The 60,948-nt window shown below is 39.6% G+C and overlaps 1 long non-coding RNA gene and 2 pseudogenes across 1 annotated transcript; all 3 read left to right on the top strand.

The window, feature by feature from the left end:
* The first annotated feature begins 445 nt into the window (after nucleotides 1–445).
* LOC144370143 (uncharacterized) lies at nucleotides 446–56,656 on the top strand. Its single transcript, XR_013430079.1, has 3 exons — nucleotides 446–793; nucleotides 53,845–53,892; nucleotides 55,913–56,656. It is a non-coding gene; the product is annotated as an uncharacterized LOC144370143 (long non-coding RNA).
* LOC144370080 (C2 domain-containing protein 2 pseudogene) lies at nucleotides 4,023–7,842 on the top strand (annotated as a pseudogene).
* On the top strand, nucleotides 7,708–8,878 carry LOC101964944 (C2 domain-containing protein 2 pseudogene; annotated as a pseudogene).
* Nucleotides 56,657–60,948: the final 4,292 nt, after the last annotated feature.

Here is a 60,948-nt window from a genome sequence, read left to right as displayed (position 1 = left end):
TCATCCTTAAAAAGCTTCTGTACACAGAGGTGGCTATTGTACCCTGAACAGTGTCTTGCTGAGGGGCAATCACCACCTGGCTAATAAAGACTCTCCAATTTGGACAAAATTCAGCCTCAGAGCTTTCTGGAGGATCTGACGTTTCTCTGGCAAGGAGGGAAGGGACTGTCACTTTCACTTTGGGAGGTTCTTCCTTTACCTGTCTTCCTGGTCTCTTCATATCTTGAAGACTGGGAGTATACTTTGATTTCCAGCATTGCCTTACTAGAGCAGGGGTCTCCTGAGACCACACCTCCACTCTCTTCCCTTGACTCATACCTGGCCTTTGCCAAGCTTGGGCTGGACTTGAGGCTGCCTCTTGCAATTCCCGTTATAATCCTCCCATTCTGGGTTCTTCCCAAAAGACTATAAGTGTAAATCTGAGAAAGCAGGCGGTCCTCCAGTGTAGTTGGAGGGACCACTGAGGGGTCATAGCTGCCACCCAGTGGGGTTCCTTTCCAGGCCTTCTGCATCTCTGCAGGTGAGGGATCAGGGAGGAAACTCTGCAGAGAGGGAACTGACATTTTTTAATCACCTTTTCTCCTAGACATTTCCAAGGAACTCTTTCTGGGAAACTGGAAACCTTCACAATGGAGTTGACCCTGGAGTCACAAGAGACTAAGGGAAAGTTCAACTGTGGAAGAGGCAAGGGTGGTCTCTTATCAGAGTTGTGATTCATGGGATCAAGGACCTGGAGGTGTGGACTCAACCTGTGTCTCACTTGAGACCTTATAATATTTGTTTCTAGCATCAGGTGAGTTCCCAGACTAAGGAAGGAAAGATTCTTGGAAGGGGATTGCTGAACCTTGGAGAATGCTAGATTGCTGCTGGGATAGAGGGGTTGTTTGTTTGTTTTTGTGGGTGTTAGACTTTGGAAAAGCATAGTTGACAGTAAGCCAGGATGCACATACATAAGTGGATATTATGCCCTTATTAATCTCAACCAACTTTATGATCAGATGGTCTTGCAGGATTTTTTTTCAGTAGTTTCTTGGTTGAGCCTATAGATATGTCACTTTCTGAGTCACACTTCCATGTCCTCTTCAAGTCACTTTCTGAATCCTCCTTTTCATTCCCAGAGCCTTTACTGAGGTGCTTCTTGAATTTCAGGGTAGATCTTCCACATCGCTCTCTAGGTCTTGCTCTGGTCCCTAGAGCAGCAGGACCTCACTTTCTGCACAGCTTTGCTACTTTCACAAGCAAGTTCAGAGGACTGGGTGGCCAGGAAGGGGCCATGCTTATCTTTTGCCTGGTACTCACAACACTTCCTTGAGAATTTTCCCTGAGCTCTGTCAAGACCTGGGATGCATGAAATTTGCAGGGAGGGCCAGACTGCTCTTCTTCTGTAATGAACCTCCCTAGACTGTGTTGCTCTGGTTGCTCCTGGAGTTTGGTGCTGTTAGAATCACCAGGAAGGATGGAGGCCAACTTGAGGCTCAGAGAGGTGTGACTGCCCTGGTGATTATTAGAGTGGATTGGTTATTGGCTTCCTGAGCTTTTTTGAGCAAAGAGGGTAAAACCTTCCTGTGTTTCTGTTGCTTCTGTAAGGGGTTCCACATGCTGATTTTTAGCTGGGATGAGAAGCCATACCTCCTCCTGGGATATAGGGCAAATTTATCTGTGGGTCCTCTTCTAGGGTGGAGAAAAAGGTGGTAGGTTTGGGAAAGAGGATGTGTGGTCTGTGTGGTTCTGTACCTGAGCCACAGATGGGGGCAGTGTTTGTGTTAAAAATTGGGATTGGGCGACATAGTTGGGCAAGATCTGGTCCTTAGAAAGTTGTGGAGATTTTTGAGCCTGGGATTGAACTGGGAAAGAATTAGAGACTTAAATGTGACAGCTTTACATTGTGCAGAGGAAGACCTCATAGAGATCCAAGCAATAGCCACGGGGGACTCACTGTGCAGAGAGGGCAGACCCCAGAACAACTGACTGCATCTGTGCTCTGAAGGTCCCCCAAGGCCTTGTGGTAAGAGAAATGCTGAAAGAAATAGGAAGATGCTCTAGTTTCCTTTTTGTGTTCTAGAAGGGTTGTGCAGTGGTGTCTCTCTTGCCCCTCGGTGACTTAAACATTTTTCCCAGAGAATCCATGTTTGGGGTCATTGGTTTGAAAGAGGACCCATTCTTAGCATTTTCCTTTCACATTTTTGATTCTACTCTTCTGGTAATTAGCATCTCCAGCAGTTTCTGGATGTGAGGGTTGATCAAAGAGAGAACACAGCCTCTACTTACTGGTGTGTAAGGTCTCCCCAGAGTGTGGGGGTCTGGTCTATTTTATAAAAAATATGATAAACTATTTTGAACTATAGTCTCTTCACTGTGCTGTAAAGTACTAAAATTTATTACTTTATCTATTTTGGTACCCATTAACAAATAACTTTTTGTTTTGGGCACCAAAAATTGAACCCCAGGGGAGCTTAACCACTGACCCACATCCCAAGCCCCTTTCATTTATTTATTTATATTTGTTTTGTTTTTTAATTTTGAGACAGGTTCCAGTTAAGTTGCTTTAGACCTCACTAAATTGCTGAGGCTGGCTTTGAACTTGCAATTCTCCTGTCTCAGCCTCCCAATCTACTGGGATTAAGCATGAGTGGCACTACACCTGATGACAATTAACTTAAAAAAAATCCAAGTATAGTCAGAAGAAAAAGTACCCAGAGTTAAATATTTTAAACCTATTTGTACAATTATGCCAACTTAATTTTGATGCATTGCTTGATATTTTACAAAGTGTAGGATTCAATTTGGAACCTGAGGACATGCAGTTGCCTAATCAGGCCAGATTTTAAGATGTGAACTTGGCATGCAATTTTAAAGAACTCAAGTGAGAGCTACCTCTTACTTTTAGCATTTCCTTTTAGGAAAATGTTGTATTTGCATCTGGAATGTCCCCCAAAGACTTATGTGTTAGATACTTGGTCCCTGTTGGTGGCACTATTTGGAAGGTGGTAGAGACTTTAGGAGGTTGGGCCCCTTTGGAGATGGGTCACTGGGGTGTGCTTTGAAGTATTATTTTGTCCCTGATTCTCCCCCTACCTCCATTTTCTGGCTATGAGATGAAGAGCTTTATTCTGCCATACCTTCTGGCTCACTAGAGGCCCAGAAACAATGGAGCCCTGTGACTATGGATGAAAATCTCTGAAATTATTAGCCAAAATATTTCCTCCTCTGAGTTTTTCTCAGGTATTTTATACATCCACACAAAGCTGCATGATTCAGAAAAGAGAAATGTTTGACATTTCAGATTATTGGCTGACCTGTGAGTGCAGAAATGTGAATTTCTGCATGTAGCGTAAAATTGATTTAAGCAACCACTGTGTAATATTTATGTACCATACCTACAATAATTTTAATTCTTGAAATACTTTTAAAAGACGTCCTTTCCCTGAATTTTTAATGGCAGATTTTTTTCTACAATATTCACATGATTCTGATAAAAACAAATGGAAGTGCTCATTAAATACTACAGTAGATGTTGCCAGGTAAAGTTATAGGAATGGAAGCTTACATGGGAAAGGGACAGCATAAAAGAGTCCAAAAACAAACAAGCAAACTATTTTGGAGCAAAGTTCACATATCCAGAATAAATCTATTTATTTTACATCTTTTCAGGCTCCCAAACATCACTAAGCAGAGGGTTTTTGTAAACACAGCAACAGCATTATCTCAAAGTAATGTGCTATAATTGTACACTATGGAAGTATAATTTGGATATATTAGAGTTTGGATCTAGACTTTCCTACAAAAGTCCATGAAGTTCCCAGGGTAGTGCTCTTTGGAGTTCACATAACCTGAAGGGAATGGGGTCTAGGTGAAATTTTTAGGTTATTAAGGGTGTCCTCTTAGAGGGGATTGTAAGACACCATTCTCTGCCTCTCTCTCTTTTTCTTTCTGGCTTTGAAACTAGTAGTTTTGCTTGGCCATGCCAACCTTACACTATAAGTTGCCCACCACCAGAAAGCTAAAAATAGGTCTGATCAATCATGGACTTCAAAACTGTAAGATAGAATACACCTTTTCTCTTTATTAGTTGATTATGTCAGGTATTTATTATAGTTATGGAAAATTGACTAACACCCTAGGGCACCAGTATTCTTAGGAGATCCATCAATGTGCTAATGCACTAAAAGCTTTGTAGTCTTGATGCAACACCAGAATACAGAATTCATCAGGGGACTCTCAAAGTGTGAGAATTGGGACTGCACTTTGAATTCTGTCAATTGGATATCCATGCCCATGACCCTCTACCTCACCATTCTCCTTTCTTTTCTCTAATAAGTCTCCCTGGTACTTTCATGCCTTTTTTCACCTCTAGATTTCACATGAGAAAAATTGAATACTTTTTTTTCTGTGAATGGCTTATTTTGCTTAATGTTATGATCTCCATTCCATTTATTTTTCTATAAATTACATGATTTTATTGTTCTTTATGGCTGTATAATACTCCACTCTGTGTGTGCATGTGTGTGTGTGTGTGTGTGTGTGTATGTGTGTGTGTGTGTGTGATTTTCTTTATCCATTCATCCATAGACGGATATATCTGGTTTGATTCCATAACTTATCTATTTTGAATTGTGATGCAATTCACAGGAAACAATAAACTATGGGATAATATGCTTACTTTAATTCTTTTAAAAAATATTTAATTGATTTTATTTTTTAAATACATGACAGTGGAATGCATTACAATTCTTACTACACATATAGAGCACAATTTTGCATCTCTGTTTGTATATAAAGTATGTTCACACCAGTTCATGTCTTCATGCATGTACTTTGGATAATGATGTCTATCACATTCCTCCATCATTGCTAACCCCCTGCCCACTCCCTTCCCCTCCTACCCCTCTGCCCTATCTAGAGTTGTCAATTCCTCCCATGCTCCTCCTCCCTACCCCACTGTGGGAGAGCCTCCTTATATCAGAGAAAACATTCGCCATTTGTGTTTTGGGTATTGACTAATTTCACTTAGCATTATTTTCTCCAACACCATCCATTAACCAGCAATTTCCATGATTTTATTCTCTTTTATTGCCGAGTAATATTCCAATGTGTATATATGCCACATTTTTTTAATCCATTCATTTATTGAGGGGCCTCTATGTTGGTTCCAAATTTTAGTTATTGTGAATTGTGCTGCTATAAACATTGCTGGTGGGAATGCAAATTGGTGCAGCCAATATGGAAAGCAGTATGGAGATTCCTTGGAAAACTGGGAATGGAACCAACTTTTGACCCAGCTATCCCTCTCCTTGGTCTATATCCAAAGGACTTAAAAACAGCTGATTTTAATTCTTTCAAGGAATTATATAGCTGAATCATAAGTAGTATTATATTTAGTATCCTAAGGAACCTCTGTCCTGATTTCCATATGGCTGTACTAATTTATATTCTCACCAACAGTGTGTGGGTATTCCACTTCCCTCATATCCTCACCAGCAATCATTTTTGTTGTTGTTGTTGTTTTCTTGATGATTGCTATTCTTTTTTGCTGTTTTTCTTTTTTTAAATAAGTGACAGTGGAATGCATTACAATTCTTAGTACACATATAGAACACAATTTTTCATATCTCTGGTTGAATACATAGTATATTCACACCAATTCGTGTCTTCATACATGTACTTTGGATAATGATGATTGCTATTCTGACCGGGTGAGATGGAATCTTCGTGTAGTTGTGATTTGCATTTCCCTGATGGCTAAATATGTTGAACATTTTTTTGTACAATTATTGTTCATTAGTGCTTCTTTTGAGAAGTTTCTGTTCAGTTTATTTGCCCATTTATTGATTAGTTGTGTGATTTTTCTGTAAAGTTTCTTGAGTTTTATATGTATATATTTGGGGTATTCATTCTCTGTTCAAGAGTGGCTGGCAAAGATTTTTCCCCTTTCTATATTCTGTCTGTGGAAATTGCTTCCTGGGCTGTGCAGAAGCTCTTTAAACTGATGCAGTCTCATTTGTTGATTCTTGCTATTATTTCCTGAGAGAAGATGAGAATTCTATTCAGGATGTCATTGCCTGTTCCAATGTCTTGGAGTGTTTCCCTGTGTTTTCTTCTAGTCGTTTGAAAGTTTCAGGTATTTTGTTAAGGTTTTTGATTCATTTTGAGTTGACATAGGTGAGAAATAGGGATCTAGTTGCAGTCTTCTACAGGTGGATGTTTAGTTTTCCAAGCATTGTTTGTTAAAAGGACTGTCTTTTCTCCAGCACTTGTTTTTATTACCTTTGTTAAGAACCAGATGGCTGGGTTTTGTGGGTTGGTTTCTGTGCCACCTATTCCATCTATTTGTTTACATGTCTGCTTTTATGCTAGGACCATGGTGTTTTTGTTACTATGGCTCTGTGGGATATTTTTAAGTTGAGTATTGTGAAGTCTGCAGCAATGCTGTTTGCTCAGGATTGTTTTTGCTATTCAGGGTCTTTTGTTCTTTGCAGATTTTTTTTGTAGTTCTATAAAGAATGTTGTTGTTTGATGGTGCTTTCATGAAATCTCACTCATGAATTATTCATAAGAATGATAGAAAGTTCAATTTATAAAAGGATGAAGAGAGATGCACTAGTCAGGCGTACTGACCATTCCCTACCATAGCCTCCTGGCTCCAGCAGTGTATTCCCTCCCTGCTTCCCTCACTGGGCCTCAGGGCTCTGCACCTCTCCAAGTTTGGGGCCATTGTGCCCTCTTCAGCCACTGGCTGGCCACCAGAAGATGTCCTAAGTTTGCTGCTGGCCAGGTATGAGTCCTAGCACAGGGACTACTCCAGAAAGTTAGGGCAAGGCAGGCAGGGTATGAGCCAACATCATGGCCCTGCTAGGCTCCTGGATTGGTGAGATACAGTGGTTCATGTAGATATTACTCTTCATTTTGGCCCTGGTCATGGGGGGCCTCTACCTGATGCAGTGGGTGCTGGCCAGGGGGTGACCTGCTGCCACAACAGTGGGCAGAGCCCAAAGAGAAGCAGTGCCTGGAGTCAGATTTGCTGCTTTCTTAGATCCTGACTCTGAACAGCTGAAGAAAAAAGTGGTAGGCAGCCTGGATGGTCACCCTGAAACATGAGGTCAAAAGGAGAAGGGACCCCCTGCAGCTCTCCTTTCAGCAGGATCAGTGGCCACAACTCCAGGAACTGGTAGTTGGAGAAGTCTCCAGCATGGTCCAGTCATCCCAGGAGAAGGTGGTAACCTGTCACATGGTAGGCAAGAACCATCAGTTCCTGGTCAGCGCAGCATCTTCAGCAGTGGGCTCAGACATCAGATGTATGACATGCAGCCCTTCCTGGAGCTATGCGTGAAAAAAAAGAGAGAAGACATCAGATTAGGTGGTCCTGCATCCATGTACCAGAAGTGACCATCCAGATCCAGCCTAGAGCACCAAGGGAGGGCCAGGTGGGTGAGACAAATGCAATACTTGAAACCCTCAAGGATATTTTGAAGAACCTGGTGAGTTCTGCCTCTCTATCAGTGGTTCTGAGCACCACGCCTATAGATGTAAAAGAGGCTCAGAATCCACAGCACATTTCATGTAGTATTCAGGAATCCTGTCCTCCTAAACCTCCAAGGACTCATGAACTAAAACCACAGGTGAAGTGCTGAGAGAGCCATAGCCAAGTAGGAATGACGCATGGCATTTTTGGTTGAAAGGTGACCCCAGCAAGCCATTGAGATGATGATGATGATGTTAAGATTTGCATTCAATTGGAGTTTAGACCCCTGCTGTCTGCCTAGGCCTGCTACTTTGGAGCTCTGGGACTCCCAGAGAGTTCCCATTGGTAGGAGGGAATTCCGGAGGAGGGATTTCCTGTTGGTAGTGTGTCCTGGGGGAAGGCTGTGTGCCTGGCATTCACGGGAGTTTTGGAAATAAAGTTTGTTCCTGCTTGAGTGGCTCGTGATTTTGTGCCCAGCCAGACTGCAGCAGTGAAGAATATCAGGGCCTCACTGCCAAATGATCTTGGTGCTTCAGGTACTATTAACCCTATGTGCATTGCCCAGCTAAATGATCCTGTTCAGAGATTCACCAGCACCCTAGCCAAGAACACTATTCACCTCATTTGGAAGAATGAGTTTCCTTTTGAGCTGAACACCAAGTACAGGGAGTTACACCTGCGGATTGCAGAGGACTGGTGGTCCTCAGAGGTCTGCTGGCCATGAACACTGTCTCTCTGGACCTATTCAAGAAGCAGTTTTCCAGGCTACAGAACTTTTCACTGGCCCACCCTCATCAGCTTGGGGCTGGGATCAGTCGCTGAAGAGTTTCCTTACATAGAACCCAGTGACTTCAAATCCTGTCAAACCCCTCCCCCTGTTGCTGCTGCCAAGATAGAAAAGGACCACACTGTGATTCCATGTGGGACTGTGGTCACTAATGTCACTGCCATGAAGACCAAGCCTCACGGTAATATGGGGAGGCTGTCCCAGCTGAGCTCTGAGTCTCTGCTGAAAATGTCCATCAGGTGAAGGTCATCAAGAAGGACACTCCATTGAGGCCATCTTGTGTCATGGTGTACCTGTCAGCAAGATGTTCTCTTCTTCAGATACAGACCTGCTGGAGTTGAACAGCATCAATCAGATCACTAAAGTTGCCATCCAGCAGCTCACTGAATCTTCAAAGCTGAAACTCAAGTCTCCACCGAAAAAGAGCACTAACATCATTTTGGGGATCTCCAAGATCTCACATCATGCCCTACACACAGGCAGATGAATGCCAGCAACAGGCTTTGATGTGATTGTTTCAAGATTATAGAAAGCAACTATACAGGTATGTCCAGGATCCTGTGTGTCTAGGAGTTTTCCTCTATTTTGCATTAGATGACTGCCAATTTGTTAAGTGTTGATTTTATTTATTAGTACATAAAAATTACACACAATAGTGGTTTCATTGTGGTATGTTTGTATATGCACATTATAATTTCATAAATTTAAATCCTCAGTACCCCCTTTCCCTCCTTCCTTCTCCTCCCCTCATTTCCTTCCTCTTCCTTATTGTTCTCCCTTCTATTTTCATGAGTTCTCTTTTTTTTTCTTACTATATTCCACATTTGAGAGAAAACATGATTCTTGACTTTCTGAGACTACTTTCTTTTGTGTAACACAATGCTCTCCCATTTCATCCATTTTCCTGCAAATGACATAATTTTGTAATTCTTTATGGCTGAATAAAACTTCATTATGTCTATATATCACATTTTCTTTATCTATTCATCTAGTGACTGATACCTAGGCTGGTTCCTAACTTGGTAATTTATACAGTAATTCACAGTTCACAATAATGAGTAATGCTGCTACAAACATGAACAGGCCTGGTTCACTATAATATGCTGACCTTAATTCTTTTGGATAAATATTGAGGAGTAAATGGTATAGCTGGATGATATGATGATTCCCTTCCTAATCTTGGGGGGAATCTCCATAATGATTCCCATAGTGGCTATACTAATTTACATTCCTACAAACTGTGTATGAGAGTTCTTTCCTCCCCCCCCATCCTGCTAGCCTTTATTGTTGTTTTTATTTTTGATGGCTGTCTTTCCAAATGAAGTGAAATCTCAGTGTAGTTTTAATTTCTATTTCCCCGATGACTATAGTTGTCTCAAGGCAACTATATTTTTAAATGTGTTTTATAAATATATATTTTTAATTTTTTATAAATACACAAACACATTTTTAAATATAATTTTTGACAATTTTTTACTTTTTTGAGAAATGTCCGTTTATCTTTTTTTGCCCACTTATTAAAATGGGTGTTTTGATATTAAGTTTTTTTAGTTCTTTGTATATTAGAGATATTAATCTTTTGCCAGAAGAATAACTGGCAAAGATTTTCTCCCTTTCTGTAGATTCTGTCCTTGTGCAATGAATTGTCTCCTTTGCTGTCTCCTTTGATGTTTTAGTTTGATGCCATCTAAATTATTGCTCTTATTCACTGAGTTGTAGAAATCCTGTTAAGGGAATCATTGCCTATACTTGTATGTTGTAGCTTTTCCTTTTTCCTCTTCTGTCAGTTGCAGTTTCTGGTCTTACTCCTAGGTCTTTGGTCCAATTGCGTTGACTTTTGTACAGAGAGAGAGAGGTATGTATTTTCAATCTTATGAATATCCAGTTTTCCCAGCATCACTTGTTAAGGAGGCTGTCTTGTCTCCAATGTAACTTTTTGGCACATTTGTCAACCAGATTTCTGTAGCTGTGTGGGTTTGTTTCTGTGTCTTCTATTCTGTTCCATTGGTCTGTGTGTCTCTATGCCAGTACCAAAGTGATTACTATGACTATGTAGTATAATTTAAAGTCAGGCATTGTAATACCTCCAGCTTTAATCTTTTTGCTCAGATTTTCTATGACTATCCAGGTCTTTTGTTCTTCTGGATAAATATAAGGATTTTTTTCTGGTCTTGAAAAGAATATCATTGGTATTTCTATTGCACTTGCATTGGATCTGCAGATTGATTTTGGTAATATGGCCATTTTAACAATATTAAATCTTCCTAACCATGAACATGGGAGGTCTTTCTATCTTTTGGTGTCTTCTTCAGCTGGATTTTTTTTCATTTTTTTTGTAAATTTTTCTTACAGAAGTTTTTAACCTTTTTTGGTTAAATTTGTTGCTAACTATTTTATGTTCTTGGAAGCTATCATTAATGAAAAATTTTTCCTGATTTCTTTTTCAGCAGATCCATCACTACTGAATAGAAAAGTGATTGATTTCTATATGTTGATTTTGTATCCTGTTAGTTTTCTGAGTTTATCAGCTTTAGAAGTTTCCTGGTGGAGCTTTTCAGATCTTCTAAGTTTAGGTTAATATCATTGCAGACAGGGGTAATTTGACTTTCTCCCTTTCTATCTGAACCACTTTTATTTCCCTTTCTTGCCTAATTGCTGGGGCTAAAGTTTCATGAACTATATTGAATAGGAGTGGTGAGAGTGGACATCCTTGTCTTGTTCCTGATTTTAGAAGAAATCCTTTCAGGTTTTTCCTATTCAGTGCAATGTTGACATTTTGCTTGTCATAATGGCCTTGATATGGTAAGGACTATCACCAGTGTGGCCAGGAACACCAGCAGTGTCAGCCCAACATTGTGCACATATTGAGCGGAGGATGGTCGCCTCAAGTTGGCTGGCACAGTGACTTCGGCATTGGTTGCCAGGTGCTGCAGGGCACTGCTACCCCCTCATCTCTCTGGAGAGCCCAGGACCATGGCACCTGGAGACCCTGTGGCAGCGATGCCCTTCCATGGTGAACACAGCACATCTGAGGAGAGGGGGTGAGCACAGAACACCTGGCAGCCACAAGGCCCTGAATGCCACTGTTGGAGGATCCCCTGGCCTCTAGGGACACCAGATTTCAATGTCTCCTGGAGGTTGCTGCAGCAGCTTCTTTAGCCCGCAGTATGTTATATTTCTATTCTTGTTTGAGTCAGAATTTTTTAGTTTCTTCTCAGAATCCTTTGTTGATCAAATCATCATTAAAATGTATATTGTTCAATCTCCATGTCTTTGTATAGTTTCTGTGGTTTTCTACTTGCTGTTAATTTTTAATGTCATTCCATTATCATTAGAATAGGATACATGGAAATATTTCAATATTTTCATTATCTGCTAACACTTTCTTTATTGCCTAAAATATGATCTATTTTGGTGAAAACTGAAAAGAAAGTGTATTCAGCAGTTGTTAGATGAAATATTCTGTAGTATCTTTGTTAACTTTATGTCTGGAAGACCTATCTATTAGTGAGAGAGATACATTGGAATCATCTGGTATTATTATACTGGGGCCTATATGAACCTTTATGTTGCATAGTGTTTTATGTTATTAGGTGTGCACATCTTGAGCAGGCCAGCATGGTGGCTTCAATGGTGGTTTCCAGGTCCCGCAAGGCACTGATACCCTCTCATCTCTCTGAGAAGCCCAGGACCATGGCATGATTTTTTCCTTTACGAGTATGTGGTGACCTTCTTTTTCTCCTCTATATTTTGCTTGAAATGTGCACTGTTGGATATGAATAGATATTCCTTCTTGCTTTCAGATGTCATTTACATGAAATGTCATTTTTCATTCTTTTTCTTTTAGCCTGTGAATACCCTTGACCATAACTGTGTTTCTTGCAGGCAATGGTAATTGGGACATGTTTTTTTAGTTCAGTCTCACGATCTATGTCTATTATTTGTAAAAATGAGACCATTTATATTCTCTATGTCTATTTTTTGTAGAAATGAGACCGTTTATATTCAGTGTTATTATAGGAGGAATGTGTTATTTCTTGTCATTTTGATTTACATTTAATGTTTGCTTGTATCCTAATTGTTACATGTTCATCCACACTTCTAATGTAATTTATTCTTATCCAAGATCTCTCAGTTGTTTTTAATCTTCTATATGTAGAATTCTTCTAAGTATCTTCTACAATGCACCCATAGTAGTAATGATTTTTTTTTTATTTATACTCATCTTAGTAGGTGTTTATTTCTTCTTCATTTCTGATACTACCATTCCGGTGGTTTATTGGAGATAGTGATCTTAGTTGGCTGTTATTTTCTTTCAGAAGTTGAAATACATTATTCCAAGTCCTCCTGGACGTTAAGGTTTCTGTTAAGAAATTGACTGTTGGTTTTTCTGTAAATGTGACTTGGCTTTTGAAATTCTTGTAGCTGTTAAAATCCTTTCTTTGAACTAAAATTTTGACATTGTAATTATAATATGGTGTGAAGAAAAAGAAGTTTTTTTCTGGTCTGGTGTATTTGAGGTTCTAAATGCTTCTGGTGTCAGGAGGTTCATCTCATTCCCAAGGCTTCAGGCATTTTTCTGCTGTTATATCACTGTCATGGTCTTGTATCTCTGATCCTTCTCTAATGTCTGAGCATTAAGTTTGATCTCTTAATATTGTTTCAGAGTTCTTGTAAATTATGATTGTAGTTTCTTATTATTTTTAAATACTATCTGAATGTTCTTATTATTTTTAAATACTGTGTGATGTCTGCATGATCTTCAAGCTATGAAATTCTGTCTTCTACTTAATCTATTAGAAACACATTCAGTTCAGTTTTTTATTTGATTAATTTTGTCTGTCATATCCAAGATTTCTTTAGTTCTTTTTCAATATCTCTATCTCATCATTGAATTTTTTATATCCTCCTGTACTGATGTCCTTAATTCATTCAATTTTTTTGCATCATCTTAGAATTCATTAATTTTTTAAAAAATATATTAGATGTTGATGGGCCTTTATTTTATTCATTCATTGAGAATGGAAACCAGTACATGCAAGGCAAGGGCTCTACTGCTGAGCCACACTCCCACCCCCCAGATCCATTAATTTTTAAATAATACATTTTTTAATCCAGTATTTCATCCTCTTTGATACTTTTGGAGTCTGTTGGTGTATTACAGACCTTAAGAGGTGTCTTATTACATTGTTATTTGTTTGTTTTTTTAATATTTATTTTTAAGTTGTAGTTGGATATAATATCTTTAATTAATTCATTTATTTTTATGGGGCACTGAGGCTCAAACCCAGGGTCTCACCCATGCTAGGCAAGCATTTTACCACTGAGCCACAATCACAGCCCCTACATTGTTTTTTGCTATCACTTGTATTCTTATTTTGAGATTTGTATATCTGATAGTCTGGGATTTTCTTCCTCTTTTATTTGAGGATATTCTTAAGCCCAGCTTTCTCTTAGCAAGATGTTCTAGGATATCAGGTTGTTGTGGATTGTTGAATATATTTCTCAGTGGTTTTTGCCATATAATTACTCTGCTAATTTTTTGTGATTATTAGTGATCAAAGCAAACATTCAAAGTTGTGTAGTATGTCAGAGCTTGAGAATTCCCCTTTCTCTGTAGATTTCACAGGATCTTTCTAGTAGATCCGACAATTATGTTGCATATATCAGGGTATAGCCATACCCTCCGTGATTGCCCCTCTACATTTGACAACTCTGTATATTCTAAGAGTGTATAGGAGTGTCTTACGTTGAGGTCTTTCTGTTATTTCTCTCTGCTGTGGCTGTGTGATAAGCAAGAATTATATAAACTAACTAGTTTTAAAAGATGGCAAAAATACATTTCATTAAGAAGGAAGAAAATGGGAAAGGAAAGCAAAGGAAATGTACCCTTAGAGAGAGCAAAGGCTGGGCAGATGATGCAACCCTTACTCTTGTATTGCTTGACAGACTGCTGCTGGAATGGCCTAGATTCAAAGCTTATTTAAATAGCTCTTGACTACTCAGCCTCACAAGGTAGGATTGAATGGTAAGTACTGTCTGTTGAAGTTTGGTTAGGACAGACTAGACTGATGCATCCCCAGATTGGGGCTGATATTGAATTCTAAATGGGAAACTCTGGTGGCTGAGGTCAAACTCTGTGTTGAACTTTTTTGGGTGGATTCTACTACACTGAAATTAGGAGAACACACCCCTAGGGCCTGGCAGATGCTCTAGGGTCTGTATCTCAGGTGACTTCTGAGAATTCTACTTATAGAATCTCCTGGGTGGAGAGGTTGTGACAGGTCTTGGGCACTCCACCATCAACTATGGCCTTTCAAGGCTCAGTCCTCAAATGCAAGTATGTCCACCTGTTCAGCTTCCAAATCCTCCTCAGCTGATTGTGCAAGCCATCAGACTGAAAGGGAAAGCAAGTTTCTCTCCACTCCAAATCTCTGACCTCAATCCCCTTTGATTTCAATGGATTTCTGCCAGGTGTACCCTGACCACATGATAGGAGTTGGCAAGGACAGTCTGGCAATATTTGCTATGATCTCCCTGGTTCCTGCAGCAGCACTAAGCAATACATCAACAAATTTGATACACATTTTTGAGAAAGCTACCCTGGCTGCATGTGGAGAGTGGGTGGCATCAAAAGTAGATGCTCGTATCTCCAGTTGAGGTCAAGAACAGGTCAGTTGGATTTGGATGATAATAGAGGAAAAATACTTACATGGCTGGATTGGAAGCAGCCTTAGAAGAGGACTGGAATAACTGGCTATTGGGAGACAAAGATGTCAGGAATTCTACTGGGTCTGCCTTAGACAACTGGTGAGATAATAATACCCTACACACAAAGGATCAGGTGTGGGATCATTTGTTTGATTTTACACCTGGTATGTTTTTGGTGTACTTGAGGATTCATAATGAGGCTGACAAATTCAAAGCTGGGACTGGGTCTGTAACTATCATTCTCTTCATAGGTATTAACAGAAGCCACTGGCATGAGAAAATGGATTATTAGATTTTAAAATGAAATCTATATCCCCTTCCAGGTGATGATTTTGGGGATGATCTTGAAGTATAAGTAAATTTATAATTGTAAGGCAATATTACAGATGAATATTAACATTTAGGCTAAACATGAAATTATGTTTTAACATTTAGCCTAAACATGAATTTGCATTTGAATAACCAAGTTGGCTTTCTGGCATATTCTAATTAGTTATATAATTATATACAATTAATTATATATTCCACGTAGCTCCTCTGAACGAGAGTCAATTTGTAGAGAACTTCCTTTGTTTCCTTTCATTAAAAAGTAACACTGCATGAAGCCAACTTTTATTCCAGAAGAAAACTTCTCTAGGTTTCATCCCCAAGATCATTTACTTTATCTTTCCATCTTGGGCTGGTTTATGACAGCCATTACTTTCTAAAAATTTATGTCAAGGTTGACTGCTGGCTCTTCCCACACTTATTGAGCATGTGAACTTTCATGTAAGTGCTCAGTCAGCATATAACAAAGATGTTTAATCATCCCAAAGTGATGATTACTTTGGATTACTTAATAATCAGGAAATTCAAGTAAAATCAAAGAAAGTTATCTACAAATACATTACTGCAACAACTGGAATTTTTAATTTAATGCCTGGAATGTATTGCAAGAAATGTCCTTTTAAAGAATCATACTACCTTTTTATATTAATGCTTACACTATGAAATCCAGCCAGATGGCAAACAGAAAACAAAGAATGCAGGAAGGAAGCATTAAGAATAGAGCAGGGAGGAAGAGCAGGAAGAGCAGGAAGAAAAAATTAACATTAAACAGAGGCACAAGATGGGAGGGAAAGAGAGAGAAAAGGGGAATTGCATGGAAATGGAAAGAGACCCTCATTGTTATAAAAAACTACATAAAAGAGGTTGTGAGGGGAATTGGAAGAAAAAACAAGGAGAGAAATTAATTACAGTAGATGGGATAGAAAGAGAAGATGGGGGGAGGGGGATAGTAGAGGATAGGAAAGGTAGCAGAATACAACAGTCACTTGTTTGGCACTATGTAAAAATGTGAATGTGTAACCAATGTGATTCTGCAATCTGTAAAAATGGGAGTTCATAACTCACTTGAAACTAATGTTTGAAATATGATATGTCAAGAGCTTTGTAAGGTTTTGAACAACCAATAAAAAAAAAGAAACAGAATACAAAATAAAGTGACACAAGTATATCCAAACACATTTGACATTCAGCATTTTGTGATAAACTTCTCTAATAAAGCAAAGAATCTATAGTTAATAAAGTTACATAAAGGGGCTTAAGAAGTCTGCAGGGTACAGACAAGTGGTAAACCAGGCCTTCTATGGCCTTCCATGATACTTTCTGTTTACCCCTAAAATCAGCTTTGTTTGCCTATTTCTTATACATACATGGATTTTTCATCTTAAAATTAACACCAGTAAAACTGGTTAGATACTCAAATAAACCTGATATATCTGGGAAGAAATAAGACACAAATATCGAAAGTATAATCAATGATTTGGTCTTACTCTAATCAGTTGAGGAGATGTCCTTAGCTCAGAATTGTTTAGGTAATTGTAGTTTTTGTCCCCCATGAAAGCAATAATCTAAATGAGCTTTCTTAGATGAGTTTAAATGTTATTTCAGTTTCTGATGTTGTGTCCTTACTATAGGGGACAATGCAGCACTCAGTGTAGGTATGGCACATAGAGGTTGATGAGTATGTCTATTGTTTCGAATGAGCTAGAAAGAGCCTCGTAGAGGTCTAGAAAAGCATATGTTTGCTCATATTAATAATTTTTCAAAAATCAAATAAGATTAGGGGAGTAGGTCCCTTTATAGCTCCCTCTTCTAAAAAGGATAGAATATGACAATAACATGTATTTATTATCACTTTATGCATCACACCTGTGAAAACACAAGCTATGTTTCATACTCTCCAAAAAAGGACAAATATCATTACAATCAAATAAAATGTGACTAAAAAAGACACACAATCTCATAATTGACCGTACATTTAGAAATACTTGTGACAAGTGAATGGAGATATAACTGAGGTCACTAGAACCAAGTGAATTAGTCTGGGTCATGTTTGTCAATAGAACTGCACTTTGAAGGAAGTTTTTGGGGATAGAACATAAGCTCAACTAAGAAAGAAGATTAGGCAATTATTTGTTCCAGCCCCCAAAAATCCAAACAAATAGATGGCTGCAAGGAAAATTCAGATTTCAGTTCATTTCTCTTAGATATCAAAATCAGAATCTCCAAAGGATTGATGTAGTAAAATAGGTTTTAACCAATTTTAAGTTTCTCATGTCCTAGTGAAATCTCTACATTCTATTAAATTTCCTTAGTCCTTTGAAGATAGAGGAGGCTGATTATTTTCTGATTATCATTCTCTTAAATATCTTATTATGTTCATTATTTCATTATTGCTGTTTATTTTTCTGGCCCCATGATGACTTTTACTTTTGTTCATATTCTGGATACCGTGCATAGTCTAAGAGGTAAAGAGTATTAAAGTAAATGTAATTTTGTTTTGTTTGGTACTCGGGATTGAACTCAGGGACACTCAACCACTGAGCCACAACCCCAGCCTTATTTTGTATTTTATTTAGAGATGGGGTCTCATTGAGTTGCTTAGCACCTCGCCTTTGCTGAGGCTGGCTTTGAACTCGAGATCCTCCTGTCTCAGCCTCCCAAGCCACTGAGATTATAGGTGTGCGCCACTGCATCCAGCTGAAAGGGAGTGTAGTTTTAATTATCATGACCAAAGTTATATGACTGATCATCTTAAGGCATTTTTTACAATGGAACGTTTCCATGTACAAGGGCTTTCTAACAAAGACCATCTCACTAAATGGCTTTTTCAAAACAGTCTCAGCTTTATTCATTCTGCACACTATCAAAATGGTGGCATTATAGTATGATGGCCTTATATTAATGTTCTACTTTCTCTGCTATGCTTTTTAATGACATAACTTGCATTTTTATATTACTATTAGTCAGCAGACTACATGATATCAGATTACCTGTTTTCCTACTATCAAACCACTGTATATGAAGCCTTTCAGAATTTTAATATAAAGTCTTAATTAGCAAGTATTTTACCAGAACTAAAGTATCTGTATGCTTATAAATGTTAAAATAGTTATAATAATAAAAAGAATATAAACTCAGTAATCCAGATGGCCCATGGCATGTTCTTGAAAAAACAATCTTTTGAAACTATCAAGTTACACTTTATGCAAGTTTCTAATTCCCAGCCCCTACCACTAGCTCTTGATACTAGTAAGTCAGTGAGAATGTGCTAAGCCCCCATGTATTTCTTCATTTGTGATGGCTGAATCTTAGAGAGCAAGTTAAGTGATTTTGCCAACTTTCTGGAGTCTTTTCCTGGCATCCAACTTCACCTGGACAGAATTCTCTGGCCACTAGACTGTGCCAGAGATCACCCAGAATGTGAAATGACATCTGCCAATGATGACTGGTGGTGCAGACAATATGCAGTGAATCAGAGTGCACTCTCTTCCTCCAAATAATAATCTCTATTTAAAAGATTGATTTTATCAAAATTTAGTCCTGCCTGGGCTTGTACTTACCACAGAGTCCTTCCTCATGTAAGTGACAGTTGAAGACAAAGCTTTCATCAGTAACTTGATTATTAATTAAACACCTTTGTCCTGGAGAGAAGCCTTACTCCTTCCATCAGAATATAATGACAGAAAAGGTGTTTCAGAACTTAGAAGCTTAAGTGGCAAATGAGTGTTACTTTGCCTATTAGCTATGGCTCTTTTTCAATGAGTATACTAGTTTTCTTGGGTGGCCATAGCAAAGTGCCTCAAACGGGGCGGGGGGGGGGGGGGGCGTATGTCACAGAAATTTTCTCAAATTTCCCCTTTTTATAGGGACACAGTCATATTGGATTGGATTCTACCCAATGTCCTCATATTAACTTGAATGTCTCCAAAATCCTGTTTCTTTATGAGTTCATATATGTTGGTACTGAGTTAAGATGTCAAAATCTTTTGGGAAGACACAGACAGTTCAACCCGAAACAAGTCACATATTGCTCTATCTTTAAATGTTGTCAAATATTATAAAACCCCTTCTTGCTAGTTGTTCTAATGACTACGTAACTACTTGTTCTAATTGATCTTGCTAACTTTGTCAGCAAGAATCTTTTTCTTTCCTGTATTTCTTCCTTTTTTTTCTTTTTAATTTTCTGTCAATGACTTGACTAAGAAATAATTTCCCATTTCTGTTCTTAAATTCTTTGTCTCTATAATGTATACATTTCATCTTTTTTTAACTTTGCATTTTCATAAGCTTTCAATGTTTCCATGTTAGATACTACTACTCAGTCCTGGGAGTTTGTTTTATTGCTTTTAATCTTTTACATCTCACAAATCCTTTTAACCATTATTTGAGCTTGGCAACACTCTAAAGATAGAAATGCACTTTAAAGAGAAGGAAAAAAAAAGTAACATTTTACACTAAAAAGAAAGACAAATCATCACTGAGAGTCATTCAGCACGTTGTTTATTAATATCTCCTGTTGTGATATTGGTTAAATGGGAAGCAGGTACATACATATGACATTCACAACTCTGCACTATTTGGCTCTTTTCTGCATGACACCCCTCAGTAGTGTCCTATGACCATCCCCCATCCTGCATCAGCCTAGCTCCCTGGACTCTGGCAGTGGTTTGCCTTCACCCAATGGAAGATACTTGTGGGGAGAGGTGTGCTGGAAGGGAAAGAGGCCAGGGTGCTCATTATCTGACCTCTGTGGTTCTTATTTGAAGGCAGCCCTGGTAGAGGCTGAGTTCTGAGACCATTGCTGAGGTGGTATTTGTTCTTCCATGATAGCCTCAAGCCAAGGTCCAGGAGCATGCCTCTCCCTGTCACACCTAGATGTGCAGCCTACTTTTAGGTGGTGTTTGTCCATCAAGGGTCTCCTCATACTTGCCCACACCTCTGAGAGCAGTCCTTTCCTCAAAGATTCTTCATCAGTCCATCTTTGCCATGTCTTCCAAGGTCAGGGGATTCTGACTTAAAATTTGAATACAGTTCTCTTTCTTTTCCTATGAACCTTGGAAGAACAACAAACAATCCCCGAGAAAGCACTTGCCTTTCAGCAAGTTATGAAAATGGCCCATGAAAGACCATTTCCATTCAGAAAATAGTTCTTCAAGGGTATTCTACACTTTTGTAGAATGTTCTAAATACGCGGAGATAAGATGCTTTCTTTAGTTCAGTTAGAGCACCAGCACCCTAGAAGGTGAGACACTAAGCCCTACTGTAAAAAAAAGTAAAGGCAAATATTATGTGGGCTTAACCTCAAGGATACCTTATCTCTACTGGGGCCAGATGTTTATTCAGACATAAACATCACCCACATCAGAATGCTCTTGGAGTGACTAATTCCACCTTTACTCATAGGCTGGTGTTCCATGGCTCAAACCAGGTGGCTGTGTGGATTATTACAATATTGAAATACTTACATAGTGATTGGTGAAGAATCCTGAATGGCCCCCTGCTGCCAGCCTGTCCCTGTGTCTCCTCTGACAGTATCTATACCTCCCTGTTCTCCTGGCAGTTGAAGTCCTCTGGGTCAACTCCAACCCTATGGACAGAAAGTTCATTCTTACTGGCTGCAATTTGTGCTATTTTAGTGATTAAGTTTTTAATATCATCTAGTGAATCCTGCTCTTATTTAGCTTTTTGACATTTTGGAGTTCATCATAGCGTTTTTATGTTAATTTGGATTTTTGAAAGTTGTACATTTATTATCTTGACTACTACTTTTTGGCATCCCTTAAGTTTTCCACCCCATCTTCATCTTAATTCGCTCTGGAACTGGCCCATCTGTACTCATTCTGGCATACAGTTTTCAAACTGTTAGGGCTGTTATGTGATTTAAAAAAAAAAAAAAGCAATGAAATGATGAGAATGGTGTCAGGTGCTGCTGGACAGAGTGACAGACCCATGTGAAGGGACATGGGGCCAAGATTGCCATTGGGGAAGGCAGAGTCCACCTTCTCTTTCTCTCTGTAGAAAGGGGTATATAGAGTCAGCTTGGGCTGCCATAACAAAGTGCCATGACAGAGTCACTTGAACAATAAAAATTATTGACTCACAGTTCTAGAGGCTGTAAGGCTGAAATCCAGATGTCATTAGGATATTTTCTTCTGAGAATTATCTCCCTGGATTATTGTATATGCCATCTTCTCCCTGTGTTCTCACATGGTCCTCCTTCTTGTGTGACTTTGTCCTAATCTCTCCTTTTTCATATGTATGTATGCATTTATTATTTATTTATTACATATTATTGTATAAATTAACAGTTTCATTGTGTAATTTCCATATATACATGTATAATGCATTGTCCTTCTCTCTACCCTTTTTCAACTTCCTCTATCCCTGTACCTGCTTCCTGGTCCCTAATAATCCTTTTTTTCTGGATATCTTTTGTTTTTGTTTTTGTTTTTAGTTTCCACATATGAGAAAACACAAGAAATACTTGCCTTAATGAGTCTGAATTATTTCCTTTAACAAGATCCAGTTTTGTTTTCCTGCAAATGACAGGATTCATTTTTTTCTTTGACTGAATCATACTCCATCATTTATACATAGTATATTTGCTTTATTCATGCATCTGTTGACAGGCGCCTTGGCTGAGTTCATATCTTACTTATTGTGAATAGTGTCACAAGAAACATGGTCATTCAGGTGTCTTTTTTATTTGCTTATTTTATTTCTTTTGAATAAATACCAAGCAGTGGTATAGCGGGGTCATATGGTAGTTCTATTTTAATTTTCTGAGGACCATCCATACTGTTTTCTATACATGTTGTACTAATTTACATTCTTAACAACATTGTATATGATTCTGTTTACATCCTCATAAGTGTTTTTTTTTTTAAATACCTATTCTAACTGGAATAACCATCTTACCCAACTTGTTAAGATGTAATCTCCTTGTAGATTTAATTTAAATTTTTGTAATGCCTAAAGAGGTTGAGCATTTCATATATAATTATTGGCAATTTGCATTTGAGAACAATCTTGAATAGAATAGTTTGAGGATAGTCTTCTTTTGAGAAGTGTCTATTAGGTCATTTGTCCATTTATATCATATTACTTGCTTTTTGGTTGTTAAGTTTTCCCTGTATTCATCCTCTGTCAGATTTATAACTGGCAAAGATTGACTCCTGTTCTCTTTGTTTTCTCTTCACTCTGCTGATTATATTCTTAGCTGTGCAGAAGTTTTTTAATTTGATGCAATCCTGCTAGTTCATTCTCATTCTGATTTCCTGTGCTGTTGGAGTCCTATCTTGGAAATCATTACTTTTGCTACAGTCTTGAAGCATTTCCCCTATGTTTTCTCTAGCAGTTTCAAAGGATCCTGTCTTACATTAAGATCTTTAATCCCGAGTTGATTTTTGTACAGGGTAAGAGATAATGATCTAGTTTTGATCTTCTACATGGGAGTATTCCAGTTTTCCCAGCACCGTTTGTTAAAGAAGGCTTTCTTTCTCCAAAATTTTGGCACCTTTGTTGATAATCAGTTCGAGTGTGTATTTACTTCTGAGTTTTCTGTTCTGTTCCACTGGTATATTTGCTTCTTTTTATGCCACTTACTATACTGTTTTTGTTACTTTGTCTCTCAGGTATAATGGTGTTTCTAGCATTGCTGTTTTTTCTCAAAAGTGTTTTAGCTATTCTGGATCTTTTTTTTTTTTTTTGCTGACATATGGATTTTAGAATTTTTTTCTATTTCTGTGAAGAGTCTCATTGATATTTTGTTGGGTACTGCATTGTAGATTGCTTTGGATAGTATGGCTATTTTAATAATACTAGTTCTCCTGATTCATGAACATAGTAGGCATTTTAAACTTCTAATGTGTTCTTCATTATCTTTCTTCAATACTTTATAATTTGCATTGTAGAAGTCTTTCTCATTCTCAGGTTTATTCCTAGATATTTCTTCCTCTTCTTTTCTTTAACCTTCTTCTCCTATTCTTTCCTTTTCCCTATCTTCTTTCCTTCCTCTTTGTTCATTGCTAAAATAAAATAACTTTCATGATTACTTTCTCAGAGAATTTCTTATTGGTTTATACAAAAACAACTGACTTTTTTTAAAAAAAATTTTTTTAGTTGTTGGTGGACTTTATTTTATTTGTTTCTATGTGGTGCTGAGGATTGAACTAATGCCTCACACATGCGAGGCAAGTGCTCTACCACAGAGCCTCAGCCCCAGCCCTCATGATACTATCGATTTGAGTTCTATTTTTATTATTATTTTTATGTAGGCGTCATTGATATAAACTTGTCTATTAGCACTCTTTTCCCTGTTCTGATATGTTGTGGTTCCATTTAATTTAATTCAAGGAGTTTTAAGATATCTTCTATAACCTACTGTTCACTTAATAGGTTTCTCAATCTGCATGTGTTTGTGTATTTTCTACAGTTATTTCTAGTTTCTTTTCATTGTGATCAGATAAAATACAAGAAATTATTTCATTTACAAAAATCTGGAGTTATGGCTCAGTGGTAGAGCACTCATCTAGTATGTGTAAGGCCCTGGGTTCAGTTCTCAGTACCACATAACCACATATCATTAAATAAAATAAAGGTCCATCAACAACTAAATAAATATATATATATACACATATATTAAAAAAAATCTGGTAGGAGTTGCTCCATGGCCTAATATTTGGTCTATTTTGGGAAACATTTACTGTGCTGAAGAAAATGTGTATTTTTTAACTGTTGGGTGGAATATTTTGTAGATGTTTGTTAAGTCCATTTGATCCATGCATGGGCTGTCTCTCATCTAGTGAGGAGGTCCACAGAACAGGGTAGAGAAGAGTGTGTCTTCAGAGTCGCTAATTAAGACCTCCAGAGACCATGCAGGAAGCAGGTCTGATTTTATTGCATAGTAAATATGTATATATATTCAGGCAGTAGCTAAGCTGATTACAGGCAGCCACCAATTCAATTTCTGGCCAGCTGTCCTTGCAGCAACCAATTGAGGAGCTGGTCGTGGTATAAGCACTGGGACCACAACACATGGCCTCATGCCCAGGACTGTGCCTACAAGAGTAAGCAGTTTGCAGCTCACGCGCCTAGCATGAGGGGAGTGGTTTGTGGCTCAGGCATCCTTAATGTATGCCATGTATGCAGTACTTCATGCACTTGTCCTCACAGATCTATAGTGTAATGTAAATCTGATGTTTCTTTGTAGATTGTTTTTGGTTTGAATTTATTGTGACCTATCTTTCCAAATTGTTCAAGGGATTAGTACATAATGCACATGATTAGTACATATGATTATATTCATATGTAAACTATAAATTTAAAAAATACAAAAAAAATGTATTCATTCTATCTTTCCCTTTATCTCTACTCATGTTTGTTTTTAAAAATCGGGTGCTCCAAGACTTATTGCTTATACATTTACAAGGGTAATGAATTGTTCCATTGATCAATATATAGTGACTTTCTTGTATTTTCTGTTTTTGTTTTAAAGTCTATTTTACCAATTATAAATGTAGCTACTCATTTTTGCTGTTGGATTCCCTTTTTTCAGAGCATCATTTTCCATCCTTTCACTATAGGTGTGTGTATGTTTTTGCATATGAAGTAGTAAGTTTCTTGTAGGCAGCATATTGTTAGGTCTTGATTTTTAATTTATTTAACCAATCTGCATCTTTTATATGGAAAATTAAAATCATTTACATTCAGGGTGATTATCAAAAGGTATATGCTTGTTCCTGTCATTTTGCTCTTTTTTTCTTCTGGTGGTTTTGAATATTCCATGTTTTTTTTTTCTTCCTGTCTTATTCATCTTGATGTTTTACTATATTGATATTGTGTGATTCTTTACTATTACTCATTTGCTTCTGAGTAGCTCCATGACTACTTCTTTAGTAGGATTTATTTTTTCACATTTGGTGATGATTTGATCTTCTTCTTATTCTGGAAGTATTCAAGCATTCCCTTTTGTATTATTTTAGCATTTCATCACTGCTGACATAATATCTGAGAAAAACTCTTAAAGAAAGATTTATTTTTACCTCATGGCTTCAGAGGTTTCATTCTGTGGTTGGCCAGCTCCATTTACCTAAGGTGAGGCCAAACATCATGTCAAATGGACTTGGCAGATGAAAGTTGTTCATCTTACGGAAGCTGTGAATCAGAGAGAGGGACAGGAAGAGGCTGGTGACAAGACATAGTTCCCAAGGTCCTGCCCCCAAGGACCCATGCCCTTCAACTAGATCTGACTTCCTACAGTTTTCCACTACCTCCTAGTAATCCATTCATATTATGAAGTCAGCAATGGATTAATCCATTTAGGAGTTAAATCCCTCAAGATTCCATCATTTTCTAAAAGCCCCATGCCTCTATACTATTGCACTGGAGACCAACCTGCCAGAGTATGAGCCTTTTGGGGGACATTCTGGATCAAAACCATAACAAGTATCTTAATGATACTAGTCTAGTTGTCATTAATTCCCTTAATTTATTCTTATCCAAGGTCTATTTCTTGAAGACTAAAACTGCTGGATATAGAAGACATTTTTGGCACTCTATTCCTTTACCCAGACTACTTTCTTTTTTTTAATGATCACCAGTCAGAATACTGTTCAATTTATTTCAGGAAATAGAAAAAGAAGCAATAATTACAAGCTCATTCTATGAGGCCAATATCACCCTGATCCCAAAACCAGGCAAAGACACATCAAAGAAAGAAAACTTCAGACCAATATATTATAATGAATATAGATGCAAAAATTCTCAATAAAATTTTGGTAACTTGAATACAAAAACACATCAAAAAGATTGTGCACCATGATCAAGTGAGATTCATCCCAGGGATGCAAGGTTAGTTCAACATACGGAAATCAATAAATGTAATTCATCACATCAATAGACTTAAAGATAAGAATCATATGATCATCTCCATAGATGCAGAAAAAGCATTTGACAAAATACAGCACCACTTTATTTTCAAAACACTAGAAAATCTAGGGATACCAGGAACATATCTCAATATCATAAAGGATATCTACGCTAAGCCTCAGGCCAATATCATTCTAAATGGAGAAAAATTGAAGGCATCCCCTCTGAAAACTGGAACAAGACAGGGATGCCCTCTTTCACCACTTCTATTCAACATAGTTCTTGAAAATCTGGCCAGAGCAATTAGACAAACAAAAGAAATCAAAGTATAGGAAAAGAAGAACTTAAATTAGCACTATTTGCTGATGATATGATTCTATACCTAGAAGACCCAAAAAACTCCATCAGAAAATTTCTAGAACTAGTAAATGAATTCAGCAAAGTAGCAGGATATAAAAATCAACACCCATAAATCAAAGGCATTTCTGTATATCAGTGACAAAGCCTCTGAGAAGTAAATGAGGAAAACTACACCATTCACAATATCCTCAAAAAAAAAAAAGTTACTTGGGAATCAACTTAATGAAAGAGGTGAAAGATCTATACCATGAAAACTACAGAACCCTAAAGAAGGAAGTCAAAGAAGAACTTAGAATATGGAAATATCTATCTTGCTCTTGGATAGGCAGAATTAATATTATTAAAATGACCATACTACCAAAAGCACTATACAGATTTAATGCAATTCTGATCAAAATCCCAATGGCATTCCTCATAGAAATAGAAAAGGCAATTAAGAAATTCATCTGGAAAAATAGGAGACCCAGAATAGCTAAAGGAATCCTTAGCAGGAAGAGTGAGGCAGGTGGCATCGCTATACCAGACCTTAAACTATACTATAGAGCAACAGTAACAAAAACAGCGTGGTATTGGTACCAAAAACAGACTGGTAGACCAATGGTACAGAATAGAGGACACAGAGACTAACCCACAGAATTACAATTATCTTATATTAGACAAAGGTGCAAAAAACATGTATTGGAGAAAAGATAGCCTCTTCAACAAATGGTGGTGGGAAAACTGGAAATCCATATGCAACAAAATGAAATTAAACCCCTATCTCTCACTTTACACAAAACTTAACTCAAAATAGATCAAGGATCTAGGAATTAGACTAGAGACTCTGCGTCTAATAGAAGCAAAAGTAGGCCCTAATCTTCATCATGTTGGATTAGGCTCCAACTTCCTTAATAAGACTCCTATAGCACAAGAATTGAAACCAAGAATCAATAAATGGGATGGAATCAAATTTAAAAGTTTCTTCTCAGCAAAAGAAACAATTGTGAGGTGAACAGAGAGCCTACATCCTAGGAGCAAATTTTTACCCCTCACACATCAGATAGAGCACTAATCTCTAGGGTATATAAAGAACTCTAAAAGCTAAACACCGAAAAAACAAATAACCCATCAACAAATGGGCCAAGGACCTGAACAGACACTTCTCAGAAGAGGATACACAATCAATCAACAAATACATGAAAAAATGCTCATCATCTGTAGCAATCAGAGAAATGCAAATCAATACTACTCTAAGATATCATCTCACTCCAGCAGAATGGCAGCTATTATGAAGACAAATAACAATAATTGTAGGTGAGGATGTGGAAGAAAAGGTACACTCATACATTGCTGGTGGGACTGCAAATTGGTGCAGCCAATTTGGAAAGCAGTATGGAGATTCCTTGAAAATCTGGGGATGGAACCACCATTTGACCCAGCTATTCCACTTCTTGGACTATACCCAAAGGACTTAAAAACAGCATGCTACAGGGACACAGCCACATCAATGTTTGTAGCAGCACAATTCACAATAGCTAAGCTGTGGAGCCAACCTAGATGTCCTTCAGTGCATGAATGGATAAAAAAAAAATGTGGCATGTATACACAATGGAATATTACTCAGCATTAAAAAAGAAAAAAATTATGGCATTTGCAGGTAAATGGGTAACAGTGGAGAAGATAATGCTAAGTGAAGTTAGTTAGCCAATCCCCAGAAAACAAATGCCGAATGTTTTCTCTGATATAAGGAGGGTGACTCATAGTGGGATAGGAATGGAGAGCATGGGAGGATTAGATTAATTCTAGATAGGGAAGAGGGGTGGGAGGGAAAAGAAGGGGGCAGGGGATTAGCAAGGATGGTGGAATGTGAAGGACATCATTATACAAAGTACATATATGAAGACTTGAATTGAATCTCAACATACTTTATTACAAACAGAGTTATGAAAAATTGTGGTATATATATGTGCATTAAGAATTGTAGGGGCTGGAGATGTGGCTCAAGTGGTAGCGCATTCACCTGTCATGATCGGGGCACTGGGTTTGATCCTCAGCAACACAAAAAAATAAAATAAAGACATGTGCCAACCTAAAACTAAAAAATAAATAATAATTTAAAAAATAATTGGAATGCAGGGTTGGGATTGTGGCTCAGCAGTAGAGCACTTGCCGCGGGGCCCTGGGTTCGATCCTCAGCACCACATAAAAATAAATGAATGGAGTAAAGGTATTGTGCCCAACTGCAACTAAAAAAATAAATATTAAAAAAAGAATCATAATGCCAAAAAAAACAAAGTACGTGTATAAAGGCATAAATTGGCTTGAACATACTTGATATTTAGAGATATGAAAAACTGTGCTCTGAATGGGTAATAAGAATTGTAGTGTATCCCACTGTTGTCATGTATTTTAAAAAAAATAATAAAATCAATTTTAAAAATACTAATAATTTACAGTGGAATGCATTACAATTCTTATTACAAATATACAGTGCAATTTTTCATATCTCTGGTTGTATATAAAGTATGTTGACACCAATTTGTGTCTTCATACATGTACTTTGGATAATGATGTCTATCACATTCCACCATCCTTGCTAACCCCCTGCCCCCTTCCCTTCCCTTTCACCCTTCTTCCCTATCTAGAATTCATCTATTACTCCCATGCTCCCCCTCCTTACCCCACTATGAATCAGCCTCCTTATATCAGAGAAAATATTCAGCATTTGTTTTATGGGGATTGGCTAACTTTACTTAGTATTATCTTTTCTAAAGCATCAGGGTTCTCAGGAGGTGAGCATTATGCTGCTTGGAACCAGGATGGTGGAGGGCCTACTGGGGGAGGAGCAGCCTTGCCTCTGGGGCCCAGGGTGGGTGGGGTTCAGTCCAGTCCCGGGAGTGGGTGGGTGGGGCCCAGTCTAACAATGGGTGAAGACCAGAAAATGAGGTCCCCCCACGAGGCCTCCTAGGAGGCTCCAGTGGAGGCCCAACCCAGGACAAGAGCGAATATCCACTAGGTGGGGAAGAGGCCTGGGCAGTGGCATCTGGTGTCTGAGTTTTGCTCCCCCCTGTCCCCAGTGCCTGCCACACAAATGGCTGGTGAAGCCTGTTGTGCTGTGCCCTGGTGTGTTTGCTTTTGAATTGTAACAGAATTATCATAATCTACATTTGGCATTTGAGCTCTTGAAGTGGAGTATTCCAGGTGTCAGATCAGGTGGGGGAGGCTTTATTGAGATATCACTCCCGGGCGGAATTCAATCAGACCCACAGAGGGGAGAGGAGAAGGGTCTGAGGAGAAACCGCATGGAAGCTCGACCAGACTGGACTTTTATGGGGCTTACAGCAGGAAGGGAAGGGCTTGGGACAGGAAAAGGTGTTTCTAGGGTCCCTTTGCCCTCTTGGAGTTGGTCAGGGGAGTTGGCTGAACTCCAGGATTGGCCAGGGGGTCCTGCTGATTGACAGATGTTAGTCAGGAGATCTGGCTGATTGACAGGCATTTCCTCTGGCATCTGATTGATGTTCTTTTCTGGAGCGGACTGCTTTGTTCTAAGTTGCCACTAAGTCGCCGCCACCGATCTAACACCAGGGACATGTGGGGTAGAGCACTTGTCTAGCATCAATGAGCTTCCACATGTTTCTTTTCTTGTCCTGGGAATTTCCCACGGGCATTTAACCACAGAACCATATCCCCAGCCCTTTTAAAATTTTATTTTGAGACAGGGCCTCACTAAGTTGGTGAGTCTGGCTTTGAACCTGTGATCCTCATGCTTCGGCCTCCTATGTTGCTAGGATTACAGGCATATGCCACCACTCCCAGCTCTTCCTCACATTTCTAAGGAAACTGGTATGCTCAGCAGCTGGGGTACTCTGCTCTGACAGGACCTGATGCTGTGGGCAGCCTGGTCTGAACACTCCCATCTACCTGCGCTACTGGGCTGCTTACCTAGTGAGATTCCCACCCCGGGCCAATCTGTCTTGAGAACTTGCTCCTGCACCTCAGGACAGGCATGCTTGTCAGAGTGATCTCTGGCAGTTGTCTTCCAGAAACTGGCTGGAGTCCCTCCAAGGGGCTTTTCTGGGCCACCCTTGCATTTTCTGTGGCCTTCATGCCACTGCATCATAGAGGGTACAACCAGGCCCTCCTCAGGGCACCTGCAAGTCCCACACCATGGTGCCTGCCCTCTTAAAGCCAGAGCCTTGCCTGGGAACTGCCCCCTCCTAGAGGGCACCTGGTATCTGTTCTAAGGTTGAGGCAGGGTGTGTGCTCTGATGGACCTGGAGGGTCCTCTGTGCCATGCAATGACCTGCAGGTATCTACAAGACCCTGGCATCCATTTCATCCTGACATTTGGGACATTGGTCACCTGGACTTAGTTTTCACTTCTGTGAGAAGAAAACAACCTAATCTGAGGTTTAATTATTTGAATTATTAGAAATCTTTTGGTTACAAAAATTACCAAAATTGTAATTCAAACTGGTTAAGTGGAATTTATTGCTCACATCACAGATAAATTCTGAGGCTGTAGGTGACGCTCAATTTAGGCACCCACATGGAACTAGTGTCCCTAGAAGGGAGTGAGGGAGGAGAGGCCATGCAAGGTTGGGAAGCGTCCTCAGAGGCCATGGGATTGGCCTGGAAGGACTGGACAGTCCACCCAGGCTGCTGTGAGATGCATGGCTGAAGGGCAATCTTTTGGGTTGGGGCTTGGTTACTTATTCTAGACCAAGGACAGATTGGCTGCTTCTGGGAAAAAAATCAGGTTAAAACAGCTCAGAGCCCAAAGACCTGATGAAGTCAAAAGGGAGTAACAAAAATTATGCAGCTGCTGTGACAAAAAAAAAGGAGCAAAAGAACCAGAAGGCCAGCATGCAGGCTTTCCCCGTGAGGTACCAGGCGGACCTGCGCAGGCCCAAGGCACAGGGATGCCAACTGTGCCTGTTGAGAGCCCCTGTGACGTGTGCAGCAGATGAGGTTTCTTGGGGAGGCAGGCTGGCCAGACCAGGGTCCCACACACTCCTCTCTTCTTCTTGGCCACTCATGGTGGTCACTAGCCAGATGTGAAAATGACCAGTAGAGAATGGAGGAGGTGGGCCAGGCCAGGACTAGTCAGCTGCCATAGTGGTCCCTTCCCTCTTCCAGCTGGCTGAATCCAAAGGATGGTTTCACCATGAACTCCCATGCCATCATCTCCAAGCATGTCACCTCTGACCCCAAGCTCCACACTGTGTTCACCAGGAGAGGAGAAGAGCTCAGAAAGCCTGGGTGGAGTGACGCTTGTGAGATGTACTACATTGAGTGAGTCCCAGGGTCCTGGTCCCCTGAGGCATGTGTTAGGGGTGATCAGTGAATCCCCAGGATGGCCCTGGCCCCTGGATGAGCATGTGTTTGATACTCCCAGCGTGCATTTCTTAATCTGGTTTATCCATGGCTCTTTTTTCTGTCCTAATTGGAAATGAAGCCCTATTCTAGACATGTCATCTTGGTCAGTGTCTGTTATAGCTTTGGGTCTGTGTTCTTGGTGTGTTTGAGACCTAAATCTTCCAAGTTAAGACTTCTGGATAATTGGTCATGTCTGTTGATTTGCAGGGATGGGTCATTCCCAGGCAACTTTACCAAGATCCCTTTTCCCTCCCTGATTGCCAGTCAAATAACTTGAAAGCATTCCCCATTTTTGCAGAGATGACTCCTCTCTCAGTCACTCTGCAGCAAATGGCTTCTATTCTTCCCCTGCCCCTCAGGAGACTTGCTTGGACACTGAGGACCTCCAGATTGCCACATCATCTTTGTCTTAAATTCTCAGATATTAGGTCAAATTTTAAACAGCTGAATATGCCCTTCTGCTTGATATCTCTTGACTTTTAGAATTCTACAAGAGCAGTTCATTGCAGTTTATGACAACGACATGAACTCACCTAACCCTTACAGCAGATATGATGGTAGGCCAGAGAGGAGGAGAATAGGCAAGGATATCCTGATATTACAGAGCTAGGGCCTTCTGAGAAACCGAGGCAGCATGAAGACCCCTCTTCAAACCCTTGTTCTCATGACCAAGTCCGAAAACTTTCAGACAGGTCGCTCAGAGTAACAGGAATGAGTTTATTGAAGAGATAGGAAAAGGGAAAGGGGACACTCTCAAGGCAGAGAGTGGGTCCTCTCAGAGATGAGATGGACCATAAGTCTCCGCCACTTCAGTTTTATTAGGATCCCAGAGAAGTTTCCAGAGAGTCCCACCCAGGTCCACTCTTTGGCTTTTGACTGATGGAGGTGACACCAGACTTTCAAGTCCCCACTGTTATGGCAACTCTAGGTCACCCTGGCCCAGGTTGACTAGTTGTAATTGGATTCTTAATCATATATTCTTAAGATTTTATGGTTAGGAGGAACTATTCTTATCTCCCAGGGCTTCAGGATCTGGTCTCCTGGGTTCCTCCCATTGACATTATATTGGGCCTGCATTTTTTCTGCAGTGAACAAGTAGTTTGCTGAGGAATGTGACATGTCCTGTCCACAGGGCTGCAGGGGAATTGCTTCTTGAAAAGAAAGCATGTGGGGATCAGCACTGCAGGCCCATTTTATAGAATTAACTCTCTTAACTCATGTTCCCACCATCCTCATCTGTCTGTTCCCTAACACTGGGAGGCAGGGGACAGACTAGAGTCATCATCCATCAGTGTCAGCCAGTTTTATAAGGCTTGTTCCAATTTCATTCTTGCCTAATGGGTTATAATTGGCACTTTATAAAACTCAGAGTAGATAGAGAGTGCTCGGGGAGGAGAGGGTAAGCATAACTACCAAAGTTTGATAGGACCTCACTCTTGGCTAAGAAAGACTGTGAATGCTGCCTTCTGAAACTAGCTTCTAGGAAGAAGGGAGCAGCAAATACACCTTGCAAAGGCCAACCACCTGCTACGGTCACAGTCTCACCCATGGTAGCCTGCCAGAATAATGCTTTTGAGACATCCTGGCTGAGGGGTCACTCAGTCTTGCCTGGCCCTTAATGTCGTCCCCTTTGCCCACCCAATGTAAGTCTTGTTTCAAAAATGGCATCAATGACTTCATGCAAACCTTGTGTGATATCTGGCAAAACTAGAGCATAGTAAAATGGAATCCCATCACAGCTGGGGGAGGTAGGGGCTCCAAAACATGGTTTATAGGCTGGTGAAAAGAAGACAGAATATATTTTATGCAGTCATGATGGCCTTGGGTGACAGGCACCATTCCTTGTATACAAAGCTACTTGAACTAATTACTAAAGGCACTTGCCATGGTATAAAAATCAGAAATGCAGCCTGGGGCATTGGCCATGCCTATTATCCCAGTGGAGGCTGAGGCAGGAGGATTGCAAGATTGAGGCCAGCCTCAGGAATGTAGAGAGAGAGGACTGCCCGTGGGTTCAATCCCAAGTACCAAAACAGAAAGAAACGAGAGGGGGAAGGAAGGATGGAGGAAGCAATGCATTCTACTTTAGGTGCCACATGTATTTCTGATGTGCAGAGATTTAAATCTAGAATCTGGACAAAAATGAAGCTTCATTCTACTAATTCATATCTGTTAAAGATTTAAGAAGGGGAAAATATATATATATATCTCCATTGCAGAGAAAAACGGCATGGGTTTCCCTTTTCTGTTTCTTGGCTAAGGGTGGAAGAGCTAACTCCACAATAGCTTTGGAGCCTCTGAGTGGGTAAATTTAAATTTCCTTCAGATAAATGTTTTCCCAAATGAGAAAATGCTATTTTTAATGAAACCAAATAGCCTTAATTGGTTGTGATGGGAAGTAAACTCAGAGATAAACACTGCATAAATAATTCAAGGCTTCCCATCTGGGGAGACTTCTTTGTGAGTTGGATAATGAATATTCGACCTCAGACAGAGTTTGCATCCTGTGAAAAGCAGCACCCAAAATCTTAGCTTTACTTCTAAACACATAGCCCAGGGCCTAGCCAAGAATTCTAGGATTCTGGGACCACCACCTTCGATCCCTGGCCTCACCCAACACTTTACGATAATGAAAGAAAACTAAAACACATTATCAGGGTCACACTTTTTTTTTTTAAATCCTCTCCTCCACCACAATGCTGTTTAATTTAAAATAATTACCATGCTAGGATTTGATTGAAAGGATGGGTAAGAAATGGTCCCAAGTTTCCAGGACATACATAATAAAATCCATTAAGTATTAAGGGCTATAATAAACATATAGGGAAAAGTAAATAAGAATATAGAAGGGCAATTAATTCTGATGGGTGACAGGGGGAAAGCTTTAATGGAAGTGCTGGCATTTGGGCTGAGCAATGACATGTCTGAGATTAGGAGGATATTAATAAGAAGGAAAATGTTGCGGCAAAACATATGTTATTGATTCTCTTTATTTTTTATTAATAGCCACAGCTAACTACTTTGAACGTAATAGTTGTAATAGTTCATTTAATCATTCTTTCTTTATTTATTTATTTGGGGTAGCAGGGATTGAACCCAGGAGCACTTAACCACTGAGCCACATCTCCAACTCTTTTTATGTTTTATTTTGCTAACTTGCTTAAGGCCTCCTCAAATTGTTGAGGCTGGTTATGAACTTGCAATCCTCCTGCCTCAGCCTCCCAAGTCGTTGGGATTAGAGACATGTGCCACAGTGCCCAGCAGTTCATTTAATTCTACAAAAGCAATCTCATGATTGCACTCTGTATATGGGGAACACTGAAAGAAGGCAACAAAAAACAATGAAAAATATGGTAGAGGATATTGAGTGCTTTGTCATCAAAGCAAAAATTATCTTCCAAATGCATAGAAAACTGAAAATTGCCACCTTCATATTCCACGTTTCAACTAGAGGTTTCAAAATACTAATACTAATCATCAAAGCAGGAGGATTGCAAGTTCAAAGCCAGCCCCAACAATTTAGCGAGGCCCTGTCTTTAAATAAAACATAAAAATGGACTGGGAATGTGCCTCAGTGTTTGAGTGCTCCTGGGTTCAATTCCCAGCCCCCCCCCAAAAAAAAAAACTAACCGTCACCACTGGGCCAATACGATTTTAATAAGCAGCTATGCTTTCTAATGGCCTTTGATGGAGATTTCAAACTTGCTTTCACTCTCAACTTGGTTTCTTTATTTACATATTTCTTTCTTAACTAACCAGATTACGACCAGGGTTGGGTTCTCAATATTTCTGGAACCCACTGGAACCCAAGAGAGCTTATCCTGGTCCCAGTCATTAAAATAAGAAGTTTTAAGAAGAAACACAACCCACGATAAAAGTTTGTTTTTCTATATGGAAACTGAGATGCCAGGATGCATATGAAGTAATCCTCTGAATTACCCAATCTCTAACAGAAAGGAAGGAAAAAAAGCCTTATGAATTAAAAGATACACAATAATAGTTTACTCATCCTTTTAAAACACAACAACTTTCATTATTTGTGGGCCTCTTTTATTCTCTCATGCACAGGGTTCTCTAGTGTTTGCATAAGGGGAAAATATTCTTATTGCACTGTCCCAAAGCAGAGAGAAAAATTCTTAATAAAATAAACACGACCACATTAAAATCGTTTTGAAATAAATGATAGAAAAATCATTTAGTGACAATTAATGTTGATTTAAAATGTCTTGATGTGATGCTAGGGATATAGCTCAGTTGGAAGAGTGCTTGCCTCACATGTGCAAGGCCCTGGCTTCGATCCCCAGCAACACCAAAAAAAAAAAAAAAAAAAAAAAAGTCTTGATGGATGCAGCTGAAGACAGTAAATAGGATATGAGAACCAGCAATATTGTATGTTGGAGAACAAAACACTAAAAGTGAGTCTATAGAGCTGATTCTACAAAATAAATACAGAAATCGAATGAAAAAAAAATTGGTTTCCTTGTATTTGTTAGGATAACTTTCATATGATCAAATTAGAATAGGAAAATGTTTTTACTTTTCCTTATGCCTTCTGTTAAAAATGAAATTTTCAATGGCTCAGGAGGCTGAGGCAGGAGGATCATGAGTTCAAGGTCAGCCTCAGCAACTTAGTGAGACCCTGGCTCTAAACAGGGCTGGGAACGTGGCTCAGTGGTTAAGTGCCCCAGGGTTCTATTCCTGGTACAAACAAACAAACAAACAACAACAAAAACCTAAAAAGCATTTTTCAAGTTGGGAATTTATTTTTATTACAAGTGGTTAATTATACATAAGTAAAGAGTTGGATCCCCTTGAAGGTGTGGGTCAAAGGTAAAGGTCAGAACCCTAATCCTATTCTAGACTTCTTCATGTGTTTCTGAGATACAAACATAACATGAATTCATTCAAGCAGGAAATTAATCTTTACTGAACACCTAACCCTGCACCAAGGTAGACACTAAATGCTCATGAGAGACACAGGGAAGTGTAGGGCATGGAAGAAGTTTCCAGAACACCCAGAGAGGAAGCTGAACGAAATCTGAACTCTTCCAGGTGAATCCAGTAGGGTCATTTCCCACGGGGATATTAACAATAAAAAAAAAATGGCCACGGGGGGGCTGGAGGTTGTGGCTCAGTGGTAGAGTGCTTGCCGAGCAAGTGTGAGGCAGTGGGTTCGATCCTCAGCACCACATAAAAATAAACAAAGTAAAGATATGTTGTCCATCTACAACCACACACACACAAAAAAAAATAATAATAAATTTTTAAAAAGATCAGTTGTACAGAAAGAGGAGGAGACCTGGGAAATGTCAGAAGATCAGAAAAGCTCAATTAGGAAAGGGTTTCAGCATAATAAAGACACATGGCAAAAATCATAGGTCATGGACATAGCTACCCTGAGACTTGTTCTGATGCACACAGATACCTGGATTCTACCTTCGAAGCCCAGGTTTGTCCCATGCTGGTCTCTAAACATGGCTTCAGGAGAGGTCAGACCAAGGTTGGAAACACTGCCCACATCCCTGACTCTATAACTGCTGTGGACAGTCCCAGTCAAACTGGTCTGACTCTGAGTAGGTCCCCCCAAACCTATGAGGTCTTGAAGGAACTGGCATGCTGGCCTTGCCAGATCTCCCAAGCTCCCTGAGAGGCAGCAAAAATCACTTAAAAGCAAGAGGCAGGACTAGGTTCTGACTTCAGTCCATCATTTCTTGGGTAACCTGTACAGAAACTAAAGCTTGTCCAGTATAAAGAGGAAGGGTTATGATGCAGAATTAAGAAACATCCATGAGGGTTAAATGAGATGTTACAGACAAAGCACTAGGCCCTGGGCTGGTCACATGGTTGTCAGCACAAGGGAGCTGCCACCCCCACAAACACTACTTTCATCACCACGACCACCAACAACATTGTCATTAAAATCTAAAAACAACAGCAGCAGCATCACCTTCACTGTCACCATCATAACTATCATTACCATTTTGTCTGGGCACATGGGGTCTGGGGGAAGATTTTGCTAGCAGAAATGAGAAGCTCCTTTCTGTCTCCACTTTAATCCTGGGTCATCTCCCAGAACACCTGTCTGGAGGCAGAGGAGGGAGAGCCACAAGTGGGAGACATCAGAGTCAGGGGTCTGATGTAAGTTGTATCTGGAGGAAGAATGTTGCAGAATTTCCATGGTGACAAAGAGGGAGAAATTCCAGGACACCCTTGATTCATTGTCAACTTCAGGCTCAAAGTTACAGCTTGGAGTTTCTAGAATTCAGAACCATGTCATCTCAACCTTTTGGTAACAATCTTCTCAGCCCTGGAAAAATGTGCCATTGTTCACTGGGTGCTGCAAGGGAAGAGACAATGTTCAGAGTTCTGGAATTACCCAATTCAGCCTCCAGAGAGGCTTCTAAGTCTCCATGTCAATCATTCTCTGCAAAGGATTAAGTCTGCTCTTCAATTACACAGAAGAATAATATACTAACTGTATATATTGAGTGAACAATGAATAGATTGTGGGCGCAAAGACTTCAACATGCATCAGCTTATCTGATTCCCAATACAAGCAGCAGACACTGGTGCCCACATCACACAGGGAGATACAGAGACGCCAAGAGGTTCAAGGGCATGACCCAGAATGCATGAGAGAAGCAAAGGAGCCGTGACTCTATGCAGGGGCCCTTTAACGTCACCTGTGTCCACCTCTATACCTGCCTGTGCAGCTCACCCACCCCAGCACTTAGCCCCCATAAGAATCTAAGATGGCAAAATTACCCAAACCCAGGCTTTCAGATCTATACCTTACAGAAGGGTTCTCCTAATATAGAAATAAAGGTGTATTCTCAGATCTACCTGATGTCACTAACAAACCTCTGACAAACACTTACACGTCACTGCCTTACACACAACTAAAAACTACTTAGGAGAACCACGAGCAGTTTCTATGAAGATGAAATGACTTTTCTGCAAGGTCTCAAGAGAGTTTCAATGGGACAAAGCATTATACATCTTAATCAACACCTCAGCACATTCACCATAGGTGCTCAGTGCTGGATAAACATATTTCTCCAAGTGCACCTTGGTATCTCACATCTCACAAAACATTGAAACTGATATTTTTTTTTTGGGGGGGTGTCTCCAATTTGTGAAATCTGGAATCTCCTTTGGTCCGTGAATTAAATATGCTTAGCAAATGAAAACGCTTTCTTTCTCACGTTCGTTAGGAAGACATCTTTCAAAATGGAGAGGCAATCCTCACGTTGTGTTTTATACACAGATGTACCAAGAAGCTATAAAAGCAACTTTTTAAATATTAAAGACAAAAAGCTGGTTGTCGGCTGGAAAAGTAACTACCTATATAAAAAACACTTAACACTGAAAACCATCAGAAACCAACAATTTCCTATTAAATCTATTTAATGTCAAGAGTGTCTCACTGCGTGGAATAACTTTTTAAAATATTTAAAACAGAGAGTCACTCGCAAGCTGAGATATTTTTTATTAAACATACTTAATGATTAGCACTGTTCCTAAGGCTTCGGGGGAAAGGCGAGCACTGTAACTGTTACCAGCAAAGGCGACAAGTGTTTACAGCTGTGTTGGCAGTGCGGTGACATCCTTGCAAAGCACATTTAAGGCTCACCAGCTTCAGGAGTCCCTCCACGGCTGATCACTCAAAAGCCTTCTTAAATCAAATTTAACACACAGCCAGCGGGGAGCACTGGTGCATGCTTGTAATCCCCTCGGCTCAGGAGGCCCAGCCAGGAGGAACACAAGTTCAAGGCCAGCCCAGCAATTTAGCAAGACCTTGTCTCAAAATAAAAAATAAAATGGGCTGGGGATGTAGCCATTCTGGGTTCAATCGCTGGTACCAAAGAAACCAACCAAACGTCCAATTTCACGTGTGGTCATTTGTTTAACCAATCATTTATGAAAAGAACTTGTCGGGATGGCAAATAGTAATTCTGTATAAAGATGATCTTCAGATCCATCAAAATCTGGGATCTGAAGTTGCCATTTGTGTAGGAGACCATGACTGGCCTTGAGAGAAATGTGGGACAAAACACGTACAGCTGTACTCTGAGAACATTCTAAGCTTTTTTATTGCTATGACTCATCTTGTTTCCACAATTTTATTAGAGAAAAGGATTTTTGTCCTTATTGCAGGAAAACACTTAATTCTTACCAGAGATGGTAAGAAACTTTCCAGAGGTTTCTTAGTGGCTTTCCAAAAATAGTTTTGTTTTTTAATTTAAGTTGTACCCTAGCGGCCTGCTGAGGGGCAGGACCGTCCCTTCCCCCAGTGCCTGCAAGGTAGGCGGGACTGTGACCACCAGCAGATCAGGCCCAGCAGCTTGTTGCGGGCCGGAGCCGGCCCCACCCCCAGTGCCTGCAAGGTAGGAGAACCGGCGACCCACGGGCAGGTCAGGCCCAGCAACCTGCCGAGAGACAGAGCTGCCACACGTGCCTGCAGGGAACGCGGTCCTGCGACCCACCAGAAGGACAGGTCCAGCGGCCTGCTGAGGGGCAGGCCCGTACCCTCCCCCAGTGCCTGCAAAGTAGGTGGGACTGTGACCACTGGCAGATCAGGCCCAGTGGCCTGTCGAGGGGTGGAGCCGGCCTCTCCCCCAGTGCCTGCAAGGTAGGCGAACTGGGGACCCATCAGGAGGTTAGGCCCAGCAACCTGCGGAGAGACAGAGGTGCCCCTCGCACCTGCTGGGTAGGCGGACCCTCCACCGGCCAGCAGAGCAGACCTAGGGTCCACCAGCGTGGTAGACGGATCACACCAATTGGAGGAGGATCACAGCCACTACCTGTCCTGCAAGGGAGACTTTTCAACTATACAAGAGCAATATAAATAAATAGAGGGAAAATTTCAAAAACACAACAGTTACACTAAGCAGAAAGAAACGCCAGCAGTATGAAAAGACAAGGAAAGAAAGGACCACAGGCAATGCAGGTCAACTCAACTTTAGAAGAGGTAATAGCTGCAACAGATGGAATGTCAGACAGAGAGGTCAGGATATACATGCTTCAGATGATCTGGAGTCTCAAGGAAGACATGAGACAGCAAAATCAGACAATGAAAGATCACATTGACAAGGAACTACATAAACAAATCCAGGAAGTAAAAGTTCAATTTCACAGGGAGATAGAGGAAATAAAAAACAAACAAATAGAAATCCTAGAAATGCAGGAAGCAATAAACCAACTTAAAAACTCAATTGAGAATACTACCAGCAGAGTGGATCACTTAGAAGATAGAACATCAGACAATGAAGACAGAGTATTTCAACTTGAAAAGAACATAGACAGCTCAGCAAGTCTGCTAAGAAACCATGAGCAGAACATCCAAGAAATATGGGATAATATCAAAAGACCAAACTTAAGAGTCATTGGGATACAGGAAGGCACAGAGATCCAAACCAAAGGAATAAACAATCTATTCAGTGAAATAATACGAGAAAACTTCCCAGACTTGAAGAATGAGACAGAACCCCAAATCCTAGAAGCCTACAGGACGCCGAATGTGCAAAATCATAAGAGATCCACACCTAGACACATTATAATGAAGATGTCCAACATACAGAATAAGGAGAGAATTTTAAAAGCTACAAGACAAAGGAAGCAGATTACATTTAGGGGTAAACCAATCAGGATAACAGCTGATCTCCCAACACAGACTCTAAAAGCTAGAAGATCCTGGAATAACATATTTCAAACGCTAAAAGAAAATGGGTTCCAACCAAGAATCGTGTATCCGGCGAAATTAAGCTTCAGGATGGAAGATGAAATTAAAACATTCCATGATAAACAAAAGTTAAAAGAATTTGCAGCTAGAAAACCATCTTTTCAAAAAATCCTTGGCAAAACACTACAGGAAGAGGAAATGGAAAACAACAATGAAAACCAACAGTGGGAGGTAGGACAGTAAAGGGGGTAAAATAATCAAAGAGGAAAACAAATCAGGTTTAGCAGCATTAATAAACAAATATGGCTGGAAGAACAAACCATATCTCAATAATAACCCTAAATGTTAATGGCTTAAACTCACCAATTAAGAGACACAGGCTAGTTGAATGGATCACAAAACAAGACCCAACAATATGCTGCCTACAGGAGATGCATTTGATAGGAAAAGATATACATAGACTGAAGGTGAAAGGTTGGGAAAAATCATATCACTCATATGGACTGCGGAAACAAGCAGGAGTGTCCATACTCATATCAAATAAAATAGATTTCAAACCAAAGTTAATCAAAAGGGATAAAGAAGGACACTACATACTGCTCAAGGGAACCATACACCAACAAGACATAACAATCATAAATATATATGCCCCAAACAATGGTGCTGCTGTGTTCATCAAGCAAACTCTTCTCAAGTTCAAGAGTCTAATAGACCACCATACAATAATCATGGGAGACTTCAACACACTTCTCTCACCACTGGACAGATCTTCCAAACAAAAGTTGAATAAGGAAACTATAGAACTCAATAACACAATTAACAACCTAGACTTAATTGACATATATAGAATATACCACCCAACCTCAAGCAGCTACACTTTTTTCTCAGCAGCACATGGATCCTTCTCAAAAACAGATCATATATTATGTCACAGGGCAACTCTTAGACAATATAAAGGAGCGGAGATAATACCATGCATCTTATCTGATCATAATGGAATGAAACTAAAAATCAACGATAAAAGAAGCAAGGAAAAATCATGCATCACTTGGAGAATGAACAATAGGTTACTGAATGATCAATGGGTTTTAGAAGACATCAAGGAGGAAATTAAAAAATTCTTAGAGTTTAATGAAAACACAGACACAACATATCGGAATCTATGGGACACATTGAAAGCAGTTCTAAGAGGAAAATTCATTGCTTGGAGTTCATTCCTTAAAAAAAGAAAAAACCAACAAATAAATGATCTCATACTTCATCTCAAAATCCTAGAAAAAGAAGAGCAAAACAACAGCAAAAGAAGTAGAAGGCAAGAAATAATTAAAATCAGAGCTGAAATTAATGAAATCGAAACAAAAGAAACAATTGAAAAAATTGACAAAACGAAAAGTTGGTTCTTTGAAAAGATAAATAAAATTGACAGACCCTTAGCCATGCTAGCGAAGAGAAGAAGAGAGAGAACTCAAATTACTAGCATACGGGATGGAAAAGGCAAGATCAGGACAGACACTTCAGAAATACAGAAGATAATCAGAATTTATTTTGAATCGTTATACTCCAATAAAATAGAAGATAGTGAAGGCATTGATAAATTTCTTAAGTCATATAATCTGCCCAGATTGAGTCAGGAGGATATAGACAACCTAAACAGACCAATATCAATTGAGGAAATAGAAGAAACCATCAAAAGATTATCATCTAAGAAAAGCCCAGGACCGGATGGGTATACAGCAGAGTTTTACAAGACCTTTAAAGAGGAACTAATACCAATACTTTTCAAGCAATTTCAGGAAATAGAAAAAGAGGGAGAACTTCCAAATTCATTCTATGAGGCCAACATCACCCTGATTCCGAAACCAGACAAAGACACTTCAAAGAAAGAAAACTACAGACCAATATCTCTAATGAACCTAGATGCAAAAATCCTCAATAAAATTATGGCAAATCGGATACAAAAACATATCAAAAAAATTGTGCACCATGATCAAGTAGGATTCATCCCTGGTATGCAAGGCTGGTTCAATATATGGAAATCAATAAATGTTATTCACCACATCAATAGACTTAAAAATAAGAACCATATGATCATCTCAATAGATGCAGAAAAAGCATTCGACAAAGTACAGCATCCGTTTATGTTCAAAACTCTCGAAAAACTAGGGATAACAGGAACATACCTCAACATTGTAAAAGCAATTTATGCTAAGCCTCAGGCTAGCATCATTCTGAATGGAGAAAAATTGAAGGCATTCCCTCTAAAATCTGGAACAAGACAGGGATGCCCTCTCTCACCACTTCTGTTCAACATAGTTCTCGAAACACTGGCCAGAGCAATTAGACAGACGAAAGAAATTAAAGGCATAAAAATAGGAAAAGAAGAACTTAAATTATCACTATTTGCAGATGACATGATTCTATACCTAGCAGACCCAAAAGGGTCTACAAAGAAACTATTAGAGCTAATAAATGAATTCAGCAAAGTGGCAGGTTATAAAATCAACACGCATAAATCAAAGGCATTCCTGTATATCAGCGACAAATCCTCTGAAATGGAAACGAGGACAACCACTCCGTTCACAATATCCTCAAAAAGAATAAAATACTTGAGAATCAACCTAACAAAAGAGGTGAAAGACTTATACAATGAAAACTACAGAACCCTAAAGAGAGAAATTGAAGAAGACCTTAGAAGATGGAAAAATATACCCTGTTCATGGATAGGCAGAATTAACATCATCAAAATGGCGATATCACCAGAAGTTCTCTATAGGTTTAATGCAATGCCAATCAAAATCCCAAGGACATTTCTTGTAGAAATAGAGAAAGCAATCATGAAATTCATATGGAAGAATAAAAGACCCGGAATAGCAAAAACAATACTAAGCAGGAAGTGTGAATCAGGTGGTATAACGATTCCAGATTTCAAACTATACTACAGAGCAATAGTAACAAAAACAGCATGGTACTGGTACCAAAACAGGCGGGTGGACCAATGGTACAGAATAGAGGACACAGAAACCAACCCACAAAACTACAACTTTCTTATATTTGATAAAGGGGCTAAAAGCATGCAATGGAGGAAGGATAGCATCTTCAACAAATGGTGCTGGGAAAGCTGGAAATCCATATGCAACAAAATGAAACTGAATCCCTTTCTCTCGCCATGCACAAAAGTTAACTCAAAATGGATCAAGGAGCTTGATATCAAATCAGAGACACGGCATCTGATAGAAGAGAAAGTTGGCTACGACCTACATGCTGTGGGGTCGGGCTCCAAATTCCTCAATAGGACACCTATAGCACAAGAATTAACATCTAGAATCAACAAATGGGACTTACTCAAACTAAAAAGTTTTTTCTCAGCAAAAGAAACAATAAGAGAGGTAAATAGGGAGCCTACATCATGGGAACAAATCTTTACTCCTCACACTTCAGATAGAGCCCTAATATCCAGAGTATATAAAGAACTCAGAAAATTAGACAATAAGATAACAAATAATCCCATCAACAAATGGGCCAAGGACTTGAACAGACACTTCTCAGAGGAGGACATACAATCAATCAACAAGTACATGAAAAAATGCTCACCATCTCTAGCAGTCAGAGAAATGCAAATCAAAACCACCCTAAGATACCATCTCACTCCAGTAAGATTGGCAGCCATCACGAAGTCAAACAAATAAGTGCTGGCGAGGATGTGGGGAAAAGGGTACACTTGTACATTGTTGGTGGGACTGCAAATTGGTGCAGCCAATTTGGAAAGCAGTATGGAGATTTCTTGGAAAGCTGGGAATGGAACCACCATTTGACCCAGCTATCCCCCTTCTCGGTCTATTCCCTAAAGACCTAAAAAGAGCATGCTACAGGGACACTGCTACATCGATGTTCATAGCAGCACAATTCACAATAGCAAGACTATGGAACCAACCTAGATGCCCTTCAATAGACAAATGGATAAAAAAAAAAGTGGCATTTATACACAATGGAGTATTACTCTGCATTAAGAAATGACAAAATCATAGAATTTGGAGGGAAATGGATGGCATTAGAGCAGATTATGCTAAGCGAAGCTAGCCAAGCCCTAAAAAACAAATGCCAAATGTCTTCTTTGATATAAGGAGAGTAATTAAGAACAGATTAGGGAAGAAGAGCACGAGAAGAAGACCAACATTAAACAGGTTTGAGAGGTGGGAGGGAAAAAGAGAGAGAAGGGAAATTGCATGGAAATGGAACGAGACGCTCAGGGTTATACAAAATTACATACAAGAGGAAGTGAGGGGAAAGGGAAAAATAATACAAGGGGGAGGAATGAATTACAGTAGTGGGGGTAGAGAGAGAAGAGGGGAGGGGAGGGGAGGGGAGGGGGGATAGTAGAGGATAGGAAAGGCAGCAGAATATAACAGACACTAGGATGGCAATATGTAAATCAATGGAAGTGTAACTGATGTGATTCTGCAAGCCTTATACGGGGTAAAATGGGAGTTCATAACCCACTTTAATCAAAATGTGAAATATGATATATCAAGAACTATGTAATGGAGGGGTAAGACAAGATAATACAAATGGAAGAAATGATTTAAAGTAGAAGGGATAGAGAGAGAAAAGGGGAGGGGAGGGGAGGGGAGGGGGGATAGTAGAGAATAGGACTGACAGCAGAATACATCAGACACTAGAATGGCAATATGTCAATCAATGGAAGGGTAACTGATGTGATACAGCAATCTGTATACGGGGTAAAGTTGGGAGTTCATAACCCGCTTGAATCAAACTGTGAAATATGATGTATTAAGAACTGTGTAAGGTTTTGAACGACCAACAATAAAAAAAAAAAGGCCAATCGCCTTCTCTCTCCAAATACGTATTTCTTCATTATTAGACTATAAAAATTAATATATTTTTCTATCTTTAAAGTGAACCTACATCACCCACATAGGGGGCATTAGACTTCTAGAGGAACAAAAATATAGGAAAAAATTTATTTCATGTTAAAAATTACACATCTTGGGATAGATTATTTCATTTAATCTCCAAATCCAACCAATGAGACAACTGACTTTATTCCAATTTAGCAAGTCACTAAATGCACTAACAAAAGTTAAATAATTTTTCCAAAGACTCTAAAAGAGCTGGACTGTCTGTTCCATCCTTCCAATGGATCAAAGCTCAGCAATGGACTGAACGTTTGGGCCTCTCCCTGCCACTCAGATATCATCCCCTAACCCTCATGGTATCTGGAATTGGGACCTCTGGGGGGAAGTGAGAGGTAGATGAGGTCAGGAGGGTCAAGACCTCACAGGGGGTTTAGTGCACTTTGAATAGAGGTACCACAGACCTTGCCCTCCCTTGAGCTCCCTAAGTGCAGAAAGAGGACAAGGCAAGTTACCTTCCTGAACTATACTTTGACCTTAGATGGTCTTGATCACTTAGAACCACTCAAAATACATTTTTATTGTTAAGCCACTGGTCTTTGGTCACAGCCCTCTTGGCAGAGTAATACACATAGCCACAGACAACTGCTGCTACACAGATTAGAAGATGAGTAGAGACAAAGAGTTCAATTTGGACACCTGAGAGGAGGTGTGTGTTACTTGAGCATCTGGACTACACGTTCTCAAAAGGGGAGATTTTGCTCCCCTGGGGAGTATTTGGCAATATTGAGAGCATCCTGGTTGTCATGACCAAGACAAGGTGCTCCAGGCATCTGACACATAGAGGGATGTTGCCCTATATCCAAGGTGCACAGGACACATGCACTGGGAGAGGTAGATTAGAGACAGGAGGTGAGGGTTGGAGACATCCATTAGCCCATCAGGAAGGACAATAATGAGACACAAATTTCATCAATCCTGCTGGGTGGGAGGCTTGGGAAGCTTATATAGGAGGATTGCAAGTTCAAAGCCAGTGTCAGCAATGTAGGGAGGCCCTAAGCAACTTGGCAAGACTCTGTCTCAAAATAAAAAATAAAAAGGGTTGGGGATGTGGCTCAATGGGTAACACCTCTGGGTTCAGTCTCTGGTACCAAAAAAAAAAAAAAAAAAAAAAAAAACCAAAGAACCTTCAATTCTGTTATCTGGCATCAAATAATTAGAAATGACCTATCAGTATAGAAATGGAATGTTCTTATATCACCTCTTGAACTGCCTGGCATTCCCACCCCACCTGTTATCACCCAACTATCTGCATATCCTGGGCATCACTAATCACGCAAGGCCCCTGGTTCATACCTGCAAACTGAGGATGAAATAGGCACTTTTCTGATAAGGCTGCTGAGAAATTAGATCCTCCATTAAATAATGCCCATACACTGTGTATGCAGCACTCAGGGTGATGGGGACGTGGTGGCAATCAGGTGTGAGTTATGTGAGTGCAGAGCTCTGTACAGGCGTGTGTCATCCCACCGCCACAACGAAGAGCAATGGAGTGTGCCTCGGAGGCCCAGATGATTTGCTCATGGCCATTTAATCAGAGGATGGTACAAATTACCCAGCATTTGTCTTCTGGCTTGTTCTGCAGCTCCGCTGCCTTAGCTCTTGCTTTTTTCTTGCTGTTTATTTACACGGTTTCCTTTTGGACCAAAATCTCAGTAAAATTGCTCTAGGGACATTTTAATCTATTTTTTCCTTCTCAAGAAGTTGCATCTATAAGTGAACCTTTAAAACTGATTCAGGTCAGTGAATCACTCAGAACAGCAAAGAAAGTAAAGTGAAAGCTTGCCTCAAGCCAGCACCCACACTTATTAACTCTTGAACAGATCTCACGACATGCTGTCAGCGTCACACTCAGATGTCACATTCAGAATTCTCCTGACTCAACCCAAGTCTCACTAGAGGGGGGAGTGGCATGAGGGTAGGCCACTGGTCCCCCAAATGCCAGGGCTCAGATAGCAGAAAAGAGGATTCAAAAGTTGGAAAGGAAAAAAGAAAAAGCATGTTTAATTTGTAATAACCCAGGTTTTATTATTTTTTTATATGCCTAAATTGGAATGCCTGATGGATTTCTGTGATTTGCCAAACGAGACTCACCTCTTTGGAGACCTGGCTTAAACCTCAGTCTCTTCATCGATAACCCACAACCTCTCCAAATCTCTGACTCAAAAGACTTACCTGAAAGGACACAATATTTTCCCCCCAAAAGAATTTTATGCTTTACAAGACAGACAGTTATTTCTAATGTTTTCCAGCTCATCTCCCCCTTACTAGAATGAGATCCATGGTGGCCAGAATATTATTCTGTTCACTGATACATACCAAGTGGGTTAAGCAGTGTCTGAAACAGAGAAGGCACTTGATGTGTTAAAGGCATCACTACATTAATAAGACATCAATTCTTTACCCATAAAAACTACAGTTAAAAACACACAGTGCCTCTGCCAATTACTGGACATAGGCCTACATCTCTCTGAGGGTTAAGAATTATCCAGAGCCTGGGAGCACAGCTCTTCTCAGCAAGGGCTGCATTTAAAATGAGGAATTCCGCATTGGATGCGCCTGCCAACTTCCTGGCTAGAAGCTACAGCTTCTCCATTAGAGAATGATAAATGTCACTATCATAATCAGAAATTTTCTGTGGTTTTCAGTGTGCTGGCTTTTATGCTGAAAGCCAAAGCATTAATAAAGCAATTGAAGGAGTAGGATTATAAGTCTATGAATGTCAGTGGGAAGGTTTCACATATGTCACTTTGCAATAATAAAGGACTTCAGAGAGAGAGAGTTCTGAGGACTGGGCAGAACAGGATGCGTTGTATTTTTTAAATAGGGGACACTGAAGACAGGACCAAAAGCAAATAAGTGAGAAAAACGAAGGGAAATTCAATTAATCATTTTGCCGACTGACACCTTAATGCATTATTGTTACAATTATTCTGAAATGTCCTGGAAGAATCTTCACAGTTTCCCATCCCATGCCACCACATCCACTTTTCAGGGCCTGACAAGCAGAACTGTCACCTTTCTGTTTGGTTTTATGTTGCAAGGTGTCATTCCGTCTTTCAGGGGACACTAAGGGTTTTGAGCTACTAGCAGGGTCTGGTGACCATGAATTCATGTCACTCTCTCCTAGCTTTTTCTTTTGCTGGTCTCGGAATTCAGTCTGAAAACAGGGCCATTCTCAAGCCCCAAGACAGCCTTGATGTTCAGATTTGCACTTTAAATGAACCTGACTCAGAGGTTTGGAGGTCCACTCCTTGGAGCCCTGGGTGCAGGACACTCTCATCCATCTGGAATTAGAGATGCAGTCCTCCTCTCCAAGGAGGAGCTGTGGATGATGATAGCTGCATGGACCGAGTTAATTTAAAAGTAATAGAATGTGACTGTTCCCATTACATTACAGATCTGGCACCTGCCGTTGAGACCAAGTCGATGAAACAGGATCATACAGAAAGCCCATCCAAGTTACGGCTTTGCTCTTATTTATTTTTCAGTTATTCATTATTTTCTTCTGCTAGCACAGTCACTAAGAAAATTTCTTTGCAGGGGATGCTGATTTAGGACTGCTGTAATACCTTTCTCTCAAATACTTGCCCACCTTTTTCAATCATCAAAACAGAGAAATGCACCCTAGCTCCTAAGATTTTTTAATAATTATTATTATGATGATTATTTTGGTACCAGGGATTGAACCCAGGGGTGCTTAACCATTCATTGAGCCACATCCCAGCCCTTTTTATATTTTATTGGCATACAAAGTCTCACTAAGTTGCTGAGGCTGGCTTTGAACTCCCAGTCCTCCTGCCCCAGCCTCCTGAGCCACTGGGATTACAGGCATGTGTCCCAGTTCCTGGCTGCTGGTAAGAACTGTAACAGATACATACCTGGCAGTAACTGTAACTGACCAGCTAGGAAGGGAGAGAGAGACAGAAAAAAAAAAAAAAAGAAGAAGGCTGTGAAAGACATTCAACCTGAAGACTCAACACAGGGCTTTGATCAGCTGTCTTTCAAAAACACCCCACCATCAGACCTCTGTGAGAAGCTGAGCTCCATCGGCTCTCCTAGATGACTCAACTGGCTGGGTGATCCCAGGTGATTTGATCTCTCTATGCCTCATATAAGTGCACACATATTGGCCCTAATGGGTTGAGATGAAGAATGTGATCCTGACACTGTGAACAGGGATGACTCCTCATGCCCTGGAGGAGAATTAAGTTTGTGCCTGTGCCTGGCACCCCTGCCAGTACCCCTTCACTCTTACTCCTTCAGGCTGTTTTCCCATCGCAAATAGATGGCCAGAATGAGCACTGGATCCTCATGTAATGGGCACAGAGATAACACTGACAACTCAGGTTTCCCATGAGTTTTCAAAACATCCATATACTCAGCAAACACACTCAGGAAACATGGAATGGAACGTTCACCTGTGTTAACATTTTCTCTGCAAGAATCAGTAGTCAACATGATCTCTGGAAACCTAAAACAGTACTAAGGTGGTGTTTAGTCCATTCACCTCCTGCCTCATTTCCATTCACTCAAAAAAAGTGCAGGGAGCTGGGTGCGGTGGTGCAAGCCTGTAATCCCAGCAGCTTGGGAGGCTGAGGCAGGAGGATTGTGAGTTCAAAGCCAGTCTCAGCAACTTAGTGAGGCCCTAAGCAACTCAGTGAGGCGCTGTCTCTAAATAAAGTATGGAAAAGGGCTGAGGATGTGACTCGGTGATTAAGTTCCCCTGGGTTCAATTCTTGTTACTAAAAAAATACAGGGGACAGGAGATAATGATAATAGAGAACAAGGAAATTAGATGTCAACAAGAAAGTGAGAAAAGCCTTTCTCCAAAAGTAGCATATGACAGGAAGTCTACTCAGAGGCAGAATGAGCTGAGAGAGAAGGTTCAAATGTCCTGAGGTGGAAAGAGGCAAAGGCTTTGGAAGGAAGGTGGTAGCTGGAGCCTGAGCTGAGAAAAAAATTGAAAATATTTCCAGATGCAGCTGGAAGAGGAGGCAGGAGCTGGGTTGTGCACAGATAATACTTTTATAGGGCATCCATGCCAGCATGTCACAGGCAAATTGAACATCCAATGTGAGATTAAAACAAGATGAACTCATCGTGTCTCTATCTCAGGACTAGGTCGGTCATTCAACCATTTCATTATTATCTTGCGGGAGCAAATTTATAGATAAGCCTGTGCAAATTCTGCCATCTGATTCCCCTCAGCATTAATAGTTCTGCCTGACAAAACCATCTACACGGGGCCCCACACTCCACTCTTTAAGTCGCTTCCACATGAAGAGGCGTCATGATTTTTCACTGATCTGAAATTAAAATTTCCAACCATAAAAAATATATTTAGATCCAAGGCTACATTGTCACTTCTGAAATCCTGTCATTTAAATCACGTTAGGTGTTGAATGAGATATAGGTGAAATTTAACTTTTGCTGCATTTTAGTCTCGATCATGGCAAATTTATACCCCGAAGTAAATCTTGCTGTCAAAGAAAATGTCTTCACTAAATCAGATTTTCTGCTTCCCTCCTTCCTTCAATACTTTGGTAAAATTGGAATGTTCTTCAATAAAATCCAGTGGTTGCCTTCCTCCCTTGGCCACAAAGGCTCTATTGGGGTTGCCGGTTCAGCCACTGGAAACTTGAGAATTTCCTATAACACTGCATTTGATATTCAGGTTTGTGCAGCCAATGGAGTGTTGAATACTTTTATTCTAATCCATTTTGACAAAATGTACAGTGATTGCTTGGGCAGGGGTCACTGGTAAGGTTGCTTGTAGCTGGGAGTTTCTTTTTATTTCTTATCCCCACATGATGTGGAGGGTGTACCCAGCCCTACTGACTATTCCTGCATTTCTCCAAGCAAATGGATCCTGGGCTTCTGTGAGCACACACTGTCCTTCTGCTTCTCTGGCAATCCCATTTCTGTAGCCTCTGCTTCCTCCCTGGTCCCCCAGGTGTCTCCTAAAGGTCACAGAACCCAGGGGCACCAGTACACACTCAATCCAACTGTCCCTAGTCACTCTCCTCAGCCCTAAGACATTAATTCCTTTTTTCCATATTTTTTATTGGTGCATTATAGTTGCACATAATAATGGAATTTGTTGTTACATATTTGTACATGCACACAATATAATAATTTAGCCAGTATCATTCCCCAGTATTTCCCTTTTCCCTCCACTCCTCCCTCTCCTGGGTTCCTTTCCTCTACTCTACTGATCTCCCTTGGATTTTCATGAGATCCCCCTGCCTTTATTTCCCTTTTCATCACTAGCTTTTATATAGGAGGGAGAAAACAGGCAACCTTTGACCTTCTGAGTTTGGCTTGTTTTGGTTAACATCATATTCTCCAGTTCCATCCATTTTCCTGCAAATGCTATAATTTCATTCTTCTTTATGGCTGAATAAAACTCCATGGTGTATATACATCATATTTTCTTTATCCATTGAAGATACCTAGGCTCAACTGTTTGGCTATTGTGAATTGTGCTACTATACACATAGGTATGCATGTACGACTGTAGTTTGATGACTTCAGTTCTTCAAGATAAATACCCAGGAGTGGTATAGCTGGGTCATGTGATGGTTTCATGCCTAATCTTTTGAGGAATCGCCATGCAGATTTCCCTAGTGGTTGAACTAATTTATGACTTGCCAACAGCGTAAAAGTGTTAAGTCATGGATTCCTATGTGGGTGCTAATGCCTTTCAAATCTTCATTTCCAGTTCTGACTTGTCCTTGAGTGGCAGATCTATCCACACCACTGGCTTCTTAGACCTCGACAACTAGATACACTGCATATGTTAAAGTAGACTTTATCTTGCTCTTCCCGTGTCAGTTCTTCCAAGTGCTCTCTGCTCATAGCAGCACCTTGGAGCCAACTGCACAAACCACAAAACCTTCACATCTTATATATCTTCCATGCACACCCAACCCCAAGATATGCCAAACTCATTTGCTAAATATCCCCTAAATCTGTCAGCTTCTTTTCCAGGACCCTGCCTCGGGTCAGATCTGGAGAAGTAACCATCATCACTTAGTTGTACTGCTTCCCGAGCCTCCCAAGGTAACTGTAGACCACGGGCTTCTTTGATCCAATCCACGGTCCAGTCATCTTCCTCAGGGAGCATTCTGATCAGAATGTTGGAAAGGAGTCTCATTTCCCTTAAGATAAAATCCAGGCTCATTATTGTCACATTCTCTTTCTACCTGTCCATATTCTTTCATCATGCCAATCTGCCCAAAAGCCATCTAAGACTCTTTCTCAAATATGCTATTCTCTACCAAACTCTTGTCCTTGATTCCCTGGGACAAACTTTTCCCCATTTCTCCTTTCCAATTCTCTCTCTGTTCTGTTTCAGGGAATATATAGCATCTCTAAGAAAAAAGTCCTTGAGCTTCCTGATCAGGTAAGTTTCGTATTTCCAAGTTTCGTATTTCCTTACCTTCCATATTGGTCTCTAAGTCACTTAGTGTGCTACAAAGGCAGTTAGGGTATTAGTCGTACCTTGGACACCTAGCTCATTAAATGAGAATATATTAATGCTCAACACCTATTTCTTGACTGTTAAATAGCTGGGGTCAATCACAGTACATTCCGGTACATTCCAAAGGCAAATCACACTTCATCCTAAATGAAGCAGATAACAATTCTGTGTTTTGTTTAGCATCTTGCGCAATTAACTCCATTATAGAAAATCATGTCATAGCCTCAGATTTGTCTGCAACTCAACAATTACTCATTTCGTAGTATATGCTGTTCATTAACCGTGCATGAGTGCATCTTGCCTCCCAAACTGGATGCTGTGATTTATGTGTCCCCTACCCATGCCTCCTCCATCCTCACTTGCTGGTCAACTGATTGATCAATGAGGGCATTTCCACTAAAAGCCTGATCCCCTTTACCCGTAAAACATGCTCAAGCTGACTAATACCTACTGAACCACAATTCTACAATAAATCCCTAGGCTGAGGTTTTAATTAATAGAAATGTTCTATCATCTGTTCAAAACTACTAATTAGTCTTATATTTTGTCCGAATCCCTCCCACTAAAAATTCCTTATGGCAGTATTTCAATTAGACCATTTTTAGAAGCAACTCATTTGTGAGAAATCTGACAGTTTGACCTTGGGACACCAGATACATACTAATAATAGGCTGGGTGCAGTGGCCCATGCATGTAATCCCAGCGGTTTGGGAGGCTGAGGCAGGAGGATCCCAAGTTCAAAACCAGTATCAGCAAGTTATAGTAAGATCCTAAGTAACTTAGTGAGATCCTGTCCAAAATCAAATATAAAAATATCTGACTATGTGGCTCAGTGGTTAAATGCCCCTGATTTTAATCTCAGGTACAAAAAAAAAAAAAGATCAATAACCTAGTTTTTTTTTAAACCTTTATTTTATTTTTATGTGGTACTGAGGATCGAACCCAGTGCTTCATACATGCTAGGCCAGTGCTCTACTGCTGAAACGCAACCCCAGCTCTGTTTTTTTTTTTTTTAAAACAAACCATACTCCCCTTTTTTTGTGTGGTCACATGTCATTATGACCTTCATTCAAAAAGTTGCAGAAAGCAACTTAAATTTAAAAAACACAAGAAACATTTTCCCCATCATTTTAGAATTGTGTATATATGGAGAATATATATCAGCAAACAGTTAAACCTGTGTTTGGATATACATGATTTCACTAAAAGCCTCATGCAATTTAAAACTTGAGTAACTCAGGACACATGAGTGATAGTGGCAAATTGTAAACAATATATTTATTCATCAAACCTATATCCTACATGGAAACGTGAGGATAATCATGAAAGCAATTTATGAAGTCATTTGACTGGAGCTAGAAAAATGCAAGTTTGAAAATCAGATTGGACAATTCCTTGTGACAGGTGGAAGGTGTCCAGGCAATATGAAATGAGGTGCATTATTTTAGGAATGTTACTCTTGGACGGTATTGGCAATTCTCATTTTATTGTCTTTTGTAACATACAGTTTAAAATAATGCAAAGTCTCATAAAAGAAAACTTGATCTCACTGAATAAAAGAGGAGCAGGTTTGTCAGCATTTGTGCATATTTCTGCTTTATTCCTCTCTCCTTTTAGTGCAGGAAGGATGGGAAATGGCTGGTTGGGATAAGAGGAGGTTGGAAGGTCACCCCTGATGTAGTCAATTTGCCTTAGGTTTTAATTTATGGGTTTGTTAAGTTTGGACAGCATCCAGATGGTAAGTTTTCCAATAGAGAGGGATAAATTAATAAATAAATAACCTAAGCATCCCAACAGATGACATGCTGCTATTTTGACTCATTCATAAATAATATCTGGGGTTTTAGCAGTCTTTAAAGGACGTGCTAGGAAAGACGAGGACACCCCTGGTCACATTTTGATAATGAGTCCATTTTAAATAACAGACATTTTCTTGTTCTAGGAAGCAACTTTGAAGCCCATGAAAGTGAGAGGTGTATTCCTGTGAATGAAGTAAGAAGCATCTCGGAAAAGACTCTTAACTCACACCTCTGTCAGCCCTGCTTCCTGCAGACACTAAACTGTGACCAGATGATGAATAGAAGCTCTTATAATACCATCCTCTTGAGAGCTGATGCTGGCCCAGATGCATCTGGCCTTTCAGAAGTTAGAATACGAACCTTTTTAGTGTGTGAGAAGGGAATGTGGTAAGGAATCTGCCCTGCCACTTTTTCTAAGGAAATGTTCACACAGAGAGACCACAGGTAGAAGATCCTGTCTGCCATGTTTGTTCTGTATCCCAAGGCCACAGGCAACCAGACCAGGTATGAGCCACCTGACCCAAGGATGGACCAGGGTCTTTGGCTTTAGGTCCAAGAGACTGTCAGTGAGTATCAATCTTTAACCTGCGAACTCAGTACCAGTAACCAGCCATGGCACAGACTGAAGGAGCCTTTTTATAGCAGAAGAAGAAATACTAAGGATGTAGTCCAAATTCTGATCTAGCTCCTCCTCTTTATTCAGTGAGATCAGGTCTTCTTTTATGAGACCTTGCATTTACTTTAAGCTGTATATTACAAGTAATAATAAAATATAAATTATGAATACCATAAAAAATGCCTATCTTTCACCCAGAGGTGGTAAAGTGGACCCTTAGGCTCAGCCCTCAATACACTTAAAAGAAAAAGGAAGGAATCATGCAGATACAAATAGGAACTAAATATGTAAAAAAAAAAAAAAAAAAGACTTCTACTTTTTAGCTTCTGTCTCCTTGAGCTCCTCAAGACCCTCCTATATCTTTATAAGAAGCTTTCATCTGCTTAAGCTGACTTGAATGAGTTTCTGTTACAAGCAACCCAGAAGTGCTAACAAAGCCAGGTATATGAAGTGATCTGCTTTCAAATTGTGACCTGAATTTTTTCTGGATGGCCAACATGCTTCCCAACATAATACGGCAGGGAAACTTGCTCTGAAAAGTAAGATAGGTGTGCTCGTAAAACCACACATTTCATAATGCGTTTGGTCATGCCTTGTAGTTTTGTTTGGAATCAGAATCACTCCTCTCCCAGAATATGACAGATTAAACTATTAAAAATGTATAGTCAGTAATTAGTGTATCATTGCCAGAAACACAAGAATATTTTCTAGTGGAATGTGGATGTCACCACAGAAAGACCATTTTGAAAGAGCTCTTCATGATAGGGAAAAAAAATGCCTATTTTTCAGCAGGATATTAAAAGTTTATCTTTAAAATGTGGCTGTCCTTTATATGGAAGACTCTTTTTATCCCTTTTAGAACAAAGAATATGTGGCTTCTGACTTCCAGTAAACTACTGTCTCATCCTTTCAGTAATTAATGGATGCTTTGATACCAAGGAGTCCTAATGAACATTTTTCAAGTCTTAAATGCAGGCTAGGCTGATTCACACATAGCACATCTAAAAAGATCTGGGAATAAATAATCAGGAATTGCAAACACTTGCCCGGAGCATTTGGGTACCAATCAGATTTCCAACAAGTGATGTGATTTTTTATTGTAACAAGGAAAATTACTTACTGAAAAACAAAAAAGTGCCTCTCTTCCTAACCCCTGACCCTGTCTTATAGATGAACACACACATTTCCTGGGTGATTATTTAGCAAATCCTTCTAAAAAAAAAAAAAAAAAAGTCATGTTGGCTCTGGGGCATATTTTTTGATGGATTTGGAAATCTGTGCTCATGAAGGAAGTTTATTTCTTTGGCTAGGCTCTGACTAGGGTGAAATCTGATTAAGCAAGCCTACAGGTAAATTTTTGTCAGCTGCTTGGTTTAAAATACGAGTCAGCACTTGAAAATATTTGGACGAACTAGATTTAGCATGGCATACAGTCTTTTCCAGGTAAGTGACAAATTATTTTTTAACCAGTCTTGCTTTGAGCCAGGACCCTGGGCATGTAGGACTGTAGTTGTCACATGGGGTCTCTGAGGGATGACTGATCTGACCACAGCCAACTGCGTTTTGGAGAGGCAGGGGGGAGGGGGACACAAGGAATGCTGTGACTTCCAAGTAGAGGTGACACTGCCAGTTACCATCTGTGTCCCAAATCAGAACAAAGCATTAGTAGTGGAGTTCAGATAAGAAAGACAGTTCTGGGGCAGGTAGGATGCTGGGTGAAACACAGATCTCCTCAGCCTCACAGTGTTTTCCATACCTGTATTTGCCTAGAGGTCCTCTTTGCTCTATGCATTGGTGGTTTTTGAAATTATTTGCAGAAAGATCATTTTAGATTAATATAATGAGCTTCATCCCTAATTTGCCCTATTAAATAGTCCTGGAGGGATGTGGGGGTACTCTGGAGAAAATAATTTAAACTGTACAGGGTCCTTTTGCTCAGAGACTATCTATGTGGAATCTCATTGATTCCTGTAAAAGAGTGTTGCTTTGACTCAGCAGTAGTAACAATAGTAAGAGCAGACGTTAATAGTAAAAATTGCTACCATTCATTTGCCCATGTTAGGCACCCTGCCAAGTTCTATCAACATAGTACTGATTCTGCTTTACATAACTACCATCTAAGTGGGGTTTTTTTATACCTATTTTTGAAATGAGAATACTGAGGCTTGCACAAGTAAAGTCACATGCTCAGGCCTTTCCAGAGGAGCAGAGGGTCCCAGACACATGTATCCCTCATGCTCTAACTTGCTACCTTATTCTTTTGTGTCTCTTGAGATGAGCATCAAGGACATGTCTATGGGAAGAAACCAGAGTAATTTGAGATATAGAAAAGTCAAGATCATGGAGCATTAAGGATTTGTACAAGAAATTAAAAAAATAAAATAAAAAGGACAAGTAGTGAATATATAACATTCAAATGTGCAAAATATTACACTTTTAATATTTAAGTATAAAATTGCTGAAACTTCTGTATCCAAGAAAGCCCAAGACTAATCAAAGGCCAATGCTTAATATAGTCATCATCAAATCCTTGTATATAATAAAAGCTGCTTCAGCCTAGAAATCAATTCCATTATGGCTACTTATGCAGGGATGCTAGGAAATCTATGAGAAATAAACTGACCTCACTTACACCATTGATTACCTAGGCTTACGACAGATGGCAGTGCATACTTGAATGCATGGGTTGCAAAATCATTTTTCTCTTTAATAACATACCCTTTATTGAAAAAGAAATCATTTAAGCATCATGACAATAAAGCATTGCAATTTCTATTAACCTTTTGAAAAACTTGTGATTAGAAATGTATCAGTAAAATATGAAAAAGAATATAAAAATGGTTATGCCTTCTAAATGCCAGTAATGGAGGAAGCCACTGCTAGAGATTCTCTCTCTTAACTTGATAAAAATTGGTTAGACCATCAATAAAGATTAGAGTAGGCATGGCCCATACCACCAATTTTTTTTTCAAATCGGATTATTTTTACTATGTCTTTATGCTAAAACATTTATAACTTTTGCATTAATTCACAAGACAACTGTTCTGAAATTTGGTGGCTTTTAAAGACAACTAGATACTTGAGGTGAAAAAAAATTAGAAAAAATGAGATCACATGAAAAGAATTCCAAGACAGAGTATTTCACAATTGGTTCCCATTTACAGTTTTCAATGAAACAAAAGCCTTGCAGCTCATTGAGGTCCTTAACAATCAAAATAAAGAAAAGATATAAGGTTGATTATTGTAAAAATGGAAAAGCATTCATCAAACGAAGTGGAATCCCTAAAAAAATATCTATAGTTGTAGATCAAGGGAACAGCAAACTTTTAGAGGACTTCTGTGGTTGCAAAACTAAATTCTTCAACACCAATGCAAAAGGAAAAAGCAAAGTTTCACAACTTAATGTGGACACACCTGCATCACAAATATGCTAACTGGAACTGGGACTGCAGCTCAGGTTTGGAATGCTTGCCTAGCAAGGAGGTGGCCCTGGGTTCAATCCCCAGCACCAGCAAAGAAAGCAAGGCAAATAAACAGTTTTGCTCTCTCTATATAGGCATTCAGATGCTATAATTTTTTAAAACAATAAAAATCTCTCGAGTGCAGAGGTGGGTAGTGACAACAAAGACACCACATATTAACATTTTTAGTGCTTCTTCCTACTCCTTCTTACACTAACTCTGACTTCTCTGCCCACATATGAAAACTTTCTTGTCCAACTCCCAGCCTATTACATAAGGATCTCCCTTCTAAGGAAGGTCGCAGGCTTGACTTTCAGACTCAAGAAAGATAACTCTTGGAGTAATGAACAATGAGAAACTGCTAAAGTTAGCACAACACAAAAGAGGTATCATCCTGCTTTTCAAGAATGATTACTATGGAAAATGTGGTCATTTTGCATTATCTGATGGACAGAAACATCGAATGTCAAAAGCCATAAAACAAAGCTCTATTTATGACCCTAAAACTAGTACAATGATTTCAAATCCAAAGCATTTATCTGATTTATGGAATTTAAATTAATTCATCAACTGATCAATCCAAATCGATGGGATAATGCATTAGGGTTAGAAGGAAGATTTGTATCCCCTTCTTTTTTTTTTTTTTTTTTTTTGGTTCTGGGAATTGAACCCAGGAGCATTTAATCACTGAAATGAATCTCTAGCCTTTTTATATATATTTTATTTTGAGACAGGATCTTGCTAAGTTGCTTAAGGTCTCTCTATGTTGCTGAGGCTAGCTACAAACTCATAATCCTCCTGTCTCAGCCTCCTGAGCTGCTGAGATTACAGGCATGTGCCAACCTGCCAGGCTCCAAATTTTTTTAGTTCATTCAAAAATCCACTTAATAATAAAATGAACAAAAAATTCTGCAGTAGTGAATGAACTGGGTAAACCACTCATAGCCAATGAACTTGAGATCCCTTCTGATTTGAAGTATCCATTCTATCTGTACTTAAATAGAGGGAGAACAGACTACCTACGTCTGATGGAATAATCCTAATTAGTTCATTACAATAACAGTTTCAGATATTCTTCTGAAGTTGCCATGTATTAAAAAAA

The sequence above is a fragment of the Ictidomys tridecemlineatus genome, chromosome 13 (genome assembly GCF_052094955.1).
Source record: "Ictidomys tridecemlineatus isolate mIctTri1 chromosome 13, mIctTri1.hap1, whole genome shotgun sequence".
Classification (NCBI taxonomy): Eukaryota; Metazoa; Chordata; class Mammalia; order Rodentia; family Sciuridae; genus Ictidomys; species Ictidomys tridecemlineatus.
Note: the sequence above shows the minus strand (reverse complement) of the source record. Positions and strands in the feature narration are given on the sequence as shown.